We start from the raw sequence: 72,089 nt of genomic DNA, 5'->3' as shown, positions 1-72,089 counted from the left end.
GTGCCACAAGTATTAGAAACAGATAATGGACCTTCATATACGTCTAAACATTTTGCACACTTTTATGCACAGTATCAGATTTTACATACCACTGACATGCATTTCAATTCTAAAGGACAGGCAATAGTAGAGAGGAGAAACAGAGACATCAAGAGGCTAACAACAAAAGGAAGGGGGAGCCATAGGTAATCCTAGAGAACTTTTAAATTTAGCTCTTTACACTATCAATTTTTTGATTTTTGACAAAGATGCACTGGCTCCAGCAGACAGGTCTTATAACCCACCAGAAGGGCAGTGTCCACTGTGAGGTGCTCCACTGTCTTTAGATAATCTCCAGGTGATGTGGAGAGATCCAGAAAGTGGCGAATGGAAGGGACCAGATAGGTTAACTTCTTGGGGGAGAGGGTTTGTTTGTATCTCTACAGATGGAGAAGGAATCAGATGGGTGTCAACAAGCCATATTTGCCTTGCCCATTGGAAAGAGATGGAGAAGACCCTTGAAACAAAGGAGAAGACCCAAGAAACATCAGGTGATTCCATTTCTGACTATGCGTGCCACTGAAAAAGCATGATAATGAACATCAAAAATTGTTGATGAGACTAATACAGGACTTAAAAATCTGTAGGAATCATTGGATTTCCTGACACATGATGAGACTGTTGGAGAACTTCAAAACTTGCAGGAATTATTGGATTCCCTTACACATGAAATAATGGATAACAGATTGGTTTTGGATATCTCTAGGACTTATGGACATGTATAATTCCTCATATTTATTCATGTTGTTTGTTACATCACTACTAGCCTACTATGTGCTTGTGTAATACATCCCATGCTGATGGATTTATGTATACCTATTTCAAGTAAGATCCTTCAGTCCAGAAGAAACCTGCTAGCAATATCTGGTTTGGTGTTCTCACCTTCCTAAGAAGTCAGAGAGGGTGTGATCACCTCCTTTTTTGGAGTTTTCACCTCTTTTCCTGAGAAGTCAGGGAGAGCATGATCAACTGTGTTCAAAACAAAAGAAAGGGGGAAATATAGAGTATACTTTGGAGAACTATACTTGAAACAAGGATACTTACAACAAGGTGTTAACTCGGTGGAATTGAGGAGGTGATGGTTCTTTAGTATACATATACTTAGTACTTAGCACGGTGATGTAATGGTTCTCTAGTTCACACATAATCAGTATGCTGTAATTATGTAATTATAATACGTATATAAGGGCTAAGAAGGACTAGAAATGAAACATTCCATTTTTGACCACCCTCCTACAGGTTCTCCTGCACTCCTCCACTAAGATCAAGACTGGGCCAGAATAAAGATACTAGACTCTATTCCTGACCATTTTCATGGTGTCTATCTTGCTGAGACAAAGGCCCGTCCAAAGGACCTCCAGAAATCTAGCTTGGACATTACAATACTAAATTTCACTTTATGCGGGTTTGTTTTCTTGCTCACAATTTTTTTTTCTTTTTGTCTGATTTTTTTCTTGCACAACATGACAAATATGAAAATATATTTAAAAGGAAAGCACATATTTAACCTATATCAGATTGTTTTCTGTCTTGGGGAGGGGAGAGGTAAGGGAGGGAGAAAAATTTGGAGCACAAAAGTTCACAAAATTGAATATTAAATACTACTTTATGTATATTTGAAAAAATAGAATATTATTGAGAAAAAATGGCAACAAAAAGTTGCAAGTGATGTCACCTATAATGAACCCTACACTATCATATCAGCTCTACTACAGCCATGAATTACAAGATAAATAAAGGTGATAGGCAGGTATAAAATACCTTTACTTCGTCATCTCTAAATTTTTTAGCAGTTACTATGATTTAATTTGTACCTATCTTGTATCAGTATTCTACTAAATTGTAAGTTCCTCAAGGGAAGAAACTGTATATTATATATTTTTTGTACCTTCCAAGGATTCTTGGGAGGATTGGCAGAGTAGGTCAGAAATTTCCCTTCCCAAATTTCCTGTATCTTCCCCTGAATCTAACATTATTTACTTAATTAATTACTCATTCATTCATTCATTTGTTACTAGAATTAAATTGACTAACATACTAGGTAACTACAGCACTTGAAATTCTTAATTCAAGAGCTACTCAAGGAAGGCATAAAATGGGGTGGATAAAGATTTGAAATTAGATTCTGAAAGATGTGGGTTCAACTGTTGCACATTACATGGAAAAGTCATTCTTTTCTCTGAGTCATTCTCATCTCTGAGAAAATCAGTTTTCACACCTGTACAATAAGGATGATAATATCTGTATTTTAGTACTTAGCTCATGTAGGGGTGTACATGGTGAGACTCAAATGATACAATGCATATTGAGTATTTTGCAACATGCCATTTAAACTGTAGCTATCAAAAAACAGAAACAAAATTAATTCATGAAAAGGATACTGTAGTTTCTCTGTCATAAAATAACCTCAAAAAGTTTGAACAACCCTTCCCAATTTCAGTTAGAAAAGGATGGATAGTTATATTGAACTTGAAAAATTTCTAGGGTTTGTAATGTCATTTGGAAAGGTAATGCAGTTGAATTAATATTAGGAGTCATATCAAAAAATTAGATTTCAGTGGGGAGATAGAAGAATGAATAACCTATTAGTGGGAACTCTGTACTTAATCCTGCAACTTCATCCTAAGTTTTTCATTGTCAGTTATGCTGCAGCATCAGAGAATCAGTGGTACATTGGAAAGGACACTGAACTTGAAATCATGGCACCTGAATTCACATTTCAGCTCTGCGAATAACTATTATGTGATCATGGACATTTATACTCTCCAACCCTTCATTTTCTCATCTGTAAAATGAAGGGATTAGATAATTTATTTAACCAAGATGAGCTTCTTCCAGTTCTAGCTCTGTTATTTATGATTTTATACATTGGGGTCAAATATCAGCTCTGACAAGTCCTACATTTGCTCAAGTCTTTTAATGTTTGTAGGTTTTTTTTGTTTCCTAATAGAGAAAAGATGTCAAAAGATAGATATCAAGTTAAAATGAGTTATTTGTTATGATTAGATTGTTTCTAAAGTTGTTATTTGGTACAAAAATCTCATTTTCCCAAATGAAATATTATTGAGACTTTGTATCTAAGACTCTAACATATGTGTCAAGTCCCCAAACATTTGTGAAGTGGTTACTATGTTCCAAGAACTATGTTAAGTGTTGAGAATATTAAATAGATACAAAATAATAGTTCCTACTTTTAAAGAGCTTACATTCTTCTCCTCCACCCCAAATATCTCATTTTATTGTTACAACAATCCTGTGAGGTAGGTGCTAACACCAACCTCATTTTTCAAATAAAGAAATTGAGACTGACAGAGGATTAAGTCTCTTTTTCAAGATCACACAATAAGTATCTGAAATTGTATCTGGACTTAGGTCTTCCTGATTCCTGATCCATACTCTATGGACTATGAAATTCAGCCTTTCACAACTCATTTCAGGGCTGTAATAAGATAAGTACTTTGACAAAAAAGTGCATTTATAATATACCTGCCATTTATAAACAACCTTAAGGTTTTCAAGTAATTTATGTATGATAGGATATTAAATATTAAAGCTAGAAGGATTTAGGACTAAGGATTTACAACTTTAGGACTAAGAACATGGAGCTGGGAGAAACCAATAAGAGAAAGTTCAACTGGAGGAGATATCTCTTACTGTAGCCTTTCACTCCCTTCTCCTCCTACAACCAGGAATTTTGAAGCTCCAAATCCAAAACTCCTTGACCTCCAATTTCTAAACCTAAACATACCAGGAAGTTCTGAAAGAAGCTTAGATTCTAAAGGGGAAAGCAACATATAAAAAAGCAAGCTGACAAAGAAGGAGGCAGGGATGGAGAGAAGCAATCCATTTCAGGCCATAATGGAGAAAGACATCTGGAGAATTGAACTTTGAGATCTAGAGGGATAAAGGAGTAAACATAACTGGTTTGAGCTCTGTCTTAAAAATGCAAGCCCAAGGAAAAAGTAAACAATCAGAAAAAGGGGTAGAGTGATTTTCCAGCAAGAGAAAGATGTTTAAGGATTTCTCTTTTTGACTCTCCCTGCTTGATCTCAGCAGTCAGGAAGCTAAAAATTATTTCCTCTTGTTCTTTCATATCTTTTTCTTTTGGAAGGGCATAGTCTTGAGAAGGAAGAGAGAGCCTAGCAGCCTCTGGAGAAGCAATAAGATCACATAATGGGCCCATTCCAGTTTTATTTTTCACTCTTTTGTCTTGTTGTCCTCACCTAGGAAACTTGGGAGAAAATATCCAAGATATCTATCTTCCATTTCCAGCATATGGAGATTGCCTTTCCATTTGCTTGATTTCAGAAGGTTGCATGACAAAAATCTCATAGAAGGGTCTAAGAAAACAAATTGGAGTGTAAAATATGATTTATTGGAAAGAAAGAATGTAAAGGGCTGAAACTCTGAGTTGATTCACTGAGGTCTGACAACTGAGCACTTAAGGCTAATTACCGATTGGATAACACTCTATTAGCATATGCTGGGAAATTGGCCCTTCCCACTGTTCTGTGCTGGTTCAATCTTTGGTTGTATACATAGAATTGTGAGAAGGATTAGGAGGTGGAGAAAGACAAGCCAGAGTCACTTTCATGGTAGACAAGGAAAAAGGAGGTCGTGGAGATTCTGTATCCATCCAATTCACTTTTACCCCTAAAGATCAAGAATAAGGACCAAGGACGTTTGCTTATCCTGACTCCAGCTGATTCTAAGGTATGCAAGGTACTAACTCAGTCTTCACAAGAGACATTCTTTAATGAACCAATCTTTACTGATAATCTATTTGTTACTTCTAGATAAAACATATATTCCTCAGTATTTAAATCTTTTTACAATTTGGTTCCTGCTTGCCTTTCCAGATTTATTACTTACTATTCTCCTTCTCATGCTTTCCATCTCAATCCAGTAAGTATATTAGCTATTCACTGAGTTAATAATCTTCTCTGCAGTCTCCTCAGCATACTACTACTTTCTTCCTTTCTAGAACCCCTTTTATTCTTTGTCTTTCCTCATTAGAGGGAATACCTTTGGTGGAAGGGACTATCTTTCTTGCTTGTATTTGCATTCTCAGGGTTTGGCATATAATAAGTGATTAATAATTTATCTTTCTCATTTACCTATACTTATCTATATTTGAAAGAAGGGAAATTAGCTTTTAGAGTAGAGTTGGGAAGTATAAACAAGGCTTCATCAAGAAAAAAAAAAGCTTTGGCATTGGATAATGGGGACCATTTAAATAAGATGTTAAATGTTAGTATAAGTGCTTTGCAAATCTTAAGATTTTATAGGCAGGAATTATTTTCTCTCTCTTAGATAGCCATGATGGGAAATCTAGTAGAGGGGACATGTGTAGAGTATGGGCTAGCTCTCTGGAGGGCTTCAGGGTCATCCAGAGTCAGCATAAATCAAAGTCCTTGGTCTTTAGGGGGAGAAGTAAAAGAAGCAGCCAAGCAGAATCCTGGATTTGGGAGTCCAGAGTTGCCAACTTCTCTCCTCCTTGTCCAGCCATCAAGTGACTCCGGCCCCTGTCCCTCTGCCCTCCAATCCTTGCCTATGATTGTCTTAACATCAAACATTCAGCAAGCACCAACAATGAGAAGAGCCATTTTCCAAAGATATGCTACTAAAGTCACTGTCTCATATCAAATAGGTAATTAGCTTTAAGTGCTCCATTGTCTGATTCAAGCATACCTTTTTGGAGTTTTAGCCTTTTACAGACATGGGTAACTGCTTTGGGATATATAAAATATAGTTATTCATGAGAATTCTTTTAGTTAAAGACTAACTCTCTCTCTCTCTCTCTCTTTCTCTTCCTCTCTCTGTCTCTGCCTCTCTGTCTCTCTCTCCATCCATCCATCCATCCATCCATTCACTCATCTATCCATTTATATTTTCTTGAGAGAAAGTAGTCTATTCTATCAGCTCCTAGTCCAATTCATTTGGGTTAGGAGAACACCAATGTATTATTATCATGAACCCAGATGCACCCAGACATAGGCCTCATTTATGTTTAAAGCTTAAAAACAATATGGAATTATTTTCTGAATTGTGAATAGCAATTTAACTATAAGACATATTTTGGTATATTAGCTAATGATATTTGCTTTTGAAATGGCAGATTAATCAGAAAAAAGTTATTTCTGAATTATTGAAAAACCAAAGGCAGACATATAAAATTGCAATTACATAGTACTTCAGGCCCTCAGAATTTCCCTAAAACACATTAAAGGTCAGTTCATTTCGTTCCTGAATGGAAGATATCATTTAAGCAGTCAGTCTGATTATCAAGTAAATATTCAGAGTAAATAATCCATTATTTTGTATTCTTTTATCTATCTTATCTTATATGTTTTTCGCCCACCCCCAAACACCTTGCTTTTCTCTGGAAAGTGGTAATATGTACTCACAATATTGGCTATTGAAATGCAAAAAGGATTAGAAAAAATTATTAATAAATGTATCAAGTAGTAAGAACTTCACTTTACTAGTTAAAATAATATTAATTCACACTATTGTTACATCTTCAGACTAATATGTTGCAAATTCTATAATACTGTAGTTACCTCATAAATAGCCTCTGGGATGTGGTGTTTTTTTTTTTTAAAGTTGTAAAGATCAATGTTTTCATTTATTCAATTGGAATATCTGTGGGGATTATAGGAATAGCATAGCTAAAATTCATATATCACGTTAAGGTTTCCAGAGATCTTTACATATTACTCTCTTTGATTCTCAGAACAATCCTTTGAGAGTAGTGCAAATAATTCCTCATATTTGTAAAGTAAGGAAATTTAAGCTGAGGAAAGCTAGATGATTCATCCAGGATCAGAAAACTAGTGAATGCCATAGTTGTGTTTTATACTTAGATCTTTTTGTCCAGCTCTTTAGCTGGTAGTATATGCCCTTTTTGATGTGTATGTGTGTTTGTGTGTATGTATGTGTGTAAGCTCATTGCATGTGTGAATATATGAAACACTCAAAATATACTTAGCCATTCAAAGCAACTCTACGATCATCTGTTATTTAATCACTCAAACGAGAAATTTTATTAAATGTCTACTTTGTTTCAGGAATTGAATTAAATGCTAGGAATACAAAAGCAAAAGGAAGGAAGGAAGGAAACACTTATTTAGTAAGCTCCTACTATATGTTAGGCATTGTGCTAAATGTTTTACAAACATTTTTTCATCTAATTCTCACAACAACGCTATGAGATACATGTTAATATTATTATTCTCATTTTATAGTTAAAGAAGTTATTCTGAATTGTAAATAATAATCTGAATATAAGATATATATTGATTACCCAATGAAGGGTGGTTTACAATGGCTATGGAAAGAATATGGCAGATCAAAAGTGAGAGGAAAAAGTGGTTATTTCAGACAACTGAAAAACTGAAGCCAGACTTGTAAAACTGCAATTACATCATACATCCAGTCCTCAAAATTTTCCTAAAACAAATTAAAGTTGGATTCATCTCATTTCCTATTTAGGATTACACAGCTAATGTGTATTTGAAGCTGGATTTGCACTTTGACTTTTCTGACTCCAGGAAAGTAAGAGTTTCTGCTTCCAAGGAGTTCATAATCTAGGTAAATGAGCATGAACTTACAAAATTATGTATAAAATATATAAAGATTGTTTTGGGCAGAAGGCTTAAATATCTCTGGGGTTCAAGAAAGTCTTTGTGTAAAGGGTGACAACTGTGAAATTATAGACTTTTACAGAAAAGGGTGAGACGACAATACATTTCAGGCAGGGAGGTAGAAGTAATAGGGAGATAGGAAGGCAAAATGCCAGAGATGGAAGAAGGATTGCTATGCTTAAGGAATAGTAAGAAGACCAGTTTATCTAGACCGTAACATTGTGAAGGGATGTAATGACGGGGAATAGGTTTATATGGGCAAGGATTGTTGAAGGCTTGAAATATATAACAGGGGAAAGTTCATAGTTGAGCCTGGAGGTAATAAGGAACCAGTGAAGTTTACTGAGGTGTGAGCGAGTGACACTGTCCAACTTGTGGTTTAGGAAAATCTCCTTGGCAGCTATGTAGAGATGGACTGATGAAAGAATTGAGACAGAGAGACTAATTAGGAGCCAGCCATAATAATCCAAAGTCTGAACAAGGTAGTTGACCATATGAATGGAAAGGAAGATGGATGCAAGAGAGAAAAACAACAACCACCATTTGGCAAGTGATTGTCTATTGGGAATGAGTGAGAGAATGAGGAATTTATGACCTTGGGTGGAGGGTAGGTTTAAGGGGGGAAATGAGTTACATTTTGTACATGTTGAGTTTATAATATTTAAAGGGCATCCATCTTGAAATGTACAGTTGATGATATAGAATTGGGGCTCAAGAGAGATGATGTACATTTATAAAGGTGATATACATTTCTTTGTGGCAAGGAAATACATGAGAGAGAAAAACCAATGTATTTTGTAGTAACTCATAATTCTGAACTGCAGAAATGCATGAATGACATTGATCCATTCTTAAATTTATGTATCAATCAAAGTCTCTTCACTGCAAACTGCTTGCTTGTTGATATCAATCATTCTTGAGTTGGGCAAATACTCTTATTTTCTACCTTTTTTGAGTCAACAAAGTATTTCAGATTCTTTAAATTTATAATCATCCTTAAAAGAGTATTGAGATGATATTACCCTTTTAATTTTGATATCAGTTCTTTACAAAGCTCCCAGGATTGCTATTACCACAAAATAGTGTAGTCCAGTCTATTATTCAATCACCATGATGTTATGTAAATATCTATTTACAGAATTCACAGTGAAATAGCTCAAATTGACTCTAGGAAAGATAAACTAGCCATGTTGTTGAATCATTTAAGTTGTGTCTAATTCTCTGTGATCCCATTTGGAGTTTTCTTGGAAAAGATATTAAAGTGTCTTGTCATTTTCTTTTCAAGATGAGAACTGAGGCAAATAGGGTTAAGTGAGTTGTACAGGGTCATACTTATGGTGTTTGAGGTCACATTTGAACTCAGTTCCTCTTGATTACAGGGCCAGTCCTCTAACCATTTTGCAACCCAACTGCCGTAAACCAACCTCTTGAGTTCTTTAATAACTGGGATTCTGCAATATTCAATTAGATCTTGACATCATATCTTATGTAACAAATTAGCAACAAAATCTGTTTGCTCTTTATGACTTTCCCTCTCAAACTTGAGGGGACAACAACGTGACAGTCAGTCCTGGAAGACTTTGCCTCTTGAGCTTTAGGGGGTGCTAAAGGGCAACAACTGAAATCTCAAGCTTTATTCTACCCAGAAGGAAGTAGTGGTTAAAGCATTTTTATTGGAAGTTTCTGTGACTGTTTTCTACAAATAGTTTCAACAAAGATTTCTTTTTGACACCATCCTGAATCTTCCTCTTTCCTTCACATCAGTCTCAACTTCTTCCAGTTTATTTCAATAGTTCAAATCAAATCTCTTTATACTCAGTGATTCAATCTTCACTTAAGAGATATCAATCAGCAATTTTTTCCCCATGGAATAACTAGTTTAAATTATAGAATTGTAGAGATTTTTTTTAAAGAGCTGAATAATTTTTCATTTTGTTTTTCCCTTTTAAATCTTAAAATAGTTATCTGCAAGTCAGCTGAAAGATCAAAATGCCCAATAATTCTGTTAATTAGTTCTTAACATAACCTTCTCTCACATTCTCTGGCTTTGAAACTTTTCATTCTCATATGTTATAAATTCTTTTCCACTTTAAATGATCAAAGTATTCACATATAAATGGGGCTTCAATCAAGATGATTTAAGTTTTTTATATTTATGTCACAATCATTTTCTATACCAAACTGTTCAAATCCTAACTTAAAACTATTTCTTTGCCAATAAATTTTAGCAGATTTTTAAAGTCAAAAATTTTTTTTACTCTCTTAAGCCATAAAATAAAATGTCATTTATGAAGACATATCCTTCCCATCCTTGACATATCTCTTCTTCTTTATGCAAATGTACTTTTTTGATTATTTTAGAGCACTAAACTGTTCCATATGTGTGGGCAATATCTTAAAGTATCATATATATATATATATATAAAATAGGCATACAGAAGTAGAAATATTATTATGCTAATATTTTCAAAAAGATTCAAACAGATCATTCTCTTTGCAAAGATTTTGCCTTCAGGTTCTAGTATGATATAGTCATTTGTCTCATTTAATAGAATGAAAAAAGGTTAAAAGAGGAGAAATAAAATACATTAAATGCAGCGTTACTTTCTCTTGGTAGTTTGCAGTTTAAATGCAAAAACAAAACAATTTATCATTTAAAAAAACAAAGTTCCTGTGAAATGACAACTCTCATAAAGTATTCCATTATTTCCTTAAGAGAAGAGGTATGTTTAAAACCAGAAGATAAGTGTGACTTTAAAGTTTTTTATTGGGATCTGGGAGTCTCAGAAGGACTGGACCTAAAATCATCGTGTTTTGCTTCTCCTGTCCTGTCTTGTCCTGTCCTCTTCTGTCCTGTACTGTCCTCTTCCTTTCATTCCTTTCTCTCCCATTGTTCAGACACTACTGTCTGATTCTCTGTGACCCCATTTTGAGTTTTCTTGGAAAAACCAGGTAGAGTAACATTGGGGTGATGATAAGGGAAGGATCCTTGGAGGCAGGGCAAATTAAATAATTGATTGTCTTTGCTTGGAAAAGTAAAGAAAACAAATTACTAATGCTTATGAAGAACAGAAGGATGGTGGGCACATTCTTATTAGAATATGCTATAATGTGACTAACATTTCATGTCTACCTTATGCTGTTGAAAAATTTATGATATCTCTTGTTTTGACATTACCTTTCCAAATACTATATATATTCTTCTCCAGTTTCCAGAAAGGTAGCCTTTGTATGAACAATAAAAGAGAGAGAGAGAGGAAAAAAATAACAGCCAACCTGTCAAATGAGTCTTACAGAAGGTAAAATATTTCATACTCTTAGTCTCCTAATTCTTCAAAGAAAGGGTATACCTTATCTTCTCTCTTCTTCACTCAAGCTAATTCATTGTAACCATCCATCATTATCATTCAGTGTTATTTCTGTTGCTGAAGCTGTTTTTTAATTTTACATTGTTAACACCATGTATATGACATTGTCTTCTCATGATTCTCTTTATTTTTCATATCCATCATTCCTTAGAGAATGATAATATTTCATAATATACCACAATTTGTTTAGCTAATCCTAAATCAATAGATACCTACTTTATTTCTAGTTCTTTGGTATTACAAAAAAAGTGCTATGTATATTGGGTCTTTCTCTCTTTGACCTCTTTCAGGTATATTTCTAAAATTGGTATTTCTAGATCAAAATTGTGGACATTTTAATCTCTCAGCATAAAAAATATATTGTTTTCCAGAGTAGTTGGACTTATTCACAGTTCTACCAATAGTGTCTTTGTGTATCCACAATGCTTCTGCATTGTCTGTTCCTATCTTTTGTAAATTTTACCAGTTTTCCGAGTGCCCGTTAAAACCTCAAAAATTGCTTTGCTTTTAGTTTTTTGTGCATGTGTTATTAGTGATTTGGATCAATCTTTCATATTCTTGTTTATAGTTAGTGGTTCTTTTGAGAATTGTTTGTTTGTATCATTTGATCTTTCATCCATTATCTCATATTTTTCTACCTTCTAAATTACTCCAGGAATTTCTGCTAATTTTCTAAGAAACAAGGTTAGTGGAAACAATTTTTATTAATGGAGTAAAGATATTATTGGCAGTGATGGGGGCCAGCAACTTATATACTTTTCAGGGAAACTACCAATGACATCTTGCAGGAGTGTATAGAAAGTCATTTTATTTGGGTTTTGGATCTAGCAGCCTATGATAGAAACCTGTGCTTTTAGAATCTTTCTTTCTTGGCCTCTGCATATTCCAAAATAATATTCTTTCCTTTTGGTATTCTGATTATTAACAGTTTTCAAATTAGTAGCCTTCAAGAATAAAAATCTTGGGAGCAGAATGCATTTTTGGTAATATTTATGTCTCAAGGCTCTTCCAACGTTCAAATATTCACATCTGGGAATGACTTAGGTACTTTCCCCTCAAGCCCCTCTTCCCCCAACTTATAACACATATTCCAACTATAATTGGAGAAGTAAAGAATGAATTCCAAGGTACATTTATTGATCTAAAATGTAATAGTTTGACAATAAGTCAAAGTCACTTAATAAAAATGTCTGTCATGTATTAGATATTGTGCTTAAAATTGGAGGTACAAATACAAACAATAAAGACATTTTGTACCCTTAAGTTGCTTAAAGTCTAATAGGGATATACAACATACATAGGAGAGTGTTAGTCATCATATTTTGGTAGTGGTGATTCAGGGTATGCTCATGTATTGGAATGATGTGAAGATGAACACAGAGTAGCAAACTTGCCAAGGGCCAGGTTCCATATGGTGAATGCCCCCCAATAAGATCCCTGGTCTCCAGGACAGGTTCTTGGGATGCTGACCCAGACATAGGGCCTTCAAGAAAATTGGAGTATATTCTAGTAATAAGCAATACAAAAACAGAAAATAGTTGTCTGCCTGTTTAAAGTCTCAAGGCTTTAGATATTTCTACAGTTTTCCTGGGCAGCCACATGGTGCAGTGGATAGATCTCAGAGATTAGAGTCAGGAAGACTTATCTTCCTGAGTTCAAATATGACCTTAATCACTACTGTGTGATCCTGGGCATGTCACTTAACACTGTTTGCCTCAGTTTCTCATCTGTAATTTCTCATCTTTGCCAAGAAAACATCAAATGGGATCATAAAGAGTCAGACATGACTAAAAAACACCAATAATTTTCTTTAAGGATCTAGATTTACCTTGTATTTCCCATCTTCATCTTTTTGCTCATCCTGTTTCTTATTCTCTTTCCCCCAGTTCATTTGACTCATTCTTTATAGCCTCAACTCAAATTTTATTTCCTGTAGAAAATGTCTCCAAATTCCTCTGGCTACAATAGATTTTTGTCTTTCTTTACTCTTTTTGTTTTCTTTTAAAAATTAACTAATTAAAAACTTAAATACAACATGTAAAAAGAAAAAAGAAAAGAAAAAAAATCATTATTGTGGGCCTAGCAAAACAAGAGAGGATTCAAAATGTGAGACAATACATTTCCATTTCAAAAAATTCTATGTAATAAATACTATACATTGTGTTCAGAGTTGTCCATCTTTTCTTTGTTTCTGTGTAGGCTTTCTTTTGTTTTCTGCTGTGGACTTTTACTATTCTTTTCTCCCTCTTTCTTCCTTTCTCCATAGCTCTCCAAAAGCCTCCAATTAAGTGCAGACATATTTACACATACATACACATATTGTATACACATATACACATGGATATATGCATACATATACATAGATATCTATGATCATACACATATATATTCATTAACATCTATGTTCGTCTGAACTATGCTTTGTTGTCCTCTGTTTTTCTAAAAGTATATAACATCATCCTTCATAAATCTAAACCTTTTCTATGTTTTTCTAAATCCATCAACTCATTTCCTAAAGCACAACATAATTATAATCTTATGCTTCTTAGTTATTTTAAATAGATATTGTTTAATATGACTGACATATGGTATAGCTTATCTATTTCTCTCTTGATTAAATGTATTTTAGCTTTAGCTTTGAGATTAATGAGTGCTCTGTTCAGGCGCCAAATGTGAAGACCGCGTATTTTAAAATCAGCCGGAGTCAGGAATTCAGGTTAGGGGAAAATTGTCAATCTTTATTCTCAGTGAAGAAAGATTGGAGGTGGGAGAGAATCAGCAATAGCAATGTGTGCAGCTGAGTCAAGAAGCTAGCTCGACCAGAAGCCACGAGACCAGCAGCTAACAGAATAGAATCCAGGCCAATCTCTCCCAGCCTCTCTTCCTGTCTCTCTGCCTCCACCCACCAAAATTGTCATTTCCTATACAACACATCAGGACTTGTACAGAGAGTGGGCGGAGGCCATTCTTTATCCAAGCATGTATATTAATAGAGTATAGTCCAATTACTATTTAGCCTCATGTGCTTGGGACCTCAGTGCATCAACTCAAGCCTCAGCCCATTACACTCTCCCTAATTTTTTTTTCTAATAAATTCTACTCCTGATCGCAGTTATTATGTTTGTTTGTATCTTATTTCCTATACCTTCTTACTCCTCTGCTTTACTTCTACCCTCTACCTTGCCTTGCTATTATTTAATTTATCCTGCCTCCAAGGATCCTTCCCTTATCATCACCCCAGTGTTACTCTGTTTACTTCATTCTCTTTGTTCCTTTCTAACACACACACACACACACACACACACACACACACATCCCTCTCTTGTTCTATTCGTATAATGATAAAAAATGATGTGATATAGGAAATAGAGTTTGATAGTTAGAACATGGTAATAAGGATGAGCTCCTTTATGTAGCTATGTTAATTAAATTAAATATGGGTTTGACTATGCTCATTTGTGCTGTACTTGACTTATTTTTGGATTTACATTTATCCTTTTGAGCTCTATAGTGACCTAAGTGTATAATACGGTAACATTTTTCATTAATAAAATTGCAACATGCCAATTTAACTTACTTCCTGCCTCCCTCAGTTATTTAAATATTATTTAGTTAACCAAAAAGATATTCTTTCCCCTCCAAAAATTGCTCTTACTTTTTATATTTGAATAAATACTAGACTTACTGAATATATATATATATATATATACATATAATTTATTAACAAATAAAAGCAGTAAGAAAACACATAAGTATCTATAATATTTTGGTTTTGTGAAAGTCCATCCACGACTTGTTTGGAATCATAATTTCACACTATCTAGTTTATTCTAGACACTAATTAAAATCTCTTAATCTTCACACTTTTCCTCAAGATAAGAATTAAATTCATTTCCTCAGAAAATAAACTATCTTAGATTTTGTCTTTTTTTTCTCTTCAATAATAATAGCATTATCTTTTGTCAGACATTTGTTGTTATTGTTGTTCGTCCTTCATTTTTGAAGAAGACCAATGACATCACAATGTTGGAGTAAAATAGTGGATGATAGATAATGTCTTGACTTGTGCATCAATTGGATTTAAGTGAGGCAAAATTGTGCAATGCTGTCTTTCTTCCAAAGTAATCAAAGTCCAATAGCGGGAGAAAAGCAAGTGGTTGGATACAGGGGATAATCTTGTCATCTTTGACATCTCACCAAACTTTGAGTGTTTCACAGAATCTGCTTCAGTCCCTTTCATTCTTGTGGGAACAAATTATTCTCATCAGCCCAGTCAACTGGGAAAAATCTTCCTTTGCTTGCATTAGACATCTTCCTAATTCACTGAAATGTTTGAGGCTGGTCGGTCATTTTTAACCTGGTTTAGTCAGTTTGCCTAGGTAATTTTGCCAAGGTGTGACCAATGGTCAATCTTCTTAGAGCCGAAATTAAAAGTAAACTATGTCAAAGACCTTAGTTACTCATTGAGTGACTGATTACAATAAGAAAGCCATAATGTCCTGAATCCGAAAAATGAGAGTGAAAATTCTCTGCATAGTCAGAATACATTTGGAACAATATGTTCTGATCTTATTACATTTTAGGAAGCACTTTATTTTAACAAGCTACAGCAAATTCATAGGAAGGTGATCAGAACAGTGATAGGTTTCAAAATCATGATATAAGATTGATTGAAGGGAGGATGTTTAGCCTAGAGAAGAGAAAACTTAGGGGAGACAACAGAGCTGTGTTCAAATATTTAAAGGATTATGATGTGAAGAGAGATAAATGTATTCTGCTTGTTGCCAGAGAAAAGAACTGAGAACAATAACTGGAAGTTGCAGAGGGAGACTGGCTCAAATGGGAGTAGTCATAGCCTTTCTTTGGTCTTCTTAACCCCAACATAACTAAACTCAACTTTAAAAAATCCTTTTTCTTGTTCTTATTTATTTATCTCAGATAATTTTGGTCCTTAGCATCACTTAAACTTTTCATATTATGTTTTTTTAAATCATTTACCACATTCTTCCCCCACCTCACCTTTTCCCCTCATCTTCTAGAGATATGTCTTAAAAATGATTTAGTTCATGGGTTCCTTCTGTATTCACACTGCAGCAATGGCTAGGTATTTCCCCATTTTTCTTAATTGAAATGATGTTTATTTTCAGTTTTAGAATTTTTTAATTGAAAATTCTCTGTATCTCTTGTGTTGACTGCCCCAGTAGGGTATTAATCCATAGAATTCTATCTGTCCTTTCTCAGAACCTTTGGGACTCTACTTTTTCTAAATCCAGGGGAAATCTGTCTCTATTTTTCTTCTACTTTTGCATGTATTTTCTACCTTTTGTCTAGTAGACTTCATTTGTAACCAAGATTTCATTGTTCCTATATTTTGAGCCATCCATAATAAATAAAAATCCTCATTTCAGACCCCATTGTTTTAGACAGTTGTCTTTTTTTACTTTAAAAATCTGTTTCTGCATTTTGTATTCCTAATCTCATTTAGAAGTCATTCAATTGTAGCTAGTTTCCCCCAAATCCTTCATTTCTCCCTCCCTCAAACTTCATAATAAGTATACTTTTGAGAGCAACTTAGAGAATTACGTAAATATGATACCTCAGAGATGAAAGGGATATCAAAGATTATATAATAGTGACCCTTACCTGGAGGTTGGTGAATTTATTTTGAAAAAAATATTTTTAATATAGATTTCAATATCATAGTTTATTTTGCAATCCTATGTTTTAAAATGCAATTTAATTTTGCATTTTAAACATTGTTCTGAGAAAGAGCCATAGATTTAACTAGACTGTCAAAGGAAAGAGGTCCCTAATAAACAAAAAAATCTAAGAACTCCTGCCACATAATCTAATGTAGGGCTTCTTAAAGTTTTCCCTGAGAAATTTTTATGTTCGCCTGAATATATATATATATATATATATATATATATATATATGCAAATCAAACTTTTACTAATAATAAAGCATAATTTGTAACTCCCACATATAGGGTCATGATCCAGTTTAAGAAGCTTTGGTCTAATGAGTGCTCTTCTTACTTCTTCCTTTTAGAATCCCTAGCTTCCTTTAAAACTTAAGTCAATCCCTACCTCCCAAATAAGGCCTTTCCTACTAACTCCAATAGGGTTTTTGCTTCATTTCATATTTTTGCTATTTACTTATTTGTGTATTTCATTTTATATTTCATTTTTGTGCATTTTAACATTTTATTTATCTGTGTATAAAATATATCTTGCCAATAAAATGTAAAACTCCATGAAGACAGGAGCTATTTTGTAGTAGTCCCTTTGAGATATTTACTCAATTTGTATTCATGAGTTGGTAGCCCAAATAGTAGCTGGTACTCAAAACTCTCTCTGTGCACAGATTTAAATAAAATATTCTTTGATTCTACAGAATTACAGTATCATGTCTATCCATCAATATCAAGCTCTGAAGCCTCAATGTGGTATAAAGTTTGACTCTGTGTTTTCCAAGACAATCTATATTAACTGAGTAGAAGTTCCAGAAGATCAAACTTGAAACTTCAAGTACAGATTGGTATAAGATTGTGTACCTGAGGATCAGCCTTCCTATGTTCAGAGAGGTTCATTTTAGATTGATAGATATCTGATCCTATAGAAACTCATGAGGATTGTCCACTGTTGACATGGAGTTTTCATTGGTGGGGGAAAATGTCACAGGGAATAAACTAGATCTTTTGATGTAGTAACATACAGAGGAAACAACACCGGGGTGGATTTCTCATGTAAACCTCACTCATTTAAGCACATATAATATTAAATGGAATATATTCACATACATATTTATTATATTAAAGCATTGATATGATACAGGCTTTGCAGGCTAAGAATAGAGTAAGAAGGCAAACACTTTCTGTTGCTGGATTGTATTGATTTTTAAAATTTTATTATGTATCAAATTAGATTGTTTCTTAGGTCTCTTACATCTCTACCATTTGGGGAGTCTAGATTTTGTAATTAAGAGTGTCTGACTAAAGGGGTATTCACAATGCATATGACCATAAAATCAATAAGACTGGCTTTTTGTGTATTAAGTATGAGTGCACATTATGTATTTCGTTACTTCAGAGTTAGATAGTTAGAAAAATGATCTTTAAAGCCCCTGCCACACTCTCAAGTTGTATGAAATCCAATATGTGATATAATTTGATGATAGAACTGAAATGTGATGTAATTTGATGATAGCACTGAAAAGAATAATCCAAGGACTTTCAACCAAACTGAAGAAAATTTTTTCCAGAACACAAAGAGTCCCCTATTATTATGATTCTTTTTTATTTCCTATTCCATTTTTCCATTTAATAATGTCCCATAAATTCTTTCAGTTATACCATAGTTTAACATGTTATACCAGAATCTTGGACAACTGATACAGAGTTTACCTGCATACACATCATGTTAGTATTAGGAAGAGGGGTATGTCTAGATTTGTGATTTCATCACTGTAACAATGTCAGTAATTAGCTATGACTGGATCTAAAAAGCAAAAGCTATAAGACTCTCCCAACAAGATAATTAATAACCTTAATTCCATATTGGTTGAATGAGAGTTGACTGTATATTCCTTTTTTTAGGGTAAAACTGGCACAAATAGAACTTATGCTATTCCAGATAGTTAGGAAGATGTAGTAGATAGGGGGAAACCCCTGGAGTCAGGAACTCATGCCCAAGTACTACTTTGAATGTTGTTCAGTCCTTAGTTGTGTCTGATTCTTTATGTTCTCATTTCTGGGTTTTCTTGGCAAGGATACTTGAGTAATCTTTCATTTTTTTCTCCAGCTCATTTCACAGTTGTGAAAATTGAGGCAAACAAGGTTAAGTGATTTGTCCAGGGTCACATAGCTAGAAAGTGTCTGAGTTCAAATTTTAAGTTTGTTTTTTTTGACGTCAGATTTTGCACTTTATTCACTGTGTAACCTAGGTGCTTTACTACCTTTAATACAGTGCTGGCTATGTGTAAGTTATTTAACCTTTCAGTGCCCCAGATAACTTCTTAAGCTACAAATTTTAGACAAAATATTGATAAGCATGAGTACAGGCTGTGTTTTCTCAGGAGGAGCTCTTTACAGTGATGAAATCACAAATCTAGACATACCCCTCTTCCTAATACTAACATGATGTATATGCAGGTAAACTCTGTATCAGTTGTCCAAGATTCTGGTATAAGATGTTAAACTATGGTATAACAGAAAAAATTTATGGGACATATTTAAATGGAAAAATGGAATAGGAAATAAAATAATAATAGGGGACTAAGACTCTTTGTGTTCTGGAAAAAAATTTCTTCAGTTTGATTACTCACTCTGATATTTAGTTGGCATTGATCATGGGCAAATCACTTTTCTATTAGCCTGATTTTATACCATATACAATGAAGTTAAGAATAACTCGAACTTTCTAACTTCCAGGATGATTGTGAGCAAAGTGCATTTTAAATTGTAAAATACTATAATGTGTAGCATCTAAGTTGTGTTTGAAGGAAACTAGAAATTTTTATCAGATGGAGGTAATGAGGAAATGCAATCTAGGCTTGAAGGAACATGTACAAAGACATAAAGACAGGAAGTGGAATGTCATATAAAGTACAAAAAATAGTTAATACAATAGTTCAAATAGAATTGAGACTGTGCAAAAGAGTGTGAAATAAGACTAGAGATCAGAATGTGGAGGACTTTAAATATCACATTAAAAATTTTGAATTTTATTCCAAAGGCAATAGAGAGCCATTCAAGATTTGTGTGTGTGAGTGTGTGTGTGTGTGTGTGTGTGTGTGTGTGTGTAGTGGGAAGGGGTAAAATTGTCAGAGCCATCTTTTAGTAACATTAAATTGGAGGTGATAATTGAAGAAGGGGAGAGACTGGGTATAGCAAAGAACTAGAAAGTTACTACAATATCTTAGTTTGCCCAACCTGGGAAACAGGTAATATGAATGAAGATAGGTGGATAGAAGAGATTTGGGGAAGGCAGAATTGACATCACTCTGCAACTGTGAATTTGGGTTTTTGGAAGGATAGCTAAATGGGTATGTTCAGAAAAGGAAAAGAAGTGGTAGGGAAACAAAACGTATTCTATTTTGGTCATATCAGATTTAAGATGCATATGGGTAAGTAATAGTATTCCTATTAAGTCTTTTCTTTTTTTGATTAAATAGATCCTAGTTCAATTAGTTCCTGGTACTTTCAACTTATCCTCATATGGGGTCCTTTCAAATTCCTTTATAATTACACTTGCTCTGAGCACACTTGAGTCTTTTTCTTGTAAGGGTTTTCCTTCCTTATGACCCAGTTCCAGCAATTGCATCCATTCTTTATTTTCTCATGGCTTGCTCTCATAAGGCTTCCCAAGGTTTGGAGTTCTGCCTTGAACTTCAGCCCCAGTACTGTGATCCCTAATACTTACTGCTAGGCTTATATGATACCAACACACTGCCCAATTATTTGTGGCCTATTGCAAGAGTTTCCTAACATGATTCCTTTGAATATCTGCACTATCCACCAGCCTTCCTTAGACTGCTATCTAATTGCTATGATCACATTCCTCTAATACACCGTCAATCTATCCAGAATACTGACCAATCTTAAGACTTGTTCTGATTCTTGTTTTTATCCTCAAAAATCTGGTCTTATTCCATCTTAGCACCAATTAAGTCCTGAGGCCTAAAAATGTGTTTATACATAAAAGTTGGAAAATAACTAGTGAGAAGGCTAAGAGCAGATAATGCAAATATTATTTTTAGCTTATTTGAAATTGATGCTTTATATTCATGGAAACTTGATTGGTTTATTTGATGACACAAAATGATAAATATAATGAACACACACATATTTACATTTAACAAACTAGAAATAGTTTACAGAAAGTAAACAAATGGTCAAGGGAATGTGTAGAAGGCCACAGATAGTGGGGAATTCTGGTGAGGTATAAAATCCTTTAGTCCAGTAAAAGAAACTCTGCTGACAGCGTCTGTTTTGGCTCCCTATCTCCTCTAAGGGCTCTTAGGCTTTTTGAGAAGTCAGGAGGCAGTCACAGCCTATATTGTAATTAAAGCAGAGTGATACCAAGTGGCAAAGAGACATCTATATACAATAGCAAGTTGTTTAGGTGGTCCCTCATGCACAGTATATAGTTAGAGCATGTGCAGTATATAATTAACACATGCACAGTGTGTTATAATTATATGAAGGCATTAGGGTATATTAAGGCTGAGAGTATTTGGAATAAATGGACTCCATGTTTGACCAACCATATGAGTCCTGCCTCTTCACTCCTCTTCTAAGACCAAGGACTTGAGTTGGTATCAAGATCCTTCAGAGAACTGGTCCAGACACAGCTGAGGAAAAGCTGAGGAAAGGTCTGGTAATAGTAAAGAACCAATTGCCAAAAATGACATAAGAGGCAATTTACAGGAATATAAAGAGATTATAACTATGAAGGTGTTAAGAGAAATTTAAAAGAAAGCCAGAACCATATAGAAGGACAAAGAATTGAAGAGCTCCAGGTACACAGGTCCTCTTAATTCAACTGACATTGGTTTAAAGAGGCCATTAACTTGTGGAAAATTATGTTAAAAAAATTTCCCTTAAATTGAATAAGAATACGCCTCTATTTTACTCTTACCCAATGCTTCTACTTTAGCCATCTAAAATCAAATAGAAGTATAATTCCTTACCTCATGGCAGTCCTTGAAATATTTGAAGACAGTTACTATATTCTCTCCAGGTATTATTATCTTTTCCAGGCTAAATACCTCTAGTTTCTTCAACCATCACTGTATGACATATTCTCCAGTTCTCTCACTGTCTGTCACCCTTTTCTATATGAATTCCAATTTATATGTAACTTTCCTGACATATGGTGGGCAGAATGTACTTTGGACAACATGGGACTGTGGACAGTGTAATTGTTAGTTTTTAATAGCCTAAGCTTCTGACTTCAGAGGTAGCAGATTATAGGATATAAAGATTCCCTTTCAATCCTAGGTTTCCTTGAGGTCTTTTGTTATTGTCCTGGTTTTTGGATAACCCCCAGCTGATATGCCAATAATCTAAATCCATCTTCTGTGCTATTTCCTGACTGGCTGTAAAACAGTAAAAGTGGCTTGTATTAAGATTTTAACTCCCAAACTGAGTTGGAAATAACGCAAGGAACTCTTCTCCTCTCAGTCAAAGTTCAAGTAAAACACTAAAGATCATTGACAAATCTCCCCTAATGAAAATTAATTAATTTTAATTTAGTAATTTTATTTCATTTAGTGAGATGTTCATCTCTGCAAGAATTTCATCTTAACCTAATCACCCAAGCCCCCAAAGAAACCCTCTCATTCATCTAGACTGCCCAAGCAGAGATACCTTTTTTACTTTCTCTTAAAGTGATTCTTGGCGCTTTCAAGTTGAAATCCTAATTTGACCATGGAGAATGGGAATAATAAAGGAGAGCTGTTTCCCAAAATTCTGCTTTTCTGACATGGGAAAAAAGAAATAGTACATGAACTTTATATTCCTTGGATAGATATAGGGAGACACCTCATCCCCTGACAGCTTTTTCTTTGAGTAAGGTGAACTGCAGAGATTATAAAATCCTAGACTTAGAACTGGAAAGGATCCCACAGCGCATCTAGGGTCACTGACGCTTCTTATATAATTTCCCATTTTATATCTATATTTTTATCAATTCTACTTATAACATACCTCCTCTCACATGGCCCCCATTTTAATTTTAGGATAGCTTTAGTGTGAAAAGTTTCTGTAAATATAGCAAGGCAGCCTTCTTGAAACAAGTCAGTACTGTTGTTTGAATGCAGACTAAAGTGTTCTATTTTGCACTTTCCTTAATTATTTTTGTTTCTTTTGAAACTTCTTGTACAAAATTATTAGTATGGAAATATTTTACATGATCACTTATGTATTACCTAAAATGTTTCTCTTTATGTGTCTACATATATGTAAATATGTGTGCATGCTTAAACTTGCATATGCATGTGTATATCCTCTCATTTGTCAAATTAAAAAAATGATCTATTTTAAGGTCAGTTATTCTCTTTTTGATAAACTATACTGTTTATATGTTTCATGTGAAGGATAGTTTACTTGCTTGTGTTACATTAGTATATACTAAATTTTTTTTACACCTACACCAAGTTTCAGATGTACAGAACACTTATTCATTATACTTATTTTGCAAGAATAGAACAGTACTAAAATAAGAAAAAATCTTGTTGTAATAGCCTCAGTACTAAAATAAGAAAAAATCTTGTTCTAATAGCCTCCTAATTGACATTCCTCTCTGTTTTCTCTCTTCTTCAGACTGTTCTTATGGGCACTAAACTGATACTCTTAAAGCATTGTTCTGATAATGTTTCTATGTTATCAGAAAGCTCCAGTGGTTGCTATCAGAAAGCTTTGGTGGTTCCCTATTGTTTTTTGTCTAATTTTTTGTTATTGAACTAAATACAAAATAAGAAAAAAACAGAATAGAAAAAAAGAAACATGAAAAAGGAAAATAAAAACCAAAACAAAACTGTCATATGTCCAGCAGAAAGTCAAAAGGAATTCAAAATTTATAATAATAAATTTTTATTTCAAGAAAGCATATAATAATAGAAGAAACTATATTCATGAATATCTATCTTTGGTTCCTTGTATTCTTTATTTCTCAGCTGAACACTTTTTACTTTATTCTTTTCTCCTCTTTCATTATCCTCCACATCCCCCAGACTACAGTTAAGTATAGATATATTTATATATACATATATATTTATATACACACATATATATGCATACACTCATTCACACCTACCCACATATATAGACATATACATATATATCTATATACAGAGATACATAGTTCTTCATATACATACATAGCCACATATACTCAGACACATATATATGCATAGCATTTACCCTATGTAAACATGTATCTAAAATAATAATAATACGGCTGACATATAATATAGATTTCTCTTTTGACTGAACATTGACTTTGTTAAGATCAATGATTACTAATCCTACTTTTTTTTGTGGCAAATTCTATTCTTATTCCTTGTTGTAGTGCTCATGTTTATCTCTTATTTCCTACCCCTGCTAACTCTTCTACTTTAATTCTGCTCCTTAACTTGCCTTGCTATTGCCTACTCATGGATCCCTCCCTTATCTTCTCTCTGCCCCTCTCCTTCCCATTTTATCCCTTTCCCATTAATCTACATATCTTGTCCCAAGACAATTACTCTACACTCCCATCTGTATTCCTCCTTATCTTATATCCCTTGCCCATTAATCTCTACACCTTGTTCCACTGTCATAAATCTATGGAACATTCTATATCCTACCTTATCCTTTTCCCTCTCTCCTTCTCTCTCCCTACTATTTTTAGAATAAAATATAAACTCTTCTGCAGGACACTGGGAATCTTTCATAATCTATCTCCAATATGTCTTTTTAGTCTTATTTTTCAATACTTCCTTTCATAGCCTGTAGCCAAACCAGTCTGCTTACCATTCCCTATATATAGTATTTCATGGCTTATTTTAGGTCTATACACAGGCTGGCCCTCAGGTTCACTTCTATCCTTTAGAATTCATAATTTCATTCAAGGTTTAACTAAAGTGACAACTCCTAAATGAGGCCTTTTCTGAACCTTCTAATCATAACCTTTGGAGTATTTTGTTACATATTTTGTATTTTCTTCTCTGTGTATGTGCTATTTCCCTCCAGTAGAATAAGATCCTCAAAGACAGAGTTTCATTGGTCCTTTAGAATCATGGGAGGGGGAGATTATATTGACCAGAGTTCTTAGTGGTTTTGAACCTGTTGGTTTTTATGCTGTTATTGTATAAATTATTCTTTTGGTTTTGTTCATCAGTTCATAACAAATCTTTCCATGTCTCTTTGGAATGATTTATTTTCTTATTTTTAGCATTCTATTATATATATATATATATATATATATATATATATATATATACATATATATATATAATGCAATATGTTTAGCTAGTCTTGAATTAATAGACATTACTTTAGTTTCCTTTTTTTGCCACCATAAAAAGAACTGCTATAGATATATGACTATTACTCAGCTCAACATAAATTTAATACCACTTCTACACATTCTTACAACATTTTCCTTGTTGGACATACATTCTATAAGTAAGAGTATTAGTCTTCAGTCTATGAGAATTTTCATGCTTACGTCTTGTTAAATATACGTGCTAAGAAAGTATGTGGCTATTGATTGGGAATCTGTTTTATTCAAGAAGAATTATAATGGCAACTGATTGTTATTCCCATCTTTGCTTCAGGTTACCCTAGGTTCTGACAGGTTAGTGGGACTACTTGTCAAAATTTTTTAGCTTGACCATTACACAATAGTGACTTTCTTCTCACATCAAGACTCAGCACAAAGGATGATTGTCTTTATTGACATTTTAATACAAAAAATAGATAAAAGTAATAATAACAGAAGTATTATGTCATCATCTTATCTTTGCTTCCTAGATCCAGTGTCTGTCAAAGGAAGATACCCTCTTTAAGCTAGAACTTCTTCCTTTCTTTATATGCCATCCTGAAGATGATATAAAAACAAAATATAAATAAAACTTTTAAAATAAAAGGAACTTTAAATCAAGACAAGAAGCAGATACTATGTTCTAGGCCAGTGGTTCTCAAAGTGTGGTGCAGTGAATCCTGGAGGGTCTCTGAAATCCTTTCAGAGGGTCTACAAATTCAAAATTAGTTTTTTTCTATTTATAATAAATATCTATTATGTAACCCAAATAAACAAAAACTCTTTGGACATATTCTCAATAGTTGTTAATACCGTAAAGATACTGAGAAAAAGAGTTTGCGAACCACTGTTCTAGGCTCTCTACTAAGCCTTGGGGTTAGAAGAAAAGGTACTTCTTTTTAGGAGTTCATAATTTGCTGGAGAAAATGACTCACAAATAATTATTTACAGATATAAATGTGTATAAATGTGAGGTCATCCCACATATGAAGACAATAGCATGAAGAGAACTTGAGCTTTAGAGAAGACTTGAAGGAAGCCAAGGAAAACACATGAAGAGGGAGGAATACCACCACAAAGTGATGCAACTTTGATGTATTAGAAGTAGAAAATCTAAAAGGTAAATCTAAAAGGTGTCCTTTCCAAATGTCTGACTGATTGTCTCTTTTGCTTCCATTCTGTATTTCTCTTTTATCCTGTGGGCATTTTTGGCTGTTGGCTCTTCTGTCTTTGAACCAGTTGGTATCCTGATCTCTTAGAGGAATGTGTATTATTTGACACTCAACTAAGGTTAATAACAGATATTCATGAGTTGTAAAGATAGAAAAATAAAAAGACATCTGACAGTAGGATAAAAAGAGACAAGTATGATGCAGATTATTACAAAATTGTTAATTTATTTTTGCAAATCAGTTTTTTTATTGAGAATGTAATGAAAGTGTCAAGGATCCTGGCTGCAACCTATCTTTGTGCTCCCTCTACTGGTGGATACCTCTTGTGCACCTTCCTTTTCAGTCTCAGAGAAGGGAATAATAAATGAAAGTCTCAATTTAATGGCGTATAAAACAAAGTATCATTTTAAAAAGAGTTCTTTTCAGTTCTCTCACTTTCTACCATGAACCATATTGATATAATCCTTGGTTTTCTAGGCCAATTTCCACAATAGCAGCATCACTTTTCATCTCACACAGAATTCTGTAAAGAAGCATAGATTTCCAACAACTCAAGTTGTTGAGCCTAAATGTTTACAAAACAGTTTTTCTATGATGCAGGTTCTGAAAGTTCTATTATTCCTGTTTTATATATGGGGAAAGTTTTGCTCAGTGAGATTAAGAAACATGTCCAGGAAATATATTTTACATGACAGCACATATATGACTCATATCAAATAGCTTTTCCTTTTAGGGAGGGAAGAATGGAGAGAGAAAGGATGGAAGAAAATTTAGAACTCAAAAAATGAAGTTAAAATTATCTTTCTTTATAATTGGAAAAAATAAAATACTATTTAAAAAATAAATTTTTCCTGGGTATAGTTAACAAGCATCAGAGTTAGTTGTGAATGCAGATCTCCTGAATCCAAGACCAGAATTCTCCATTTAGATTGGCTCTACATAGCTTCCATAGAACTGGGGTGGTAGAAGTATAGCTTTTAGATAGTACAGTTTGTTTAGAAATGTAAGAGATACTAGCATTTCTGGATTCTTGTTATATTGCATGCTTGAAAAGTAAGTTATGTGTGACCCATCATTTAGAACACTATTTTACAATGTGATGCAGCCACACATCAAGAGATGTGTACAATTTGGAATTATCATAGAAATATTGCTACTCATGGAAAGTACTTTAATTGCATTGTATAGCATGGCAAATTTTTAAACTAATAAATTGAAACTAGAGAATATGTCACTAAATAGAAAAAAAACCCAAAACTTTTGTGTATTTAAAATCACATATCAACTTCTTGTGGAGAGAGACATTTGTATAGCCTGAAGAGTCATTCCTTTAATTGTTAATTTTTTAACTGGATCTGTGATTCATTTGTGGAGGGAAACTTGTTGAGAAAATTGCCTTTACTGATGGAGAGCTGTACCTATTCTGCAACATAGAACCTTAGAGAATTACTGAGGTTAATAACATGCTCAGCATCATACATCTTGTCCAAGACTGAATTTGAACTCAGTCATTTTTGATTTCAAGACTGTCTCTTTATCCACTACATGATGTCCAGGCTCTGTCTGAGGACTTTAAATAATTAGGGACATACCCTACAACTTCCCCCATGAGAGAGCTTATTCTAATTTTCAATCATTTAAATTAATGATAATATTTCCTTATGTGGAGGTCAACTTTGCTATCCATAAATTCCACTAATTGCTGACTATTTTCCTCTACTGAATCAAGAATAAGTCTATTCTCTTTTCCATATGACAATGCTTCTTATATATGAAGATAGCTGTCATGTTTTCTACATATATTTTCATCTTCAGGTTAAATATTTTTAGTTCTTTCAACCAATCCTTATATTATCTTCTTTTCTCCTCCTGGATCCTGATTCCTCTCCTCTGATTCTGCACTAGTTTGTTAATGTCTCTTTTAAATCATAGTATTCAGAGTTCAATGATTATCATTTTTAATTAGTTAATTATTAATTATCATTGAACTTTAGTCACTCCATTCTCAGTGTCTTCGGGGTATGATTGCATTGGTATAAATCACTCTCATATAAGTCTTTTTTGGTGCCCAAGTCATATCTATTGACTCATTTTGAACTTGGGTATCACTAAAACTCTCAGGTCTTTTTCTAGGGAAGAATACTCTCATCCTATTTTCATACAGTGAAATTTTTACGTGCTGAATCTAGGCCTTTATATTTATTCCTAATGAAGATAATTATGCTCTACTTGGCTTCTATAGATCCTGCATCATTAATAAGTATTATACAGAGAGTTTCAAGTTCAATCTTCATTTTTTGTTTTAACTGAAAATTGTAACTTTTAACAAGTTAAACCCTTTTTATGTTGACATTTGAAGGAGTCAATCATGTCATTTGATCTGAAAGAAAGACATTTCCTTGGAACTTCCAGTTTACAAACTATCCTTTTGCTATTTTTTTGGCCTTTTGACATTCAACTTTCTGGGTGTCAATCATATAGTAATATTTCACCTCTAATACCTTTGGCAAAATCAGTGGTGTGCTGCAGAGAATTGACGACAGCAGAAGCCTGCTCATGGAGCCAAAGGCAACATATCTTGATTGTATTCAGAGCACGTTGTATTCTGAAAGCACAAACTGGGGAGAATGAGGTAGTTTCTATGAAAGAAACTGATACTAAGGACAAGGTTCAATTTAGATTTTTGGTCTCTGTACATGCACGTGTGCATGTTTGTGAAAGTAGAACTTGAATTTCAACAGACATTATTTCTTTCCTTAAATGAATTACAAATATTATGATACTTATTATTAGTATTTAATAAAGTATTGTCTTGGTAGAAGTATAAGGACAATAACTTTTTCTCCCTAAATTATTTTTGGAACCATTGGGAGAAGTGGCTAACCTGGACTTTCTTCTCTGATTATTAAATATTATTCACAAAATTACCTCAGAGTAAAAAATATGAAAGATTTCTTATTCTCTCTATCTAGTAACCATCCTGGAAAACTTGATAGAAATGGGATCATTCAACTCTGAGATACCACTACATACTTGTCAGACTGGCTAGAATGACAGGGAAAGATAATGCGGAATGTTGGAAGGGATGTGGGAAAACAGGGACACTAATACATTGTTGGTGGAATTGTGAATACATCCAACCATTCTGGAGAGCAATTTGGAACTATGCTCAAAAAGTTATCAAACTATGCATACCCTTTGATCCAGCAATGTTACTACTGGGCTTATATCCCAAAGAGATACTAAAGAAGGGAAAGGGACCTGTATGTGCACGAATGTTTGTGGCAGCCCTGTTTATAGTGGCTAGAAGCTGGAAAATGAGTGGATGCCCATCAATTGGAGAATGGCTGAATAAATTGTGGTATATGAATATTATGGAATATTATTGTTCTGTAAGAAATGACCAACAGGAAGATTTCAGAAAGGCCTGGAGAGATTTACATGAACTGATGCTGAGTGAAAGGAGCAGGGCCAAGAGATCATTATATACTTCAACAACAATACTACATGATGATCAGTTCTGATGGACGTGGCCATCCTCAGCAATGAGCTGAACCAAATCAGTTCCAATGGAGCAGTAATGAACTGAACCAGCTACGCCCAGTGAAAGAATTCTGGGAGATGACTAAGAACCATTACATTAAATTCCCAATCCCTATATTTTTGCCTACCTGCATTTCCTTCACAGGCTAATTGTACAATATTTCAGAGTCCTATTCTTTTTGTACAGCAAAATAACGGTTTGGTCATGTATACTTATTGTGTATCTAATTTATATTTTAATATATTTAACATCTACTGGTCATCCTGCCATCTGGGGGAGGGGGTGGGGGGAAGGAGGGGAAAAATTGGAACAAGAGGTTTGGCAATTGTCAATGCTGTAAAGTTACCCATACATATAACCTGTAAATAAAAGGATATTAAAAAAAAGAAATGGGATCATTTTCGCTGTTGTTTATCATTATTTAAATTATATCATTATTTAAATGTCAAGATCCTTGTTATGTTCTTCAAGGAGATGCTTTTAATTGATATTTTTTGATTGTCTGGAAGCATGAAAACTCAATATGATGAAACATTTAACCAAACACTATGGAATCATGATGCCAAGAGCCTACATTCAAGCCACAGGGTGAAAAGACTGCTCTCCAAAGTAAGGAATTCCCGGCTCTCTAAGAGAAGTTCATTCCTTACTCCACACCCTGCAAAGCCCTCAGACTTGAAAAGAGGATCCCATTTAGAAATAATCTCTTAAGATAATTTTTGGAGGGCATTTAGGTAATTCTAAAACTCAGGACATATTATAAAACCTGAAGCCTGAAAACAAGGTCTTATTATGGTATAGAATAAGAGAAGCAAATTTGGAGATGATTTAATGTGATGTACTTCATTTTACAGATGAGAGAACTAAAGCCCAAGGAGATTAAGTGAAAAAAGTCCAAATTAGGGTTAATGGATAGAAATTGCAAAGCTACAAGTTGAGGTTGGATATCAGGACAAAAATTCTTAATAATCAAAGATCGAAGTAGAAGTAGAAGAGAATACTTCAGGAAGTATCAGGGCATCAAACAGAAACTATACGACTGTAGTCCCATCAGAGCAGCTAGGTGGTGCTATAGATTGAATGCTGGACTTGGAGTCAGGAAGACTCATCTTCGTGCATTCAAATTTGGCCTCAGACACTTAGGAGCTGTGTGTCTTTGGGCAAGACTTGGAACTCTAGTTTACTTTAGTTTCTTCATTTGTAAACTGGCAAACCACTCCAGTATCTTTGGCAAGAAAATCCCAAATGGTGTCATGAAAAGTTAGAGGTGACTGAAATCTCATAATAATTTAATAATTCAATTAATATAGTTCTTAAAGGATTTTTTTTTCTAATATGATTACAGAGAACATTGCCATTTAGGTAATTTTATGCTAACTTTTCCTTTTTCATAGGTAAACATAATCAAATAGGAATTTTTTGGAAAAAGTTAATAATATACATAGTATAAAAATGCTTAATTCAAATGGTAGAAACAAGGATATCATGGTCAATATTTGACAGTTGATTTTCTGGGAAAAATAGTATCTCGGGACATGCTTTTAATTTTAATTTGCATTATTAACCTTTTCTCTATTACTTTAAGTCAAACAATAAAATAATAAATTAGGATGTTGTAATATTTTCTGATTTTCAAAGTATAAATGTTCTTCCTGAAAATTTAACAACTAACTCTCCTGAGTCCTTAAGGTGTTTCCAGTGTGTTCTTCCTTAGAAAAATTTACAATCATTTTATATATACATATGAATTTGAGGAACAACTTAAAATCCTAGAATGACTTTGTAGTGAGAGGACTTGGATTCAAATTCCACTCCTGACTGTGTGACATCTGTGTGATCTTGGGTTAGTAGGACTCTATGTATTTCAAGTCTCTAATATGTAAAATTAAGAAATTGGACTAAATGGCTTCTGATAACATTTAGGCTTAATGCTTTAGATATAGAAGACAAAAAGGTTTTAGGCAAGTTATTTGGTAACTGAATAATATTTGTTTCTGTGGTGAATGACAGATCTAGAGAGAGCTCTAGGTGAAGAAAGTTCAAAAAAGTGAGGTATTGAAAATTGATGCTTTACAAAAGTTTTTCAGAGTCCTATGTGGAAAGTTAAACCTCAGATTAATCTAAAGTTTCCAATGAATTCTGAGGACACCAAACTAAAGTATAAGCACATATTAACAAGGGAAGATTTTCAAGGGATAGAACTAGTAATTGCTGGATAGGACTACAGTAATAGAGAATGGTTACAAAGAACTACTTAACTCCTATTTTGTTTTAGATTTCTTTTAGACTGGAACAAAAAGGAAAAAATATTAAACAAGGAACAAAAACCTAATATGAGTAAAGATATCATAAAATAATATTTTGCTACATCAATTAATATAGAACTTTGTCCTAATGAACTTGATTGCTGGATGTGATTGCTGAAGCAGAGTTGTTAATCTTTATAAGAATAAGTGATTTTTGGATAATAAGAGACATGTGATAGAATGGAAATGAAAAAAATGCTATCCTCTTCTTCCAAAATGAGAAGCTTATGGATATATCCTACTATATTGGCAAGTTTGTCCCTGATTCTTGATAAAGTTTTTAGAATATAATGATGAAGGGATGATTCATGAACATTTAGCAAGGAAAATCCTGATCATTATATAGACTCATTAAGAGCAAGTCAAGCCAGACTGATGTCCTTCCTTACTTTGATCAGTTTATGTTACTGGTAGAACAGGTGAAGAGGACTTCTACTAAGTATTTCAGGATTTCAATAAAGCATCATTTTAATAAAAACATCATGATATTATTTTGGACAATGTAGAGAGATGTGAACTGGACAGTTAAATTAATTTATAAATTAGTATGAAGCAAAATGTTGGTTAATGAATCAATACAAATTTGGAGAGAAGTTTCTAGTAGAATGCCTTAAGGTTATATCCATGAAGCAGTGCTTTCAACATTTTTATCAACTGAGTTATGAAAATGTTTATGCCTTTACAATTTTCAGGTGACATGAATATTGGGCGCATGTAGATGTAGATAACAGATTGAATGGCAGATTCATAATCCGAAAAAATCTCAAAAGACTGAATTGATGAGCTGAGCCTAACAAAACAAAATTTATTGGTAATATTTGGGTTAAAAATCACTGTAAGGTGAAAGGATTGGGTAGACAATTAAGAAGATAGACATCTCATATGAAAAACACTTAAAAGTTTTAGGACTATAACCTTAATATGAGTCAGCAGTATTACAGGGGAGCCCCAAAGCTAATCCAACCATAGGTTTTATTAGAAGAAGGTTCTATAGGTAGCTCAATAGTGGTGATATGATATTTGCACTATTTCATCCAGTTTAAGTAGTACATTTTAGTATGTAGAAATTGAAGTTAAAAGAAAAAGGATGAGAAGATTCATAAGAGGAACATTAAATTACACTAGATAAAGAATAGTTGAGGGAACTAGGATTGTATAGCTTGGAGAGAAAATATATATTTTTTCCTTGTGTGGGTGGGGCTTGGGGGATATAAAGGATATCTTCAAATGATTGGAGGACTGCTAGGTGGAAAGACTAATAATTGTTCTGTTTGAATCCAGGAGCCCTAACTAGGGCCAATAGTTATAATGAGGCAGATTTTGACCCTATATAGAATATCTCAAAAGTCTTAAAGTAGTTTTAATCTTTAATAATTTCAAAAGTATAAATGTTACAAACTTGCAAAATATAATTTAAAATTTAATTATTTATTTTTTACATTTTCTTATTTTTTGGACTTTGAGTAGTAAATTTTTAATTTTAATTTTTTAATAGATATGGTACTCTTTTATTATGCATTGCTTGCATTACATTTTCTGGATATTTCAGTTTCATACCCATGAATCAGTAAGGAGAATTGTTGATGTTGTTTGTCCTTTCTCAGAAAGGACCATGGCACCTGGGAGGTGATGCTGTAACATGCAAATGAATTGAATTGAAGTGAGGGAGGGTTGTGTAAAGTTACCTACCTCGCTTTCTCTTCTAGTGTCATCTGGGTTTAGTAATCAGATACAAATGACTGGAGATGACCCTGAATGCAGTGAGAGACCTTAGCCTTTTTAACTAAGGCCATTAATAGATCTCACTTTGCCACAACCATTCAATGATTAAGGCTAGGTAGCAATTGAGGCAAAGACTGGACTCTTTCACCTGGTTCAACAAAGAAAAAATAAAATATCAATCTAGCAGGTGGCAGTCCTTAGGATTTCTGGCCCAAACTGAAATGATTATTATTTATATCCATTCAGGGTCAAACTGGCCCCAAACAATGACTAATTGGGTCTTGGTCTGGGACTTATTGTTGGCCAATCAATGAGAGACAGAAATCTGGGTTTGAAGTATGGCTCTTAAGAAAGATGTCTAGTCTGTAAACTCCAAGATATTCTGGGATCATAGAGTATGATATCCTATATGGACAAAGGAAAGGGGAAAGAGGCAAGGAGGGAAGGAAGAAAAGAATGAGAAAGGAATGAAAGTAAGAAGGAAGGAAGAAACAGAAAAAGAAGGAAGAAAAGAGGAAAAGAAGGAAGAAAAGTGGGAAAATGACCATTTCCAGTTGGGTGCCCAGTGGGACAGCTCTATTCACAGAGATTGTTGTTTGTCCTTCATTCTTGAAGAAAACTATGACACTAGGGAGGTAATGCCATGACAATCAAATAAACTTCATTTAAGTGAGGAAGGACTGTGCAAGGTCACCTGTCTTTCTTTTTCCTCTAGTATTATTTGGATTCAGTTAGACAGATAGATTAGGACAACTGGTGATAGCCCTGGTACATGATCACTTCTGTCATCTGATTTATTTCCATTAGACTTTTTCTTGAAGGGTCATATGAAGACATGCATATCTCCCAATATTATCCTCAGGATGATTTTAGGCCAAAGATTACAAATATTGTCAAGTCACTAAATAAAATCTATTGAAAGTTTTTATAAAGTTTGAAAAGTGACTAGAATGCTAAATATCACAAGACTGTAATGCTGAATTTTAATAAGAAATATCATTATTAAAATTTTAAATAATTATTAACTTTTAAAATTTTTCTAAATTTATACCACTTTTACTTCTGAAAGTAAATTATTAAAAATTAAAACTTCAGTAAGACTTTTGGGACATCTTGTATAAATAGTAAGTTGTGTTATTCAAATCCAACAGGAACTGTACCTCTTCCCTAATCCCCTAGTCTTCCTAACTTCATTACTTTATAATATTGATTATTAATGGGACAACCATGCTAGCCCCGGGACACCCCAGAATCAGCCGTGGTCAAGATAAGCAAAAGTCCTTAATCTTTATTCTCGGTCCCCAGACATGGGATTGAACAGGATGGAAGCAGAATCTCCGTGACCACCTTCCCTTGTCTACCGCTGAGAGTGTGTCTCTGGCTAGCTTTACTCTACCCCCTAGTCCCTCCTACAATCCTCTATTCAGAATCATTAAGCCAGCACAGATAGTGGAAAGGACCATTTTCCAATCATGTGCCCATAGAGTATCGTCCAATCAGAAGTTATCCTCAAGCGCTTGGCAGTCCTGATCTCAGTGCATAGTTTCAGCCCTCTACAATTAATATATAATATAAAATATGAACACAAGTAGAACCATCAATGCCTTTAACAAATTTATTAGGCTTTCTTGGCAAGGATGAATAGAGAGTATTTGTCATTGCCATATTTAGTCAGTGTTTTGAAGCAGTTAAGAGTAAACAGATGAAAACAGTAATGTCAGTTGTAGAAGAACACTGGTCTTGATTATGTATATGTCCAAAGTTTTGGCAATATGCAAGAGGAATTAGAGTTTCTAACATAAGAAGGCAAATTTCAGTCAACTAACATTAATTAAGCAGTTATTATGTATTAGGTGATGTACTAGGTTCTGGTAATATAAATACAAGAAACATATTCTAATAAAAGAAGACTTCCCCCAGGCATGTGGAGCAGCAACAGCTGCAGTTGTGGTACCCCCACAGTCCCCCTCCTTAAACCCATGTTTCCATGAAGAAACAAGAGCTAAAAGCTCTCAAGCAGTAAGCTAGAAAACTTTTTAAAAGAGTTCTTGAGCATTGTTTCAGATTCGTGGTGGGGAATTTGGAGGGAAAATCTGGCAGTTAACCTTTATCTTCTTTCCATACTTCAGTTAAGTTTGATGGGCACCTGTTTTTAAATATGTACTTTTTATTCTACTAATAATTGTATTTAATTGATCTAATCTTCCTTATAAACACTGGTGATTGACTGTCCTGGGCATTTTCTTGTATCCTTTTTTAAGCATGAAAGTATAGGCAACTCTGGGAACCATATAAGATACTATTTTTCTTAGTTGAAGACGAGAATCTTAACATTCTTTCCTATACTCCTCAGACTATTAGAATTTCTTCACTCTGACTGGAGACATAAACATGACCTATTAATATATTCTATAACTATATTTTTAGGGGCAGAATTACTATAATCTAGAGCTTTTTGATCTACCCAGCATTACCACAAGTCTAACTTGTTATGAACACCTACTGTTTTAATACTACTGAACATATGGACAGATAGATAAGAAATAGATAATAGATAGAGGAAAGAGACCACATGTTCCACAAAGGCAAATGGCAATGATGGTGTTATTCAGTTATAAAATTCTTTGTTAGAAATCTATTTACAAATATATATGTTTGTGGTGGTAAAAATTGGAAATCAAAGAGATACCCATTAATTCAGGAATAGCTAAATGAACTGTTATACATGACTATGATAGAATATTATTATGCTATAAGAAACGACAGGCAGGATGATTTCAGAAAAAGCTGGAAAAATTTAAATGATTGATGCACAGTGAAGTGAACAAAAACAGGAGAATGTTGTACATAGTTGCAACCATATTGTATAATAAAGAATTGTGAATGACTTAGCTATTCTCGGCAATACAATGACTGAAGACAATTCCAAAGGACCAATGATAAAGCATACTTTCCATCTTCAGAGAAAGAACTGATATTGTTTGAATACAGATTGAAGCATGCTATTTTTCACTTTCTTTCATTCTTTTCCTTTGAGTCTCCTTGTATATAATGACTAATATGAAAATGTTTTACATGAGTGTACATGTATAATCTATATCTGATTCCTTACCATTTTGGGGAGGGAGGAAGGAGAGATATAATTTTGAACTCAAAACTTAAAAAAACCCAAATATTAAAAATTGTTTTAACATGTAATTGGGAAAAGTAAATTATATTAAAAATAAAATGAAGAAAGAAAATGATTGGCTAATAACAATGACTTGTCAGTGACAATTTTATCCTTAAAATGGTGAAAGAAGAAATACTGATATATTGCATTATAAATTTGATTGTCATCAGCAGGGAAAATCTGATGGCGGAGTGGAAGGCATGGCAATCTTGAAGGCAGTTTTATTTTCTCCCAGAGTATGTAATAAAAGAGAAGAGATCTAGGCATAACATGACACACAACCTATTTTTTTTTAGGAAAATAGTTTTCATGGGTTGAATGAAGATAATATCCCATAGAATAAAATTCTGTAGGATATAGTTGTCCAGTAGGAACTGGAGATGCTAAAGAATGAAATTATTACTCTAACAAAGAAGATAAATTCACTAAGGTGGAAAAAATGAGATTTGTTTGAAGAGAAGGATATGGCTGCATAGGAAACTTGGTACCCAATCAGATATAAAAAATACACTTATAGATGAGAGACCAAGGTCAGAATTAAGAAATGGTAAGTATGAAAATGATATCTTCCTATAATATTAATCTTAAGAGTCCTAAAACTCATCAAAATTGAAGTTTGCTAGAAAAGCAAAGGTTAAAAATGATTGGAAGATCAGAGAAGAGATAGTACTTTGGAGGTAGAAGAGATGTCAATAGCCAATGATAGAGAGAAGGCAGAGTTTTTCAATGTCTTGTTTTACTTCTATTTTATTTGCTAAGAAGTATAAACATTAAACTGGTAAGGGCAAAATAATTAAGAGGGAAGTCCCAACGTGAGCAATAAGATAGTAAGAGATTGGTGATTATTACTGATGAAATCAAGGCACCTGTATCAGATTAACTCACACTAAAAACTTGCAGAGATGATTGCTGAGCCACTGATAGGAAGAGCTGAAAGATAATGGGGAAAACAAGGGAGGCTAGACAAAATCAGAAAAGGGAAAATAACCCCAATTTACATAAAAGGAAAGGAAACAGAATCTGGAGGCTGTAGGTCAATAAACTTGACTTTGGTTTCTGGAAAAAATTCCAGAGTGGATCATTACAGGAATGATTGGTATAAATTTAGGAAGGGAAGCAAGTGATTGTAAAGATCAGTATAACTTCATCAAGAATAAGTCATACTTGACTAGTCTCATTGTCTTTTCCCCCTTTTAACAAGACTACTTACCTGAAATATGAAAGAAATCCTCAATTTACACATCTTTCAACAAAGCTTTTAATAAAATATCTCACACTGTTTATGTGAAAGTTTAGACTAGACAGTCATATAATTAGATTCAGAATTATTGGCCTCAAAGAAGAGCTTGCTAATGGTTCATGGCAGGCAGTTTCTATGGGAGCACTCCAGGGATCTTTGCTTAATACTGGGCTATTTAACATTTTTATCAGTAAAATAGCTAATGTAGTGGATGACAATCAGGATGCAAAAACGATCTTGACAATCTGGAACATTGGGCTAAATCTAACAATTTCTTCATTAGGGGTAAGTGGAAAGTCATGTTTGAGTACATAAATGCTGATTCACAAATAATTTGGTATGTTAAATAGCACTTGTTCCAAAACAGATAGGAAGATTTTATTTGCCTTCAGGTTTGATATGAGTCATCATTGTAGTGTAGCAGTTAAAAATGCTAAGATGACTTTGGCTTTCATTAAAAAAGGCATAGCTTCTAGGATGCTCTGGCTTCAGCAGATCTCATCTGGAATATTGTATTCAAACATCGGAATTACATTTTTTTAAAAAGATTTTTTTAAGTGATAGAAAGGTAAGGAACCTTGAACCCATATATTTAAAGTATAGTTGAAGCAATATACTTGAATATAGCTGAAGGAATATGTTTATTCTGTAGAAGAAAAAACTCAAGCAGGACATATCTATATTCAACCATTTGAAAAGCTATCATGAGACAGAGATTAAGTTTATTCCAGTAGGTGTCAGAGAGAAGAAAAGGAACAATTGGTAGTGTCAAAAAGATGTAAATTTAGGTTTGATATTAGGAAAAAACCTCAAAGTTTCTGTAATTTGAGATATCCACAGGAGAATGGATTGTTACAACAGGAGGTAGATTCCCACTCCGTAGGATTCTTGAGAGTCCACATGGCCAGTTCTCAGTTATGTTATAATAGGCAATGCTTTGTAAATGGGTTGGAATTGATGTGCCACTGAGATACCTTCCAACTTTCAAGTTTTGTGATAGTGTCTTTAATTGTTCATGCGATTCTCTAATCTTAGCTTGCTCCTATCTTATCAATTCTTGTCTCTTGAAATTTCTGTTTTTCAAGCCTCTTCTCAGGTGCAGGCACTTATACTATGAAACCTTTTGCTATTTTCCAGCTGGTAGTGATCTTAGTCTTCAAGAATCTCTCCTTTTTTTCTGATTCTTTTTTATTTTATTTTATTTTATTTTTATTATATTAACTTTTTATTGACAGAACCCATGCCAGGGTAATTTTTTTTTTACAACATTATCCCTTGCACTCACTTCTGTTCCGATTTTTCCCTCCCACCCTCCACCCCCTCCCCTAGATGGCAAGCAGTCCTATATATGTTGAATATGTCCTAGTATATCCTAGATACAATGTATGTGTGCAGAACCAAACAGTTTTCTTGTTGCACAGGGAGAATTGGATTCAGAAGGTAAAAATAAACCGGGAAGAAAAACAAAAATGCAAACAGTTTACATTCATTTCCCAGTGTTTTTTCTTTGTATGTAGCTGCTTCTGTCCATCATTGATCAATTGAAACTGAATTAGGTCTCTTTGTCAAAGAAATCCACTTCCATCAGAGTACATCTTCATACACTATTGTTGTTGACGTATATAATGATCTCTTGGTTCTGCTCATTTCACTTAGCATCAGTTCATGTAAGTCTCTCCAAGCCTCTCTGTATTCATCTTGCTGGTCATTTCTTACAGAATAATAATATTCCATAACATTCATATACCACAATTTACCCAACCATTCTCCAATCAATGGGCATCCATTCATTTTCCAGTTTCTAGCCACCACAAACAGGGCTGCCACAAACATTTTGGCACATATAGGTCCCTTTCCCTTCTTTAGATCTCCTTGGGGTAAAAGCCCAGTAGTAGCAGCACTGCTGGGTCAAAGGGTATGCACAGTTTGATAACGTTTTGGGCATAATTTCAGATTGTTCTCCAGAATGATTGGATTCATTCACAACTCCACCAACAATGTATCAGTGTCCCAGTTTTCCTGCATCCCCTCCAACAATCATCATTATTTTTTCCTGTCATCTTAGCCAATCTGACAGGTGTGTGGTGATATCTCAAAGTTGTCTTAATTTGCATTTATCTGATTAATAATGATTTGGAACACTCTTTCATATGAGTGGTAATAGTTTCAATTTCATCATTTGAAAATTGTCTGTTCATATCCTTGGTTTCTTATAAATTAGAGTCAGTTCTCTATATATTTTGGAAATGAGGCCTTTATCAGAAGCTTTAACTATGAAGATGTTTTCCCAGTTTGTTGCTTCCCTTCTAATCTTGTTTGCATTAGTTTTGTTTGTACAAAAGCTTTTTGATTTGATGTAATCAAAATTTTCTATTTTGTAATCAATAATGGTCTCTAGTTCGTCTTTGGTCACAAATTTCTTCCTCCTCCACGAGTCTGAGAGATAAACTATCCTATATTCCTCCAATTTATTTATAATCTCGTTCTTTATGTCTAAATCATGGACCCATTTTGATCTTATCTTGGTATACGGTGTTAAGTGTGGGTCCATGCCTAATTTCTGCCATACTAATTTCCAGTTATCCCAGCAGTTTTTGTCAAATAATGAATTCTTATCCCAAAAGTTAGGATCTTTGGTTTTGTCAAACACTAGATTGCTATAGTTGACTATTCTATCTTGTGAACCTAACCTGTTCCACTGATCAACTAATCTGTTTCTTAGCCAATACCAAATGGTTTTGGTGACTGCTGTTTTATAATATAGTTTTAGATCAGGTACAGCTAAGCCACCTTCATTTGATTTTTTTTTCATTAATTCTTTTGAGATTCTCGACTTTTTATTATTCCATATGAATTTTGTTGTTATTTTTTCTAGATCATTAAAATATTTTCTTGGAAGTCTGATTGGTATAGCACTAAATAAATAGATTAGTTTAGGGAGTATTGTCATTTTTATTATATTTGCTCAGCTTATCCAGGAGCACTTAATATTTTTCCAATTATTTAAGTCTGACTTTATTTGTGTGGAAAGTTTTTTGTAATTTTGCTCATATAATTCCTGACTTTCCTTTGGTATAGATCCCTAAATATTTTGTGCTGTCAACAGTTATTTTGAATGGAATTTCTCTTTGTATCTCTTGCTGTTGGGTTTTTTTGTTGGTGATGTATAAAAATGCTGAGGATTTATGGGGATTTATTTTATAACCTGCAACTTTGATAAAGTTATGAATTATTTCTAATAGCTTTTTAGTAGAATCTCTGGGGTTCTCTAAGTATACCATCATATCATCTGCAAAGAGTGATAGTTTGGTTTCCTCATTGCCTATTCTGATTCCTTTAATCTCTTTCTCGACTCTTATTGCCGAGGCTAGTGTTTCTAATACAATATTGAATAATAATGGTGATAGTGGCCAACCTTGCTTCACTCCAGATCTTACTGGGAAAGGTTCCAGTTTTTCCCCATTGCATATGATGCTTACTGATGGTTTTAAATATATGCTTCTGACTATTTTAAGAAAAAATCCATTTATTCCTATACTCTCAAGTGTTTTTATTAGGAATAGATGTTGGATTTTATCAAATGCTTTTTCTGCATCTCAAGAATCTCTCCTAATACATTCTTTGAATCTCTTCTATACCATAATCACATTCTACTGTGTGCTTAGGTGTGGCTATATTTTATTTCCTTTATAGAAGGTTACAGACTTTTGTCTTATTTTATCTTTGTCCCCTATAGTACTTAGCAACCTGTCTAATAGGTACTAACTACATGTTTATTAACTTTGAATGAAATAAATATAGAGGCTTTAAAGAATCAGTTAAACAGTTTCTGGTCATAGTGTATATGATTTTTGAAAATCTTTGGAGATAGGAAGATTAATTAGTGAACATTTTCACTCCTCCAGCCATCAATGCTAACTATATATAGGGCCGTGGTGTGAGAGAATTCCATATTAATAACTAATCACCAGATGGTGTTGATATTCAAACACTGGAAGTTCTTTATTTTACTTGCCAGGTGGTAATGACTCTGTCTCAACTCAGCAACAATTGCTTTCTTATTAAAATCTGTTAAGGATTGTGCTGGAGTCATTTTGAAGTGGCTCAAAGAGTTGATTGTTAAATTTTCAGTGTAGACACTATATCTCAGAAATCAACTGAAATTAAAAATCAGGGCCTGATATATTGATTTGTTGGTTACCTAGACTAAGAGATGGAAAAAGTGTTGATGGTATGTATTAAACTTAAAAGTATGTCATGCATGCATCCCCTCACCCTCCACAGGGTCAATTGTTAAATACTTTCCAGTATTTTCCTGTTTAGTGAGATCCTGACAGCTAGTGGTCAAGAGAACCAAAACAGGCAAATTGCTCCAAAGCTTGATTTCCTCAGATCTGATATTTTGGCCTACCAGCTTTCTTTAGGGACTTTCAAGTTCAGAGTAAATAAATATTATTCAGCTAAGAAGTAGAGGGTATAGTACAAATTTATTTGTGCCAAGATATTGTACACCATCATGTACCATTTCTTGAACCTCTATCATAAAGTAGATTTATTCTGTACCAGCTGCAATTTCTGGGAGGTCTTTCTTCAAAAGTTTAAGTAGAAAAGGACTTGTACAAGCTTCATCATTTCATAATTGGGTGACCTGAAGCTCATTACCAAAAAAGTTGGCCAAAAGGAAATTTTTTTTTAAAGAAATGGCAACTCTTGAAAAATATCTCCTTTACAAGATATGTTCAAGGGTTATTATCCACATCAGTAAAGTGAGTATTCATATAAATGAAAACATATGGAAGAAAAAAATGACCCAGAGCAAAACTGCTTGGGTTTTAGTTTTCTCATATGCCAAATACAGATAAATAATACTTCTTGTGCCTTCATCACAGGGTGGTGGAAATGCTCAAATGAGATAAAGGCCAGGAAAATATTTTGATCACTTTAAAGTTCATTGCAAATTCGAAGGATTTCCACACTTATAAAACACTTGAACAAATAAATCAGATCTCCCAAAGGTGTGAGCAAAGGCAACAGTTTCCAGATCTAGAAAAACAAAAAAGAAAAAACAAACAAACAAACAAAAGATTGCCTTCTCTGTGTGTGCCAGGCGTAAATAACTTAGCTGTCATTTTAGAGGCATCTAAATGGTAGAGTGGAGAGAACACTGGGCCTGCAGCCAGGAAGATCTGAGTTCAAATGCAGCCTCAGATATTTATTTACTTTGTGAGTTGGGCATGCTACTTAACTTTTATTTGCCTCAGTTTCTTGAGTTTTAAAATGTAGATAATAAGAGAACTTGCCATTTAGGGGTGTGAGGGTCACATGAGATCTTGTTAAACTTGTAAGGTGCTTTACAAACCCTAACATATAATGTAAATATGTGCTATTACTATTATTATCTTAGAATTCTGTAGAAACCAGAATTCTAGGAAACAAACATATAAACCCCAAGATGTGGAATGTTGGATTGGAATAAGGGGTGTTAGAGAGCAGAGACTATAAAACATGTCAGGAGAATTTGAATAAAGATTATATATATATATATATATATATATATATATATAGTTGATTCTATAGAGAAAACTGTAACAGACAACAAACACATTTTCTCTGTTTTTGAAACCTTTTTCATGGAGGGAACTAGTCTGTGAGCCTCATATACTTTTATTTCTATAAAATTAGGAGCCAATTTTTCCTCCCTGGATACCTTGTCAGGCAAATGAAAAGTAAAGAATGTTTTTCAGTTTGCAGGTGGAAAAGCTGAATTATTCAGAATTCCAGAGTTAAACAATAAGTTAGTGGGAGGGGAAGGAATAGACTTCATTTCCTGAGCCTTGGTCCAATGCCTTATGTGCCAAAATGGAGCTGATCTTCTGTGCTGTGGAAAGTGACTCAACTCTGTAGTCCTTAATTTTTTCTCAATAAGCATACTTTACACAAACCATTTAACTATTAGAGAACTTTATGATTTAAAATCTTGCTAACTAAATTTTGTGTCCCTGTGAATTTTATATTCATTAAAAATAATCCCTCAGAAAACTGTTTTCCGAGTTATTTATTATATTTATTATTATGTATTTCCTTTATATAATAGAGTATTTAAAATCAAACCATATGAGGTGGCAAGAACTAAGGATATTTATCATAGAGAATATAAAACTAAAATGGGGCGGGAATCAGAACTATTTTCAAATATTTGTTTGGTTGTTATAATTAGAGATTCAGAAAATAGATTTAGAGCTAGAGGGAAATTTCGAGATCAAGTGGTTTATCTCTCATTTGACAAATGAGAAAACTGATGTCCAAGGAAATTAAATGACTTCCTCAAAGTCACATAGGTAGTGAATTACAGAGATGAGACTTCACTTGCCTTCTTTGGGTTTAGAAGAACACGTAAGTGTGAAAATAAGGCAGAATTCTGCATAGCATAAGAAAAAAGCTTCCTATGATTTAAAGTTATCTTTAGAAAAGAGGCCATTTAATGTAGTACATTCCACATGATGAAAGCTGAGGCTCAAGGTCCTCATGACAAAAATTACACAGAAAGCTTCATGATTTAGGTAAAGGCCTAGATGACCTATGAAGACCCTTCCAAAACCTGTAATTTTATGCTTCTGTGACTTCTGAAATTCATTGGCTATTGCCTAAACTTCCTACACAGTTTTGTGACTCAACTTCTGCCTTTTAGGGAGCAGGCCAGGGCGGGTGACAGAGCAAGATGTGAGGGATTAGATTTTGGTTTGTTTTGGATGGTACTGAAGGGCTGATAGCTTCAAAGCAAAGAGCCATCTGGATGTTAGTACAATCTTATCCCAGACTCAAAACCTTTGGGATATTTTCCTATTCCTGACATTGCACAGACTCTGCCTTTGGAGCTAATAAAGTCTGATGTAAGTACAACATATGGTGCAATAGTTGGCCTAGACTGTTAAGCTTTAGTTTAATAGAATCATAGTGTTAGAGCTGGAAGAGCTCTTTGAGATCATACAATCCCGTCTCTTAATTTTTACACGAGAAGAAACTGAGACCAAGATGTCTCACTGAAGATCATTCAGAAAGTTCGTGGCAGATCTGGTATGTGAATCCAAGTTTCTTTATACTTAGACCAATGTTCTTCCTAACACACTATGCTCCTTCTCTGGAAGACTGTTAATTTAATGCACAGTTTGTTCTGACATTTTAAAGAGAAACAATCCTTCTTACATGAAGATGAAAAGTAGATGTCAAATAATAAGGCCATTTTATAGCCTAGGCTTTAGATACCTATTCCTTTGATATCCTGAAGCATCTATGATTTCATCAGCAATACACCCATACAAATCATACCACTTTACAAGTACCTGTGGCAAAAATGAAATAAAATCATTATCTGTTGATCAGATGCATGTAATAATAAAAACAATGGGCATTTATACATTTTATGTGACTCTTTATATGATTATAACTCAGGAATTATCACTCCTATTTTACAGATGAGAAAAGTGAGGCTTAGAGAGGTGATTACTTGAATATAATCTCATGGTTTGCAAGTGTCAAAAAAAGATTTGAATGCAGTATTTCCTGACTTCAAGTTCAGTTCTGTATTCACTGTATTAAGATTGCTTCAGTATTGTTGTAGAAAGTATTTGAAATCTATACTCATTGATATAAGCCATATTAACTTTGAACACTGAGGTCTTCTGATACCAAGAGATAATCTCTACTTTATAACCGTATATATTGATGGCTACAGGAAAGGTAGCTAAGAAACCAGTGCTTTCATGCAACACAAATTAGAAATTCATATTGAAACTTAGCTGGAACACAGCTAAGACTTAATATCAAAATGTGCAAACTTTGAGATACAACAGCTTAAAGGATATCTTTAAGAACTATGAAATGTATTTTTTAAAAGTATGTTAAAACACACATAGAAACACACACAACTATCTCCTTTCTGTTTGAAACGTGATATTAGATACTCAAGTTATTTCTGGTGGCAGATTTAATCCAAGGAAATTTGAACCTGAGTCAAACTTTGAGAAAAATAATGAAACAACTGATATAGCATAATAGCATTTGATAGTCCTATTTTATTAAAATGACAAATATCTTTAGTTTGAATGGAAATGCAAAACAGACACATGCCCACATAACTACAAATCCCCTATCTGTCCTTGCAATGCCTTAGTCATGTTTGGGCACATTTTTGTACTTTCTATTCCTCATACTACAACTATTGGGTTGCATCGAAATTTTGCCTTTGTTCCTTTTTTTTTTTTTTTTTTTTTTTTTTTTAAGGATAGTACACTACTAGCAGGGGGAGTTGTCATTCAATCAGAATATTACAGTGGTCATGAAGGGAGAAGGATGTTCTGTTGACTTCTTTCAGTGATTTAAAATTCTAATAGACTTTTTATTTACTTCTATGACAGAATATCACTAAACAGAAATTTGTCCCCTGATGGAGATGCACTGGCTCCGGCAGACAGGTTTTATAACCCATCAGAAGGGCAGTGTCCAGTGCGAGCAGCTCCACTGTCTTTAGATGATCACCAGGTGATGTGGAGAGATCCAGAAAGTGGTGAAAGGAAGGGGTCAGATAGGTTAATTGCTTGGGGGAGAAGGTTTGCTTGTATCTCTACAGATGGAGAAGGAATCAGATGGGTGCCAATGAACTATATTTGCCTTATCTATCAGAGAGAGATGCAACAGACTTTTGAAATAGGACAATAGATTGCTTTTGGACTATTTCTTGGCTGCTGAAAGAGGTGTATGTATGGTTATGAATTGATAGCTACTTTTTACATCTTCCTTCTAGGAATCTTTATAGTATTTTGTTTATTCATATTGTTTGTTATGTTACTACTTGCTTGTATGATATTACAACTTGCTGTGTGATCTCTCCCATGGTAATGAATTTAACCACTGGTATATACCTGCTTCAATTAAAACAAAAAGAAAAGATGAGATGTAGAGGGTCACAGTTAGTGGGGAAACTCTGGGTAAGGTATAAGACCTTTCAGCCCAGAGGGAACCTGGTAACAATGTCTGGTTCTGTTCCCCATTTCCCCTAAGGGCTCTCTGCTTTCCTGAGAAGTCAGGGGGCGGTGACAACCTGTGTTAAGATTGAAGTAAAATGATACCAGGTGGCAAACTATGTACAATTGCTAGTTGTTTATGTGGTCCCATGTATACAGTGTTGTTTTTGTTACATTATATAAAGGGAAAAGCCCTTGAAATAAAGGGACTCCATTTTCCCACCATCCTTGGGACTCCTGCCTCATCACTTCTCCACTAGGAAGGTATATTTTAATTACCCCAGTGTGGGGACTCTAGAAAGCAATGCACATTTTGTCACCCCAGTGTGGGGGCTCTAGAAAGCAATGGTACATTTTGTCACCCCAATTTGGGGGCTCTAGAAAGTAGGACTCAATATTTTAATTACCTCAACTTGGGGGCTCTAGACAACAGGACACAAGAGTCCCCTCCCTTTTATTTGTAATTACCCCACCCCTGGTATTCTAAATAATGGTGGCAAGTAGGTGGTGTTGTAGATAGGGAGTTGTGTTGGGAGTCAGGAAGACCTCAGTTCAATTCCAGCCTCAAACACTTACTAACTGTTACTCTAGGCAGCACTTAATCCTATTTGCCTTGGTTTTATCTCTAAAATAAACTTGAGAAGGCAAACCATTCTAGTATCTTTGCCAAGCAAACACCAAATGGGTAAAAAGTCAGACATGATGGAACAACAATTTGAAATGGTATTGAATGCTTTATTTAGTGGGCTTGCACCCAGGACAGGTGGAAGGCAAGGAAGTAGGAGACTAAACTTCTTGCACAAAGAAATGAGCATATTGGGAGTCAGCAGAAGGAGTCATAGTGACAATGACAGGTGTGAGCTCTAGAGTAAAAAAAAAAAGGGATCCTGCTAAGCTACAACTCCTTAATAAAATAGGGTACTCTCCCTGTCTTCTAAATTGTGATGAATACAGAAGGAAAATAAGAGCTATCCAGAAACCATCTTTCCAAAGAATGAACATTAAAGAATAAATATCAATGAGGCCAAAGCTAAAATGGGAAGGAAAGCAAATTAATGTGATGAAATGTTCAAAAGAGACATTAAGAAAAGTTGTTTACAGAAAGGTCCTGACAATAACAAAACAGAATGAGAAATTGGAAATATAACCTTGGACCATGGGCAAAAAGGCAGTGATTTGGTGAGAAATTTTCCATAACCCAGAGGACTGCTTGGGCTCAGCAGTAAAAATGATCCCCCTAGCTTTACTAATTAAATAATACATGAAGAGAGAATGCTTTAGCCACTCCATCTGCCCAGGCTCATTCATTTAGATGGACCCCAACAAAGAAATTTCAAAGCTCTCAGCTAAAGGGAAATTGGTGTGTGACAGAATATTTCCTCAAGCCAATTCATTGTACTCCTCTATATCTATTACAAGCATTCATAATTTGGTCATGTGGCTAGGTGCCCATGGAACCAGCACATTTGGTGGGAGCTTATGGCAGATATTTGAATAACATTAGCAAATGGAAGACTAAAAACATTTTCCTTTGTTTAACAGGCAACATCAGACCACTATTTAAATAATGATCACTAATAATAAATTTGGACTTCCCTAAATTTTTCCTTGTCTTCTTCAAATCATAGACTTATACAAGATCTTGTGTGTACATGGCAGAAAATGAACTTTTTGGATAGATTAATAAACAATTAATCGGATTGCTATGTAGTTATTCTGAATTAAGTTTTTAAAGAATAAAAAAATTGTCCATTCAGATCCAGCACACACTACAAAGTCATTTTGTCTAATTTCATTTCACAGATGAGGCTCTGAGACATTAGAGTTGGCTGATGTCACATTTTTCAGAGCCAGAATTCAAATTCATGTCCCATGACTTTTTCTTTATTATAGCTTTTTATTAACAAAACATATGCATGGGTTATTTTTCGACATTGAACAAAAACTTCTGTTCCAACTTTTCCCCTCCTTCCCTCCACCCCCACCCCTAGATGGCAGGTAGTCCCATACTGAAATGATGCATGGATTGATTGTACTATCATAGCTTAATTTCACAGAAATATCAATGTCAAACCCAAATGAAATTCTGCAGATGTTAAGAGAGCATGAATCTTGGACAAATATTAGACAATAGAGATGATAATAAGTATGACCTACTGGAAGGAATTATAATTATAAAAATTATAAATTATTATAATTTTTAGATTATCAACCCCTTGAGATCATGGTCTGTACTTTATCTATATTTGCATCATACATCTAATATACTAACTTGCAAACAGAAATTTCATACATTTAGAGCTGAAAGGGACCTAAGAGATTATCTAGTTTAATCCCATCATTTGAGATAGATCAAGAAACTAAGGCATGGAGAGATTAAGTGACATACCCAAAGTTATACAACTAATAAGTGGCAGAGGTAGGCTTCTAATTCACATTATCATATTCCAAATTTGGCATTCTTTCTACTATACCACAAGATTGGTATTATTATTATGATAACTGTTATTAATAGTAAAAGCAACATATTGAAATGTTGAAAAGCCCAAGTTTCTATCAAGTCAATATTCCACTCCTGTTGCTGTCCATTATTTGTTAAGCAGAACTCCATATCATACTTACCACAGTGCTATGCATAGAAGAGGTATTAAACACAAGCTGAGGAAATTAGATGCTTAAATTTAATTTGGGAAGGAGTCACAATTCCATGATTATAAGATTAAGTTACAGTTGATGATGAAAGATTTTTTTCAACTAATAGTCATGTCTTTTATCAACATATGAAATAAATTTGTAGAAAATATTTGGATGACCTTGGAGTAAATCCCAATTCTTCTGGGTCTCCAGAGGTATCTTCATTCTCTCTTAAACACACTCCATCCCTTCTCCAAACTCTGTTGTCTCTGTATTAACATACATATAAGTGTGCATACAGCTTGGTAGGCATGATGTTCAGAAACATCCTAGAGGAGGAGCATTACTATTGGGCTTTACTTTTCTTTTCAGGAAAAAGGCCAATGGGAATGTTCCCTCATTGTATTCTAATACACACAGCCTATGCTCTATGCATGCTTATATATGCATATATATATATATATATATATGTATGTATGTATACACACACACACACACACACAAGAAAAAGTACACGTTTGGGTTTTCAAAATGCTTGCTGTGGAACAGATGGTGTTTTGGGTGCTTTAACAGATCTTGGAAGTTCCTGGAAAACAAGCCAAAAGCTCTTGAGGAGTATTGGAAATGAGCCATCTGCAACTGGACCATAACAAAATGATCAACTAATGCCAAAACCCAGCAAAAATCCCCCACTATTACCTATTCCAACCAAAAGAAGAGGGGTAATATTCTAGAATGAAGTAAGATGCATGAAACATTTAAGATTTTATTTCTCTCAGAGACAGTGTTAAAAATAGATCTTATTTCAAACCAACAAGAACATAAAAACCAAGGGTCCATTTTTGTTCTGTACAGCAATAGTTTTTTAAAAATTTATTTAGATTATGGTGTCATACATGAAAACAGATTGATAAAAGGACAAGTTGGGCCCAGTTGAACATGTGAAAGAATGTGGTCAGGATTACCTTTGGAAAGTTTTAAACTTGTTTAATGAATTCGGGTCTCATTAAAGCAAAGGTCTTTTTTAATACCAAAAATTTACTGGTTTTTCTATTTGGCAGTAATGTGATGATTAAAAAGTTAAAGAGAAATAGTTTTGGGGCAATTTAATAATTTCACTAATAAGGTCAGCAGAGTATTAATAACAGGATGGTCATTTGGCCATCTGTATTAGATCAAAGATCCCTTATAACTATGGGGTCACAGTTTTATACCCTTCAATGAGGAGGTATTTTCAAGGGAAGACAAATCAAATGGGAGATGGGCTATCTTGGGGTATGTGGCTTAGGTGACTCTCACATATTGGTGAGAGAGAAATCAACTTCTATATCACTTGTCTCAATAATAGGGAGAAGTAATATTTCTCCAGGACCTGTTGGAGCAAAACACTATGATCTGGAATAATACCCATTAGCTTAATCCCAGAATTTCTTTCATTGGATGGTTAGATCTTGGCCTGAATAAATCACTAAGACAGATTTCCCATACTGATTAGTTTCTGGATAAGGGGTAGAAAAGGGGGAAAATCTTGGCCTTAATACAATAATTAGTTAGCAAATATAATCTAGAAATAGTAATTTCTCACAGTAGGATAACATTCTCCTAAGAATTAAAAATTAATATCACAGAATGGATAGTGAAGAGAATATTAGGTGTGACTAGGTGGCAATACATGACCAATGGGAAATAATAATAATAATAATATAAAGCATATCAGCAAAAATTTGTATAATAGTGATGGTCATATGATCAGTCAATGAATAAACATTTATTAAGAGACTACTATGTGTCAGGAACCACACTAAGTGCTGGAATACAGATAAAAGGTAAATATAGCTCTTGCCCTCAGGAACCTTACAATCTAATCAGGGAATATGATACTTTAAAAGAAGCTGAAAAGACAGAATGGAGGAGAGAGAGAGAGAAGACATTCAACATGGACATGATGTAGTCTTGCAATTGGGTGAGAAATTATGAAATGGCTACACTAATTTCCCTCTTTAAAAGGAGGGATTCCAAGGATAGGGAGTGTTGAGGAATTGTAAATTTTAGAAATGTGACTTTGTAGGGAGATGAGTTTCTAGAGACAATGATGAAGACCAGGACAATAGCAAGGTAGAAAATGATGAGAGTGAGAGATGGTGAGAATGAGGGGTTAACAAGAAGTTAGGATAGTTCCCACTTATATACTTCTGATGTTAGGAGAAATTGAAGGAGACCTTCAGTATGTTTGGTATCCTCCCTGTAGTTATTTATTGGAGGATACAGATAAGAGTTTCCTTGGATAGAAGACATAGATGATTGTCATTAATATCACTGAAATGAATATCCAGATTGTTGAGAAAACATAGCCATTTGAATATTGTAGGGAGATAGAGAGCATACTAGAGTTTCTAATACAGTAATAAGTGTTTATTAACTGAATGACCATATGACTAACCGTAAACAAAAACAATCTGATGATGGACCTGGTAACATTTAACATGGAGAAGATTAAAATCTAGAGCTACATCATAAAAACCTTCAAGCATTTTAAAGAATTGTCTTGGATATGGGAGAGGGCATACTGTTGTTCTGCTTGGTCCCAAAGGGCAGAGTTAGTAGCACAGCCTGAGAGAAATGGGCAAAAGTTGCAAAGATTTTCTACCTATTAGAGATATCCCAAGGGAGACTTGGTTCCTTTGGCAGGTACTTTCTGCGTTGGAAGGTTTTCGGGGAAAGGGTGAATAATTACTCAATGGAGATATTGTAGTGGGTTCTGTAATAGCACTTATTGTATTCTTTAGCCATCGTTTGGACTATCTAGATGATCTATAAGTCCATAAGGCTAATAAAATTCTATGTGATCCATTATTCAGTTCTTGGTCATCGCCAGGGAATTGAAGACTTGGATTGAAGAACATCATCCAGAGATTGGGGAGCTAGTTTGACTTTGTGGGAATATTTGGATTCAGCCCATTCCAAGGAACTTGTAAGGGAGATTTTACCCTGGAATATAATGGAGGAATTATAACAAGTTTTGTTCCAGTTGATGGAGTCAAATGATAATTTCTGAAGCCTGTCATTTAGGAGAAAATGATAATAAATCTGTTGAGAGGAAATACTGGAAAAACATTCTTTTAAAACTGGGTTTGATTAAAGGATATGTAAGACATAGTGAAGCTAAGGCTCCCTACTAATTGTTAGCTCTACTTTGGTATAGAAATTATTTTAATTCATGTATTGCCATGAAATTTGCACTGTGGTTAATGGACCATAGACTAATGCTGTTCACTTATAAAATCACAGACATTTATCAGTATATATACTACTGAATAAGTTCATGTGCTTAGCTGAATTTGAAACACTTGGATAAAAGAAAACATAAGGCCAAAAGCTATTGCTGATAAAAAGTAATAGACACTAAGTACAGCAATGTTAGGTTGCTTCAAATTAAGATGTTTCTTTTGGATATGGATGTTTTAGGCACTGGAATGATCAAGGGATAAAGATTAATTAAAAAAAGGAAAACTCAATATTATTTAGACTAAGACTACCTGTTTTGGGCTTGTCAAAGATCCAGAGAGTAGGTGGACATTTTAATCCTGAGAATGGCAGATTTCTGTCCAAGAAGCTAATGTTTTGGTTCTGTAATAGCACTTATTGTATCATTACTGGAAAAAGGCATGGAACTTCCCAATAAGCTCATGTCACTTCATACTTCATAAACACCTCACAGTCCCTCAAATCCTGGCTAATTTACATCCATAGACTCAACCAAATCTCTAACTAAAGTCCCTTAAATTAGTTACAGAAACAATGACTGGCTTGATTTTCCTGCAAAACTGAGTTGCTCTTTGACTCTTTGCAGTATTAAGAGGGACACACTTTGTTCCAAGGGAAAGAATTCTCAGAGGATTGAATTACAACATTGAGACTTTTGGAAATCTAGAAAGAATATTTACATTGTTCCATTTGAATAACAGATTTAATATTGAATATTGCAAGGGCATGATGAAGATATTGAAAGATACATGATAGTCAAGATGACTTAAGTTTAATTCTAATAGTCAAAATAAGAATGTAAGGACAAATAAGAAAGCTTTTCATTCTGTGGGACTGATGACAATTGATACATTAATTGTTTAGACTACATCCTTCAGAAGAATATTCTAAAAGGAAAGACATTGATCCATGTCACTGGCCTGTGGTGAGGAGGAAAATAATGTGTATATGATTTTAAAGATCATAATTAAATAAAAAAAATCAATTTTTTTTCATGAATCAGTATATGTGTAAGTATGGAGACTGGGAGTTGGAGATTTCTTGAGAGGCAGTATGGTATAGTGGAAAGAATATTGGTTTAGGAGTCATGGGTCTTTGGCTCAAATCAGCTACTTAACCTTTGTAGTTACCAGTTTCCTCATTTGTAGCACAAGGAGGTCCTATTAGTTGGCTTCATTAGTCTCTTTCAAGTGTAAATTTATGATCCTATAAGATTTCTTACCTTGACCATTAAAAATTCCTCAAGGAAAATTTAATTTCAAATCATCCTTAGATGTATGTGCATGTGCACAAGCACTCGTGCACGTGTGTGCACACACACAGACTAATATGTACATTTTTTTCTGGATGAGGAGATAGAATAATTTCTCCTCACCTCCACAATTCTAGTTGTCAAACTATTTTAATTATTACTATAGGACACATTTATATTTTCACGGTTTTTGAACTTCAGTGTGTTTATGGTTATCTCAATTCCTGTCAAGAAATTTTTAAAGCATGCTTAAAATGTGGTTACAGAAAATTATTCTTGTGTGGTAATTTTGGTCATGAGAATTTAGAACTAGAAGAAAACTTAGAAATCATTAAATTCAAGCTTTTTATCGTGCAGATGAGGAAAATGATATCCTTTTCAGAAGGTTAAGAAGAAGCCTAACCATATTCTAATAAGTTTTGTGGTCTTTATTCATTCAAGCAATTACTCAATAAATATATGTTAATTGAGTACCATGTTCCAGAAATTGTGCTGGCACCCAAAAATGAAAAAGTATGTACTCTCAAGGACTGCATATTTCAGTATTTCAGGCATCATGCACGGGGAGACAAAAGACCTTGATGCCTTGGTCTTCCATGTATAGTCTCTCAGCTTTTCTTTCCTGATCACTTCTAGTAAAGAGAGGTCTGGTTCTTTCATTGGTACCTTTTATATGCACATTCATTTCTGGCTCAGCAGAAAATTAAAAAGCTTTTGTTTAACACAGCCAGGGCAAAGGAAAGAATCTTAGCATCATCTGCATGTGTTCTGAACTAGTTACAGGATTCCTCCATTAATTATCATCACATACAAACTACTGTAATTCACTAAGAGCTCCTATGTTGATTGACATCAGGAATAGTCACCTACATGTTCTTAGAAATTGACAAAGACAAAATAAATATATAGTAATTGGAGATAAAGATAAGGCACTAGCGACTGGATGGAGCAGGAAATTTGTTTTTGTAGGATGTGGTGCTTAAATTGAATCTTTCAAGAATTTAGGACCATGCAAAGGTGAAGAGGGAAGGAGAAAGGACTAAGGTTTTATATAGCACTTACTGTGTGTCAGGCATTATGAGGAATAAATAGTATCAGAGTAGATACTTAGGATGGAAGGACTTTTTTAAGTTGAAAAGGAACTTTAAAGAAAACTAAGGCATGGAAAAAAGGCAGCTAAGGGGATACAGTGGATAAAGGTCTGAGCCTGTAATTATTTTTATAAGTTCAAATCTGTTCTTAGACACTTAGTCCTTGTGTGTCTCTGGGCAAGTCACTTAACTCTGTTTGCCTCAGTTGCCTCATGTGTAAAATGGATTGGAAAATGGAATTACAAACCACCTACTATTTTTGGCAAGAAAACTCCACTCAAGACCAGACACAACTGAAATGCCTGAACAACACAAAAGCACTGAGAGATGTAAATAGCTTGTCCAATGTCAAACAAAAGGGAAAGCCAGAATCCAAATTTAGGCCTTGTAATTCCATGTTCTATCATTTTTTCTTAATCTAAGATCTTACCCAGTGATTTTTGGCACTGTACTATTCACATTCAAAAATGGGAAGAACAAAGTTTTAATCACATATGTAAATACCTAAAAATAGCTGTATGGGGCAAACATTTTTGCTTGCAGATAGAAAACACCTCTTCTATTATTCCTTCTTTTTTTGAACATGTTAGTTTCTTCTCATTGGTCATCATCTAATGACTTGGGTGGCGGGTTCTGAGGAAGGAGAAATCAGTGATAACAAAGGAACAAAACAGAACAAAATATTCAATTATAGTCTCATATGTCTATGTTTTATTGAGTTTTATTTTTAAACATAATTGTCATTTCTTATATTGTTATCATCCCTCTCCTTACTAACAGAACCCTTTCCTGTTGCAAAGATGTATAGTCAAACAATGTACATTCTTACATTGTCTATGTTTGTGTATACATACGCCCCATTCTAAACTTAATATGCATCAGCTTTCCACTGAGAGCAAAGTGGGTCAAATTGGGACAATGCAATGCTCAGAGTTTTGCTGTCTTTTAGAAATGAAGAAAAGAATTAGGAAGAGCGAAGAAAGGAAACATTTGTCAAATACTTATTTTGTACCTGGCACTGTATAAAATCCTAGAAATTAAAATACAAGGAAAAAGAAAGATAACTCTGTCCTGAAGGAACTTGTATAAGGAAAGACAACACATAAAAGGGATCTAGAATTGAGAGGGGTAGTTGGATGACAAGGGGGCTCCAAGAAGAGGGAAGTTCCAGAATCAAACAACAGTAGCAAAGGTATGGTTTAGAAGTTTAGAAATCAGAAATAGGACTGGAATGGGAGTGTATCTTTCCTTTAGTCTTTAAATAATTTAGTCTTCTAAATATTTGCCAAAAGAAATAACTATGAGAGCCTTTCCCCCTCAATTATTTTATTTCAGAAAAATTATGGAACCAGTCTCCATGGTACAAAACTGAGATCTTGAGCTGAGGAGCTAATTGGACTTCACAAAGTTCAATTAATTAAAAAAAATCAGAAAAGAAAAATAAAGTTAACATACTCATATATCCTTAATTTTATCAGCACAACCTTTCCAACCAATATTGATAATCTTACTTAGCAAATGAAATGATCTTGTTTCCATAATGGTATATATCTTAAATTTTAAAGTTATATTAAAAGTTTTGTTGTTGTTGTTTGGTAGTTTCAGTTATGCCTGACTCTGTGACCAAATTTGGGATTTTCTTGGCAAAGATATCACAGTGATTTGATTTTCCTTTTCAGCTCATTTTACATAGGAGGAATGGAAGCAAATAGAGTTAAATGACTTGCTCAGGCTCACACAGTGAATAAATGTTAATTGTTAAATGATGATAATTTGAGTTGACAGTCTTCTGATTAAGAAGTAACTTTAGCTCAGGAACCATTGTTTGATAATTATAAATTTTACTAGTCTAGTGCCAATATATTTGATTTGGCATTTAATTATGTCCAGTTATCACTAGTTATGTGACCTTGGGCAAGTCACTTAACTTTTTTATGTCCTCACCTATGAAATGAAGGCTTTGGATTTGCTGAACTCATATCTTTTGGTCTAGAGTAAAAGTTGAGGATGATACAAAGTACTGCTCCCCTCACCCCCATATCTCTCTCTCTCTCTCTCTCTCTCTCTCTCTCTCTCTGTCTCATTTCTCTCTCTCTTTGTATTCATTCCCTTTCCCCTGTTTGTCTCTTTCTCTCTTCTTACCCCCTATTTCTCTCTCTCCCCCTCTCTTTCATTTCTCTCTATATTATATATCTATCTCTATCATCTCTACCATCTATCTCTCTTTAGCATGTCTCTTTATCTCTCATCTCTCTCATATGTCTCTCTCTCATCTCAATCATTTATCTCTCTCATCTATCTATCACTATTATCTTTCATGTACCTCTCACATATCTCTCATCTCTCTTTTTGTCTCCATCATCTATATCTATCATCTCTCTATCATGATTTATGTATCACATTTCTCTCTCTTTATCATCTTTATTGATTTCTCTCATTTATCTATCTGTTTCTCTTTATCATCTCTATGATCTCTCTATTATCTATGTATCCTTCTCTCATTTCTCTCTGTTATCTATCATCTCTCTATCATCTATGTATCTCTCATCTTTCATCTCCCCCATCCATCCATCTATCTACCTATTTATCTGTCTATCTATCTATCTATCAATCATTTATCATTTTTTTTGGTATAATTGTAATATAGTATACTAGACCATTGGAGCAGCTATTTGGACCAGGGATGCAGTGGATAGGGTGGTGGGACAGGAGTCAGGAAGACCTGTGCTCAGTTTTGACTTAAGGTACTTAGTAGCTGTGTGACTCTGGGCAAGTCACTTTACCCTGTTTGTATCAGGTTCCTCATATACAAAATGAACTGAAAAAGGAAATGATAAACCATTGCATTATCCTTGTCAAAAAAAACACCCCAAATCAACAACCCCAAAGTGGGGTTACGAGGAATCAGACTTGATTGAATAAAAATACTGGACCTCAAGCCAAGAGAAGTGATTCTGAAATTCACTAGATGTGTGAGTAAGTGCAAGTGATTTAATCTCTCTGAGCCTCAGTTTTCTTATTCCATAAAGGTGGGTGAATATAGGTAATATAAAGTGTTATAAAATGTTAAATAATCTATTCCAATATGTAGTCCTTAGAAAAGGGAAATGGAGATATATATGGTTTCTCAATCCAAAAACTAGCTGTAGGAAACCTTGTTTAACCTTACTCTCTGTGCTACTACTTGGAGGGTCTACTAAAGCCTTTGAGAATTCAAATGAAGATATTCCCTTGGAGTGTGTGTGAAAATCTTATATAACTTGTTTGTAGAAAAGAATATTTATGTAAGTGGTATTCTAACGTCATAGCGTATCCAGTTGTGGATTTCCATCATTGGGGAAAATACACTGTACAAATTTCTTTCATATAAGTTATGCTTGTCTTGGCAAAATGAAATAGCAGCTTAAATACATTTCTAGGTTGTTTGGGTAGTGGCAACAGATGATTTGGACTCCAAAGTGGACTTTTTTGGCCTGAGTTATTTAATTTGCTTGCCTACATTGACCAATGTCACCAGCTAATTTCAAGCTTTCTGTTTTACTCTAAGTTGTGCAAACAAATTCAACTATTTTCAAATCTAACCTATTAAGGGAAGAGATTTTTGACTTAGGTGGAACAGGTATCATTTTTAAAATTTATCTTTAAAAATTCATTGGGCTATTTTGACCGATGGAATCCCAAAGTTAAGAAAATCAGTAAAGAGAGTACAATGGATGAAATCTTGAAATCTTATTGTGGAAAAATTTAGAAAATTGTTTGAAACTTGTAAGGTCAATCTTATTTTTAGCTTTCAACTTTTCCAACATGAGTTTTGAAAGAAGCCAAAGGAAGCCCCTGTTACCTGGACATTACTTTTCCCTTGGACATTGCATTTAATTTTAGACAGAATTACATATATATTAGGAGTCCTGTTTTTTCCAAGACTGTGAGGGAGAACTGGTTATCCCTACCAGTGGAGAGTTAGCCCTGGTATAATCAGTGTTTTCTTTGCCCTGACAAACAAAATATATTCTCAAGTTCCATTTTATTTGCACCTTTCAGCTAGGAAACCAAATTGCTTGTTTAAATTTGGCTTTTGGAGTTCTCTACATTTCGATTTTGCCAAATGTCAAAATAGAGCCATGTCTCTGTTTCATGGATAAACTTGACTAAACCATATTAGATACAATTGGCAAACAACTCAAGTCTCAGAAACAAGACACAGTTTTGGCCCCCGTTGAAAAAGTATATGGAGTGACCTTGCATCATTGGACTGGCAAATGCTGCCAAGCCAACAGTGAGGATGAGGGTGGGCCCTGCACTTTAGCAAACCTGCATTAGTATTAGGCCTTTTCTCCTCTATTATTTCCGAAAAGCTACCCTGGTCTGGAAAGTATTATAGAAAAGACAATTCTAAGAAAAAGAGAAAAAGCAGAATAATTTGAAGTCAGCACTGTGTCTGATACCTGATCTTTGCAAGTTCATTATAAAACTTCAAAGCCAAAACTGAATAAATGGAAAAATGTGGTCCTTACTGTTTGTAAAAATAAAAACAAAAACAAAATCATTATTAGCATAGAAACTCTCTATTTACACATACATCATCATATGGAAGCATGCTTACAGTATTATATATGGAAGCATGCATTATAGACAAAAAGTAGAAAAAGCAGGAAAGTTGGGCAATATATTTTAACTAGGGGACTAGGTTCTAAATGAGTTATGGCAACGGACTATTCCCATCCGGCTTCAATTAATGGGCTGAAATCATTGAGATGAAAAGCTGCTTGATTTGCCCTGAACAAACTTGTCCTTTTTAGTTTATCAACTAGTCCTTCTCTATAATGTATGCCCTATTAATATAGAAACTAGTTCTTAACATTCCAAAGTTGAAAATGTATATTCGGTAGTCTCTATTTTCTTTACATCCTAGAAAGAAAAAAGCGAATCACCAAATTTGAGATTTAGAATAGCTCTTAGAAGTCATCAAGTCTATTCTTCTCCTCAAGGCCAGATTCCTTTATATAAGGCCATTGTAGAGGGTGACACAAATTCTGTTTATTGTTTCCTGTAATGGAGGAATCAGGACCTCACAAGAGATCCTGCTTTATTTGCTGCTTACAAAAATTTGAAGTTTTCTTTCTTTCTTTCCTTTCCTTTTCTTTTTCTTTCTTTCATTCTTTCCTTCCTTCCTTTCTTTTTTCTTTCTTTCTTTCTTTCTTTCTTTCTTTCTTTCTTTCTTTCTTTCTTTCTTTCTTTGCTAAGGCAATTGGGGTTAAGTGACTTGCCCAAGGTCACATACTAGGAAGTGTTACATATGTGAGGCCAGATTTCAATTCCAATCCTCCTGACTTCAGGGCTGATACTCTATCTACTGCACCAGCCACTTATTTCTATTTTGCAGTTCTTTCCTGTACCAAGCAAATCGTATCTCAGCAATGGGATGGTTCAGTCTCATACAACCAATGTTGGTTGGCCCTAGAAATATAAAATTATTTATTCATGAATTTGTGAACCACTAAAAAAATTAAGATCAGAATTCATTTCCTTAACATCACTAAATTTAATAAAATTTATTATATCCTATCATCTGGAAAGGATAGAGAGGGCACAGAAGCCAACTTTAGTCATTCTATAGTTTCCACAAGGCAAGTGTTGTTGTCTGCCCTTCATTCTAAAAGAGGACCATGACATTAGGAAGGTAACAGCATGACGTTCAAATGAACTGGATTTAAGTGAGGTAATGCTGTGCAAAGTCACCAGTCTCCCGGTCTCACTCCAGGACCAACTGAGTCCAGTGGCAAGATATAGATGATGTTCCTGGATGCATTGGAAAGCCATGGCCTTTTTTAGTTTTTCCTTGGTCTCAGTCTGATTGAGGTAATGCCATTCAGTGATTAAGACTAATTAAGAAATGAGGTAAAGAATGGCTTCTTTTATTGAGTTAAAAAAAGAAACACAAAACAGTAATCTGGCCAAAACAAAAACAATTGCTATTTACATACACTCTGGATCTTCAAGGATCAAACAATGATCAAGTTGGGATTGGGCTGGGACCTATTGTTGGACAATCACTGAGAACCAGAGTGATTTAGGTTTAAGGCATGATCTTTAAGAAAGAAAACTATAAAATATTTTTAAAATAATTTTAAAAAAAGAAAGAAAACTAGCCACTAAACCCCGAGACACCTTGTGAGATTTCAGTGATTAAAATTTACCTTCCTTTTGGCAGAACATTCCCAAGTAAGGGTTTGATCCCTTATGTGGACAGAAGAGAGGTGGGAGGGATAGAAGGAGGGAAGGATGGAGGAAGACAAAGAGGAAGAAAGGAAGGGAGAGAAGAAATGATGGAAGGAGAGAAGGAAGGAGAGAAGGAAGGGAAGAAAGAAGGAAGGAACTACGAATGGAATTTGCCAATTGGGTGCTCAGTGAAATAGCTGCTACTACTCACAGGTTGTTTGACCTTCATTCTTCAAAAGGACCATGACATCAGGAAGATGATAACATATCTTACAAGTGAATTGGATTTAGATTAGGGAGGAATGTGCAAAGTCTCCATTTTCTCCTCTGGAACCATCTGTGGTGACAAGATACTAATCAAAATGGCTAGATGGCCTCAGGTGCATTGTCAGACTAAGGCCTTTTAAAACTAAATTTTCCCCAGGTCTCACTTTGTCTGAGTTAGAATTGAGGCAAAAGATGGTGAAATTAGTTTTGATTACTTAATAGCTAAACAGCTCAACATTATTTTCTCAGTACTCAGTCCAGAGAGAAGCCCATAGTCTACTTGAAAGAAATCTTTCAAGACAACTACAGTGTTCTATTAGAGAACAATGCTTTCAAATAAACTGTTTAAAATTCTCTGGAGTTGAATTAAGGAAGAAAGCTTCAGATGTAACTCCATATTTCTATTTGCCCTCTTAGTGCCTTCTGTAATTTCCTGAACAAAGCGTGCATTATGAATATATAATTATTCTCAAAGCTATAAGAATTATGGTTGAATATCTGGTTCTGTTTCTGACATATATAGCTGCATAATCGTAAGCAAGTCATTTGGCTTGGCTTGAAGATTTTAAGTAGTCAAATAATTATAATTTGTACAGCTAGAGAGTTTCTTGGCTAGGAATTTTCTAAGCTATTGAAATCATAGGTTCAGTCACATGAATGCATGTAGAGGGCAGGGGATAGTGGGGGAACTCTGGTTGAGGTATAAGACCCTTCAGCCCAGAAGGAACCTGCTAACAATGTCTGGTTTGGCTTCCCATCTCCCTTTGGTGCCTCTCACGCTTCCTGAGAAGTCAGGGGGGCGTGACCACCTGTGTTCTACTTGAAGCAAGGGATACTTACAGTAAGGATGCTTTTTCATATCAATAGCAGGATGCTTATAGTAAGCACTTGCACAATGTACTGTGGTGATATGGTGATGTAATGGTTTTATAGTTGCACATGCTCAGCGTGCTGTAGTGATGTAATTGCACTAAGGTTTTTAGGGCCTGAGAGGACTTGAAATAAGGACTCCATCTTTGACCATCCTCATGGATCTCCTGCCTTCTTCACTCCTCCACTAAGACAGAGGACTCTGGTTGGTCCTGAGCACCTCCAGAGAGCTAGTTTGGAAGGTATATTTTGGCACCCCAGCACTGGGGATCCAGAAAGCACACTACACATGCAGATACACACACAAAGAATGTGGCACACACACGTACACACACAAGCACATACACACAAAATGTCTAAAGAATAAAATAAAGTTTTTCATTATCTGGAACTAATGTCCTATTAGTTCCAGGCCAAAAATGAACAAAAGGACATCAAGGAATGAAGGGATCAAAGGTGCTAATGATTTAAAGCAGAAAAAAAAAATCAGGAGTTAGGAGGAAGAAAAGATTAAATTGGTTCATGGATTAAAATTCATATATTCACAAAAATAAAAGGCTTTTTTTTTTGGATGGGAGAAGAAAGAATCCATTACCAAAGAGTAATTGCTTTGGTGAGGAGAAGGCATGAAGGAAGGTGATGAGAAGCTGGAGAATCACATCTGCCAAATCTTATTTGTAGAGGAGAGGAGAGGGGGAAAGAAGTCTCTTTTATCCTATGTATGATCTTTCTGGCATTGGAGGGAGTATATATAGGCAGATGTAGGGAATAGGGTAAGAATTGGAAAGAAGGGACCTGAAGATAAAGTCTTAGGTACTGGAAAAATAGAGACTTTGTAATGTAATCACATGGTTAGAAGGATTGAGTAACTCAGCAGAGCCTTCCTTTGGGCAAGAGCTATTTTTTTCAGTAATGTTTTATACTCTAGGAGAAGAATCCTAGAGGAGAGAAGGATTAGGTTAATAACACAAAAGTAACATATATTATCCTTAGCAAAGACAAGCAATGGAAAGAAGAACATGGAATACCACTGTCATAATTTGGGAAATAATCTATCTCTGATTATATAGACTTAAGAAAAAATGCCCTCTAAAACAATCCAAACCGAAATATTCAAACAATATAGACAAATAAAAAATGATAACAAGTAAATATGAGAGATCAGAGAACAAAGTTTTTGTTTTTCAGAACCTTTACCTTATGTGTTATATAGAACTAATGATGGAAGAGTATATGAGTATATATTCCTTGAATGAAGCATTTTATTTCAGATGACATCAGTGGGTCCTCTTCCAGAATGAAGGGCAGATAACAACCTCTGTGAATAAAGCTGACCCACAGACTGGAATTTGTCAGTGGGAAAACCTTTCCTCTCCCTCCATCTCTCTTTTCTTTCCTGTCTTCTTCCCTCCCTCCCTCCCTTGGAAAGTAAATAAGAAAGCTAGGGACTATTTCTTTTGAATAGGGAACTCCTAGGGGAAGATACTCTTTTTTTTTTTTTTTTTTTTTTTTTTTTTTTCTGAGGCAATTGGGGTTAAGTAACTGGCCCAAGGTCACACACCTAGAAAGCCTTAGGTGTCTGAGATCAGATCTGAACTCAGGTGCTTCTGACTTTTAGGGCTGGTGCTCTGTCCACTGTGCCACCTAGCGGCTCCAAAGATACTCTTTCTACCAATGCAAATCACTATATAGTCTGCAACTTATTTTAAAGGGCTTCTAAGGCTCCTTTTAGCCAAAGAAATTTTTTGTGATCCTGGTATATGGTATATATGGTATATAAATAGCTATACTAATCAATCATTTACTGATAATGATCATTTTGTGACTCTCACATTTACTTATGTGACTTCATAAGGGATCATGACCCACAGTTTAAGAAGCTTTGTTTTAGAATACTGATTAAGTAATTTACTTAAAGTCACATAGCCAACATGTATTAGTGGAAGTGTTTGAAGTAGTTTTTTTGAGATCAGGAGGGAAGATCTTTATCTATACTATACTATCTTCCTCTAAAAAACATTATGTGGAGACCATAAAATCCTATTGCAATGAAAAATGTGGAGCAGTAAATGCCAGCTGAAATGGAGTTACATGAATAATTGTTACTTAAAGACAATATATGTATCTACAAAAGAGAGGATTCTGAACTGCATTACAACCTGGGAATGGAGAAGAGAGAGTAAAATGCTATAAATAAAAAAGTTTGAACAAGTGTTCATTTAATAAACTCAAAGAAATGTAGTATAGGGCAAGAAAATAGGAGGAAAAGAGGGCTGTGGAGCATTAGTTAGCAAAACAAATAGTAAGGACCAATACTGATTTAAAAGAGAAAATTAATACAAAATAATTGAAGGAAAATCTAATATTCTTAACATTAAATATTAATGGATTAAATCTTCCAATCAAATGAAATAGCAAGTTGGACAAACAAAACAAACAAAAAAAAAAAAACAAACCCTCAAACAAAATGATTTGTTTCATATAAGGAAAAAGTATTTAAAAAAAATACATACAGAATTAAAATTAAGTTTAAATCAACATTTTCTAGATGTCTCAGGAATAAGTCACAATTTTTTATGTGATTTCATATATGACAAAAAATAGTCATAATATAAAGAAAAAACCTTGCAAATTAATCACCAAACTCACTCTATAGTCATACCAGTGTCATTCTTTTCTGTCTTTTCTTTTTGATTTTGTTCATTAGTTAGAATTTCATTTTTTTGAATCTTCTATTGCATGTGAATTTTTTTCCTATTTATATTCAGATTATAGGATCACGTGTATTTTTTCTTCTGGACCTTTTGAAATATTAACTGAATTTGAGGTCAGGTGCCTGACAATATTCAGTTTTCTTTTTTTCCCTGTTCTAATAAATCCCAAGATGACTCAATCACTTTTTCACAGTCACTCAGTCACTTTTGTCTTACCTTTCCTGTGTTCTGGTTAGCTTTCTGGAGGGCCTTAGGACCAACCTTGGTCTCAGCAGAATAATCCATGACAATAGTCAGGTATAAAGTCCCAAGTCTTTATCATCTCCTCAGTCTGTTTCCTTCACTTGGGGCCAGGCTAGCTTTCTGGAGGCACTCCAGAATGGGTCTTGGTCTCATCCCCTCTCATCTTCTCCACTTAATTGACCCCATTATCATCCCAATTTTCTCTCTAATTTTTAATATCTCCCTATCTTCTGTTCCACCTGTACTTTCTGCAAATGAGCTCATATCTCCCCATCCTTGTAAAAACCTTTCCCTGTTTCCACTCATTCCACCTAGCTATTGTCCTACAGCTTTAGTTCCCTTTTCAGCTAAACTCCTTAAAAAAATCTTTCTACACACAATGCTTCCACTTTCGGTCCTTCTGCTCTTTGAAATCCTGTTTCCAGGCTTATCATCTAAACTGGCTTTCCCTTAAATTATCAATGATTTCTTCATTGCTAAATCTGATGACATCTTCTTATTCTCATTCTTATCAATCTTTCTTCTGTATTTGACATTGTTATTTACTTTATCTCCCTGAGTGCTTACTCTTCTTTTCTTATTAGTTTTCTTCGCTGGATCTTCATCCAGGTAATGCTTACTAGCTATAGGTATCTCTCTAAACTCTGTCTTTAATCATCTTCACTTTTCTCTCTATACTCATTCAAGTGGGGGTCTCATAAGTTCCCTTAACTTTACTTATCCTTTCCATATATGTGATTTGTAGATCTGTCTCTTGAGTCCAATTCTCCCTCTTGAGTTCTGGTCCCACATCATCAATTATCTGCTAAATATTTTGAGTTTAATATTCCATAATCATGTTAAATTTAACATGTACAAAACAGAGCTTGTTATCTTTTATAGAAATCTATGTCTTTGTGAAACTCTCTAATACATTTGAGGGAACTTCTATAAAATTAGTCACTTGGATTTACAACCTTAGTGTCATCTTTGTTTCTTCACTCTCAATCATCACACATAGCTAATAAGTTTTAAATTATTTTAGATTTTACTTTCACAACAGCATATAGATAGTCTTTTGTCAGAATAATTTTCTTAATCTTCAAGTCTGACCATGACATCCTATCTTCACTCAGTAAACTCAAGTGGCACCCTATTATCACTGGTATTAAATACAAACTCTCCTATTTAAAGCTCCTTATAGTCTGGCCCCCTTTAACCTTTCCAGTCTTCTTCCATATTATTCTTCGCCATGTACTTTATGGTCCAATCATACTGTTCTGTGTGCCATTCCTTGTACATTATGCTTCATTACCTGTCCATGTCTTTTCACTGACTATCATACATGACTGGATTTTTTTTCTTTAGCTCCTTTCTTAACAGAGTCATTTCTGCAGAAGGCCTTTCCCAATGATCCTAGTTGCTAGTGTTTTCCCATTGCCCTTCCATCTACTATGAATCTCCTACTTGCGAATCTATAATTAGTAATTTATTTCTCCTGATTCACCTTCTTTTCTCCCCATTTGAATTTTGGGACATTATTGCTTTCCATGTCTTAACTATTGTTTTATGTTGTATCTGAACTTAGTTTTTTCCTGAGATTTTTTTTGTCCTCAAATGTTAATTTAAAACCCTCTCAATTAGGTCAGTGAGTCTTCTGCCAAATGTATTCTTCCTAGACTTTGTGAGATGTCTTCATCAGGGACCAGTTATTCTAGTATCTCAGGCTACTATCCAGGAAACCACAGTCTTTGCTTTGACTATCTATTTAGCCAGATGTTCACTTCTCATGTCCTTTTCCCTTTTCCAATGTCCTAATCTTCAACTGGAAGAAGAAATGAAAACACCATCTGTGTACACCCTATACTGTTCAAATTTCTATCCAGAAAATCACCATTAGAGATAGATTCCAGATTCCTACTTGACTATCAATCATTTCAATATTAATTAAAAGAAATGGGCAGTAGTCAATATATCTGGTAATTATTTACTTATTCTCTGTCACAACTTCAGATAGAGTATGAATATTGCTTTGCAAAAGTTAAAGTATTATTTCCATATGTCTTATTGTGCTGATTGGTGGTTGCCTTAGTTGGCTCCTACAGTGCATTGAAGATGCAGCGTTTGCTCATTTTTTTCTCAAATGGACATGGCATCTAATCCAAAAAAATTAAGCTATGTATAGAAGAATTATTAAGTTCATGTCTAAAACTGCTTATGGATCCATCACTGTAATTTCCTAAAACAAATATCCTACCCTAGCTTTGATTGTCATGTGTATACATACACACATACTCAGTTAATTTTATATATGTGTATACATACACGCAACATACACACACACATACACATACAAATCTTGTTTCTCTCTAACAGAATATCAGCCCTTTGAGAGCAGAGACTGGTTTTGCTTTTGTTTTAGTAACATAAGTACTTAACAAATGGTTTTTCATTCCTTCATTTTTTTTTTTTTTTGATACAACTCAGATAGAAATGTTCTTAAGACAAGTTACTATCTTGTTTTTTTTTTTACATTTAATGTTCTGTAGACATAAATAGATAAACTGATTGCTTTTTATAAATGAATTAAAACCTTATTATAAGCAACTTTAATAGTAGATAGGGGTAATAGTAATGTTGCTGGAAGCTAGGGGTACAGTGGATAAAGGGCTAGACTTGAGCCAGAAATACCTGACTTAATAGCTACTGGAAAAAGTATGTCAGCCTACTCACCTATAATTCCACTTAGGATCTCAGTAACACTTCCCACCAAAATATCTCTACATGATGATTACCTTTTATTAACTGTCTCATCCTATAAGTATAAAAGCAGGGACTATCTTACCTTTTGAATGTGTATTCCCAATATTTAGCAAGAGAAAATGTAACACATGGTAGATACTTTATAGGTTCTTTTTCATTTATTCATTACTTCATTTAAAAAGTACAGAAATTATCAGCTTATAAACACTTGGTCACTTCAAAGAGAAATTTGACAAATAAGGGAAATGACATTTTAAAATATGGACTTTTAAAAAATATTCAAGTTTTCTTTTAAATTTCTATTAATTTAAACATTATCAACAAATATGAGCCATTTGATTCACAAAGGCTGCAAAAATGGGGTTTGTACAAGAAATCACAAATTTACCACATATTACTTATTTCTTTTATTAAACATTAAATTTCACATTTTAAACTATGTAGTAGTTAGTTTATAATTTTTACTATACATTGAACTTATTTTTTGTTGTTGTTTGTCTGGTTACCTCTTTGAAATTCCCTCTTAGTTTCATTGCATATTTTTAAATGTTTTATTGATGTTCTTTTTTCCTCCTTTCTTTTACATCATTTTCACTTACCTCATATTTTGTCTACCAGAATCTCACCCATAATAAAAAAGGTTGCCTCACTTTTTAACAAAAGTATAGTTAAGCAAAACAAAGTTGTGCTGTAATGGTCTTGTCTGAAAATGAATGTTGGATTCTGCATCTACAGTATGTTATCTCTCCTTCCAGAAGTAGAAGGCAGACTGCATCATTAGTATTCCGACGTTGTGCTTGGTGATTTCCTTGATCCAAGATGTTAAGTCTCTCAAATTTGTTTTCTTTTACAATGTTGTAGCAATTATATAAATAGACCTCCTGCTTATGCTTATTTCTCTTGGTACCAGTTCATGCAAGTTTTCCCACATTTCTCTGTATCTGCCCCATTTGCTATTTTTTATAGTACAATAATATTCCATCATGTACATAAATCATAATTTGTTCAACCATTTCTCAATTGATGGCCATATGCCTTGTTTTCTCTCTTTGATACTATAAAAAGTACTGCTATAAATAATTTTTATACATATATTTCTTCCCGTTTTCTTTCATCAATTTATGGTATTTCTGAGTTAAAGGAAATGCACAGTTTATTGAATTTTGGATAGAATTGTGATTTTTTCCCTTCCTCCTTCCCTTTTTTTCTCCTTTCCTTTTTCCCTTTCTCCTTCCCTCCCTCCTTCTTTCTTCCCTCCTTCCCTCTTCCCTTCACTTCCTTCCTTCCTTCCCTCTCTTCGTCCCTCCCTTTCCTCCCTTCTTACTCCTTCCTTCCTTCCTTTCTTCCTTCCTTCCTTCCTTCCTTCCTTCCTTCCTTCCTTCCCTTCCTTCCTTCCTTCCCTCCCTCCTTCCCTTCTTCCCTTCCCTTCCCTCCATCCTTCCCTTCTCTCATTCCTTCCTTCCTTCCTTCTTTCCTTCTTCCCTCCTTCCTTCCTCTTCCTTCCTTTTCCTCCTCCTCCTCCTCCTTCCTTCCCTTCCCTCCTTTCCTTCCTTCCTTCCCTTCTCTCCTCCTTCCTTCCTCTCCTTCCTTCCTTTTTCCTTCTCCTTCTTCCTTCCTCCTTCCTTCCTTCCTTCCTCTCCTTTCTTCCTTCCTTCCTTCCTTCCTTCCTTCCTCTCCTTCCCTTCCTTCCTTCATTTCTCAATCCTTTCTTTCTTCTTCTACCTTCATGAAGACAAAATATAATATCATTCCTACTATGATTTCCTTTTTAATTTTTAAAATCAAAAAGGTAAAATTTCAATCTCTCCTAAAACCCAGTTCTCATGCAGAATGTGGATAATATGAGCTTGGGAGTTGGGTAGGTCACTATATTGATCAATAATTGTGTACTCACTTATTAGTTTTTTAAATAAAAGCTGAAATAAATATGTGTAGATTGACCTAACCATTCAGCTCATTTCACTTTCAATTGGATAATGTAACTCTTCACAGGATTGTTCTGAAGTCATCCTATCATTATACAAAATTATGTACTTCATCAACATTTTCAAAGACCTAAGAATGTCATCTATTTCAAGATTATGTTATCCCATTCAGTTTTCAGATTCTGGACCATTCATAGAACTGCTCTACAATTTTTTGAATATAGTCCCTTTCATCTTGGTATGAACTAAATGTGGATATTCTGGCAAATGATAAACAGTTTTCAATTCTTGGCCATAAGTTAAGGGTTTTATTTTCAATTGATGGTTTTAATCCTTTTATTCTGCCATGCATGAATTTATTATTATTTTTTTTTTTTTTTACTATTTCTATAAAACATTTTTGGTTGATAGTTACGGTATTGAATAAGTAAATCAATTTAAATAGTATTTCCTTTTTTACAATGTTGGTTCATGAGCAATTAATACTTTTTCAATTACTTAGGTTTATCTTTATGTGTGTACAGAGTGTTTGGTGATTGTATATATATGTAATTCCTGTTTACAAATAAACTCTCAAGAAATTTATGAAGTTTGCAATTACATATGGTTTGTTAAATTTCTTTTTCTAAGAAAGAATTAGCTAAAGATCCAATTTTCTGGAAATTTGAGCAATTTATATTTTTGTAAATATTCTACCACTTCATTTATATTGTCAGATTTTATGGCATATACTTGGAAGAAATATTTCTTAATAAGTGCTTTAATTTCATTTTTATTGATTGTTCATTCAGCCTTTTTATTTTTGATTCTGGCAATTTTTTCCTTCTTTTTTTCAAAAGTCAAATTATACAATGGTTTACCTAGTTTATAGATTTTTTTTCATAAAACCACCACCTAAATTTTTTAGTTCAATAGTTTTTTTAAACTTTCAATTTTATTAATTTCTCTTTTGATATTTAAAATTTCTAATTTGGTATTTCATTGGGAATTTAAATTTTGTTCTTTTTATTTTTTTAGTTGCATGCCCAATATGTTGATCTGCTTTTTTTAAATTGATGCAAGTTTTTAGATAAATAAAACTGTGAGAAAAATGGAAATACTGGAAACTTAAATCAACATCTTTTAACATATATTCCAATAAGTTCCAATTGGATATATGACCTACATAAAAAAGTTATAATTAATAAATTAGGAAAACACAGTAAGAGAATTTATATAAGTTCAATAGTATATATATATTAAATATATAAAATACTTATTAACTCAGTGTTGTTTTCTGTCATTGTTCAAAAATTTCCTACCTATATTTGAGGTATTTCATTGGGAATTTAAATTTTGTTCTTTTTATTTTTTTAGTTGCATGCCCAATATGTTGATCTGCTTTTTTTAAATTGATGCAAGTTTTTAGATAAATAAAACTGTGAGAAAAATGGAAATACTGGAAACTTAAATCAACATCTTTTAACATATATTCCAATAAGTTCCAATTGGATATATGACCTACATAAAAAAGTTATAATTAATAAATTAGGAAAGAAGTAAAAGAGAGAGATGATTATATAATCAATATATATATATATATAAAATATATAAAAGTACTTATCTTAACTCC

Source organism: Sarcophilus harrisii, chromosome 1 (assembly GCF_902635505.1).
Source record: "Sarcophilus harrisii chromosome 1, mSarHar1.11, whole genome shotgun sequence".
Lineage (NCBI taxonomy): Eukaryota > Metazoa > Chordata > Mammalia > Dasyuromorphia > Dasyuridae > Sarcophilus > Sarcophilus harrisii.
Note: the sequence above shows the minus strand (reverse complement) of the source record.